The sequence below is a fragment of the Corvus hawaiiensis genome, chromosome 10 (assembly GCF_020740725.1).
Source record: "Corvus hawaiiensis isolate bCorHaw1 chromosome 10, bCorHaw1.pri.cur, whole genome shotgun sequence".
NCBI classification, from domain to species: Eukaryota; Metazoa; Chordata; class Aves; order Passeriformes; family Corvidae; genus Corvus; species Corvus hawaiiensis.
The window spans coordinates 8,545,328-8,617,416 of record NC_063222.1 but is presented as its reverse complement, the minus strand read 5'-3'; the positions used below and the strand labels follow the sequence as shown (position 1 = coordinate 8,617,416).

The following is a 72,089-nucleotide window of genomic DNA, read 5'->3' as shown; positions in this document are numbered from 1 at the left end:
TATGCCAAAAACTTTACTTAAATTTAGACAGATTAGGTTCATTGTATTCCCCTTGTTTAAGACGTCAGCTATCTTATCAAGATATTAAATTAGTCTAATAAAACCTGTACTTGACAAAACTATATTCCATGTTATTCCATTTACCTCTGAAGCCTTGATTGTTCTTTCATTCAAAACCTAGAGATTTTGCCTATCAATGGAGTCAAACTCATGAATTCATGCATTGCTTATAACTTCCACTTTTGTGAACAAATCTTTTTGGCTATTCTCCACATTATGATATCAGTAGACGTAGTGGGACATGGCAGCAGACACGGTAACGAGACAGATTTCAGGCAGGATCGAGGCAGAGATTTAACCACAGTCCTTGGCCTCAGAGACCTGGATATTAACATGAGTGACCTCTACACAACCCCAGCATATACTGTGACAGAAGTGTGTGCTGCCTTCAACATCACCATCCATGAGTCCCGGTTGTGAGAATTTGTTTCTATGGAGATGTGTAAGAGCATAATGCTCTCACTGAACCTTGGTGTACCAGAAAGCGCAGCATTGTAGAGGTAAAAGATTCTCAGCTTCATTCATTTGGAAGAATTGCCTAAAGATGTGAAGAACAGTGAGTCTGGTGAACCTCACCACAGGCAGGATTTGTGCAGCACATCACAATCAGTGTGGAGGATCTCACAGAATGCTGCACACACCAAGGTTTCCAGCGTCAGAATTGCACATAAATGCAATCTGTATTGCAGAAACAAACATTTTCTACTATTTACAGAGTGATCCAGTAAAGCATCCACAAATGACCACACTTTTCTTATCCAGATGTCAAAGGAATTGCCCCTACCCCTAGTACAAAACAGTAGCACACATCTGGAGTAACTGCACGGGGAACAGACCTTTCTACAAAAATAATCCTATAGCTTCTATTCATCTTCACAATGATTTGCCTGCAGACTTTCTGGAAGCTGAAGAAACACCATAGAGATATTTTTAAGATCACTCAAACAGGCATTATGATTTATTTTGATACAATTGTACATATTGCAGTTAAGTTTTATTACGTGAATTCTTTTTTAAATGAACAGGGCCCCACTTATATTGAGTTTTTGAATACCATTAATTTTTTTCTTCAGTAGTTTTCTTCTCCAGCATATTCAGTTGACACTACACACAGCCAGACATAACAGTTTCATCACCAGTGGACCCATGACTTTGCTGTAGGAAGTGCTCTGTGATAAAGCAACTTGAAAGGAACAACCACTGCTAAACTTAAAATGCAATCACTTCCTGTAGATACTCTAACATCCAGAGCTATATGAGAACATCTAACCACTCTAAAACATATAATGAGTAGTTTCTACCCATGAAAAATTCTATGTGCTCAGGATGGAGATTCTTTATGAACTATGGATTGTTAAGAACAAGTCACCAAGAATAAAACAGATTTTGTCACAGCCTGCATGAGCTCAAGAGCTCTACAGGTTATTGGTATTGATTTGACATTCAAAAGAACACTACCCTAATTCTTTCAAGAGAGCTTAACTCAGCAAGAAACACAGTAAAACCACTTAAGTCAGGCTTGGAATGGTACAATAACAGCAAGGTTCGAGTTATTTCAATTCCTGTCATTGTCAGTCTGAAGCACTAAGCACAGAGAGGCAAGTGTGGAAGGAGAGAGATTTTTGAAAGACAGGAAGATTTGAGATACTTCTTGACTTCAGCCTATTCATTATTAATCGATCTTTGATACATTTAAAAGGTAAAATTGAACCAATGGCCAATTTAAAGCTGATGTGCGTTGATATCCTGGCTGAGAATCATTTGAGAAAAGATTAGAGGACACAAAGCAAGCTCAAGAGGATGAAGTAACCCTACTGATGACATGCTTAATTCATCCGAATTCCCACATGTGGAAAGGGTAATCAGAGATACCTTAGTAAGGCCAAGCTCCCTTTCTATCTATATTTTCTTTTAGTTTTTCATCACTTATATTTTTTAAAGCAGGTATCATTTCTTCTCTGAAAGTTTACTTGCAATTTGAGAGCATATATTATGAGCATAATACCTTTCATGCTGACGTTTCACATAAAACCCCCAACTTCTATCAATTAAATATGTAGAAATATTAGAAAGCTTTTAACTGCTTTCCCAGTGTACCTTTCATTTTCCATATTGGTTTGCATAAGTTGTTTTATACTGACTTGAAAACATACACAGCCAGAGAGCACTTCTAAATTAAAAGTTAATTGATTGCAGTTCAGACAGGGGAAGGTAGTAGGGGAGGGGGAGAAGACAGTATTCCTACCAAGAAGCATCCTTATAGTCATTAGTTGCAGAAAGGACTGCTCCAGAGGCATGCAACACAAGCAAACCCTTCCAGTAAAATAATGAGGAGTTTTGAACAGCTATCTACCCTCTAATGAGAACATTTCAACCTTTATGAACACACCAGCCACAGATCCTTTAGTCTTGCCTGACATATTGCCAGGTAGAAAAATCATACTTGGAAGTGGTGAATTGATCAAAACAAAGGCAACTGTGCCGGGGGAAGCCCAAGACTAACCCACAGAGAGAGCACCCTTTTCTTGTAAGGCCTCAGCACCTAAACAGCTCATCCTCTGATAACCACTGTCTCAGCTCTCCGAGGGAAGGAGCACCTGTACCCTTTCCAATCAGCTCACTAACATAAACAATAAACATTTTGTTACCCATTTCATGCCATAAATGTACCAAAGCAAGCAGAATACAGAATTTTGAGCACTGCAAGATGTTGAGAGCCAGGTTCACTCCGGCTCTTCTTGCTCGGCTCCCTCTCCTGGTGTACACTGGGTAGTTCAGCCCTTCAGCAATACCGAGGAGTTTGCTGGGCCTGAACTTCAAGCTTCATTTCTCATATTCTTTCATTCACTCCCCCCATGAAATACCATTTCCCTCATTCTGAAACTCCCTTCTTTAAAAAAATAGATAAATTTTGGCAACAAGTCATAATAAAACACAAAAGGCAGTGAGTGCATAAAAATTTCTTCTGGACATTATTGTTGTCCTGGATGAATACTGTGTCCAGCTCTGGAGCCCCCAGCACAGGAACCACATGGACCTCTTGGAGCAGGCCACAAAAATACTGGAGGGCTGGAGCACCTCTCCTATGGGGAAAGGCTGAGGGTTGGGGTAGTTCAGCCTGGAGAGGAGAAGGCTCTGAGGAGACCTTATGGCAGGGTCTTGTTACAGGGCATGTAAGAAACGTTTTAGCAGGGCCTGTTGCAATAGGACCAAGGATAGTTTTTAAAAGAAGAGAGGGTAGATCTAGACTAGATGCAAGGAAGACTTTTTTACAATAAGGCTGGTGAAACAGGGGAACAAGTTACTCAGAAAAGTAATGGATGCCCCATTCCTGACAGAATTCAAGCCAGGGCTCTGAACAATCTGGTCTAATTTAAGATGTCCCTGTTCACGGCAGGGGGGGTGAACCAGATACCTTTAAAGGTCCCTTTCAACCCAAACTATGCTATGATTCTGTGTCTTTATTTGTGCTTTTTTTTTCAGATTTCTTCAAGCATAAAAAAGTGGGGATTTTCTTGAGGTGAGGGGAGAAGATGGCATGGTGAAAAGATTAAATCCTTCACATTTTGAGGAGAATGCTAAGCCAGCCTAGCATGAGAAGTTGAAATATACAGTTGGACAGCAGAAGTTCCCTGAGGGTCCTTAGAGCTACCAAGATTTGAGACTGGACTGACCCTGCTGCATCCCACACTGAGGGAATAGAGAAGACAATGGTAATTAGAACAGGGATTCATAGTCTCTCTTACTCAAAATTATTAAGGACAGCTATAGGAAATTCTGTCATCTGTCCTGTTAGCCTTTCATATTGCCTTCCTCCACTTTCAGATTTAAAAAAATCCAGAATACAAAAGGATCCATTTCAGTGTTATCCAGCAAAGACAGATATGATAAAATGATTGTTTTCCTTTTGACACAAACCACCTATTTATGGATTATCAACATTTAGCTCCAATTGCTGAATTATACTGTGTGATTTGGAGGATGGCTTTCATCAGTCCCATCTGGTCTTCAGTTTTTTCTGTCAGAGGAATCAGGAGTTACAGAAATCTTCAACAATTATCAAAAGGAACATGAGGCATGAGTTACTTAGTGGTATAAAAATAAAGGCATCTATTTCTGGGTTTGTGGTAACTCCAGAGACTATTTCCCATGGCTAAGGATCTTCATTTCCATTTCTAACTCAAGTGTGTTTTCTGTGTCAAACTTCACTTCCATCACCTCAGAGTATCAGAATTTTCTGTCCCAGTTCTCAAAGAAAGGAAATTTCCATTGTGTTCTTTCAGGGTTTGGGCTCTGGCAGGACCAGCGATAGGGGTCCATTTCCCTGCCCTTAAGGAATGAGAGTTTCACTGTCAATCCCAATGCAGTCCCACAGTTCTGGTGAGGACTCAGACCCTTTCAGAGGACTTCAGCCTCCTGAGACTGTGCAATCTGGGGTCTCTACTCCACCCTCCTACCCAGCCCAAGGTTTACTACATGAGTAGCTGCGAGAGTTCAGCATTACCATCTCTCTGTCATTCAAAGTATTCACTTAACAACCAAGTGAAAAGCAGCAAACAGATGCCTGATGTTGCATTATGTGGAACTCTGTTCTCTGCCACCAGCTGTTCAGAGGGAAAAACTCTTCCTGGCACAGCACAGGTGGCACACACAAAGTGCAAATTAAAGCCACAGCTTCTCCCCAGAAGAGGTGGAAGTCCCAGCAGCACTGGCCTAGTGACCTGTGCCCCTGACCTGAGCACAGGAGAGAGAGAAGAGATGGGAGGAAAGGACAGGAACAGGGCACAGAGCAGGGATGAGCAGCTGGGTGTGCTGAAGTGGCTCTGGAGCACCCAGGCTCTAACCTGGAGATGAGTTTCCTTTCTGAGCATAGAACCTGCCTGAGTGAAATTTATTTAACCATTTAAAATCTAAGTGCTGTAGTTTTTGATTTAGCAGTATTTTAGAACCTGTAAGAGATGAGATATGTAAATTAAACTATACAGCTTCCTGTTAATATTTATTGTTCCCCTAAAGCAGCACAAGCTGTACAGAGAGCTCTGTACTCAATACCAATGAAAACCAATCAATATGCAAGCAAGGAACAGCTTCTGATTTCAGCTGTAGCAGGACAACCTCACATAACTAAGATTATGCCAGATTCATTCCAACATCAGAGATATGAGAAATCAGATTTGCTGACACAGCCCAATGGCCTGAGCCACTGTGGCAATGCAAATCATCCCAAATCCAGAGAGCCCAGGAATTACCAAGGACTGGCCCCTCTGAATCAGAGGGGCAAAGCTGCAACAATTTACTGGTGCCACTGAGGTACCATGAACTTCCTCAATTCAACTAAGAAACTGAAAATTACACACACTGAATGCAAGATTTGCCACAGTTTTTGTGTTTCTTTTTTTTTTTTGGTGTAAGTCTGGAACATTTTCTGTGTTTTCCAACATGAGCTGTTCCCTTCCGTAAGCCACCTCATTATGTAGTTATGAGACTGCCTTGTTTGCTTCTTCTCCATCTCTTTTGTATTGGAAGGGACTTAGTCTCAACACAGCTCTCAGGGAGAGAGGGAAAGGCATACTGATGCATGAAGGAAATCAAGAACAATATGTATTTTCAAAACAGAGAATGGAAAATATCTTAACAAAGGTCCCAAAAGGCAAGCTGAAACAAGCTCTTATTTGCAGAACACAAAATACTTTACAGATGCAAAGTCCTTCCTCCTTTTATGCCATGATCAAGAATATTAATTCCTGTGGATCAGAATAGTATTTCTTCTTTAGAGAAAATAACCTGGTTCTAACAGTTTCTCCAAAATTTAGAATGGACAAATACAACTAAACACATGAGCATCCTTAGAATTAAAAAAGATAACTTTTGCCTCCATCTTTGTAGAAATCTAATATATTTAAATATTCCTAGTATTTTAATTTCACATACACTATCAAAAGTACAGGTCAGCATAGGACACCCTTCCTTATATTATTGAGTAATTTCTCAGGATATTCTGAATGCTTTCAGCAAAAAATAACTTGAACACATTATATCGTGAAGAAATTCTGACTTTAAAATCCTGCCATAGCCTTTAAGCACAATCAGACTTTGCCTCTTCATCTCTCCCAGTAGTTCTACAAAGGTCCTTCCCTGCATTTATCACAGCTGCTCCAGCAAATTACTGAGGGATGCCCTTTGAAATACCTTGCAAAAGCTTCAAGACTGAAGCACAAGATCTGCAGTTGAATCTAAGATCAGACAAATACCAGTGCAGTGCTGGGAGCTCGGGTCGGTGCATCTCCCCTAATTCAGCCACTGATCCTGGCTTGCTGAGCCAGTTGTTTTCATGCCTGTGTGGAACAGCCCCACTTTCAGGGAGGTGCAGCAGGAAAACACACATGGCAAAAGAGGGGTATTTCCAACCAGAAATGGCTGGATGCACACGAAAGGGGTAAACAATTTCCCCAAGTGATGCAGCTTGTTAGGCCAGTTGCACACCTGTATTTGTGAATATCAGTGAGAATCTGGATGGATAAAGCAGGAAAATTAGCATATTCCAGCTTTTCAGATTCAGAGAGGAAAACTGTATTAAATAGCTCAAAAAGGAAGAGACAAATATATCTCCATCTCTTATGGCAGGACTGTGCCACTTATGCCAACTCTTTTGTTATAGGAACAGGGACTTTTCAGTGTCAACTGAATATGAAGTTGTTAACAGAATAGTCACACACTTATTAGGAGAGCAACATATTATTTGCCTGGTGGAACTTATGATAGAGGGAGAAGTACACTTGTGACTCATGTAAAAAAATGGCTGGTGACATCAGATTTGGAGAAAAACAGAGAAAGACCACACACTGAACACAAACCAAAGTATCTAAGTTTGCTGGTATCTTAGGAGCTCTCTTTATTTTCAAGGCAGATTAACCATGTCCTCTCACTTTGCCTTCCTTTTCATACATTACCACTGCATATCAACAAGGCCAGCTCTGGCACTCACACTGAGCTGCACGAGTATCTATGTGAAATGTAAACCCGTAACAAAAAAGTGATCATTATTTTTTGTCCTGCTCACTTGGGCAACAGCAATTTTTGCTCACTTTTAATATCACGTACAGCCAATGCAAACACCAGAACCACTCTAAGTGGGCCACAGGGGACTTCATTTTGGAGCACCAAAGCACAGCCATGAAGGGCCAAGCCCCACAGACACTGACAGAGGAACCCACAGCAGGAATGTCAGCTGTGCTCTTTCCTATTTGGTGTGGAAATGCAGGCTAAACACCACAAACACTCACCTCCTTACAAAGTAAATGCATTTTTGCAAGCCTATATTTCTCATTTATTCAGTCTTTTCTCTGAAGCAGCTTATTAGTGCTCTGTTCTCCAGTGCATGAAATCTGGCTTTTCCCTGCTTCGTATTTCCTTTAGTTATGGGCTTTTTGGAACAATTGTATGGATTTCTTATTAGTAGTGCCAGTGTTTCATTTAAAACATCACTAAAGACAATTCTATTCTAAATGTGTCAAAAATCAAGCTGTACTTTTCCTGCTAATCCAGTAAGTGTATCTGAGGAGTAAATGATCACTCACTCAACTTTCTGTATAGGGTACACTTCTGGCACCAGTTCAGTGCTAACAAGGATTTTACTGATTTGTACTGACATATATTCCATTATAGACTCTACAGAGGCATTCAGAATATTTGAAATTTTTTTGGTGGGATTTTTTCCATCCTCACTTACAAATACATGAACAGAATTACATTTTTAGACAGTTCAGGTTGGTAGGCAGTAGATAAAGCTGCAGAATGATACATTTGTAGAAACTACCTACCAATAAATTTCATCCTACAAACATCTGGTACAATTTCCTACTAATTTTTATATCAGTTGCTTTACCTGTGCACAGTTTCTCTCCTTTTTCACTATTGATTTTAAGTACGGTGTACTGCACAACTTAGGGAGAGCATTGAATTGCACAGATCAAGAATTCATTGACTTATTACTGCTAAAAGGAATGACATGACTTGGTCATTCTTTATTGTGTTCTGTACTTTTGTATCTGATGGTGAAACCTATTTTAACCCTTTCTTTGACAAGACTGGGGCAGTCACATTTCACAATAGCTACATTATATTTTCTGAGGTTCCTTGCTGCTTCTAAGCCCATCCTGACACAGCTTCTTTTACAGGAGGAATTTTAAAAATCCTTTTTCAAAATTACTATAAGAAACTCTAGTTATGCTATTCAAAAATATTTATATAGTTTACTAAAGAAATGTGTCAGAGGAAAATGTGAAAAATAGGATTTTTTTACTGGTACTGATGGCACCAGAATGTCACCTTCCTACAGAGAAGCCTGATACCAGACAGCTACAGAACTTCTGCAGGGCATGGAGAGCCCTAGAGGGTTGGCCTGAGACATAAATTTGGGGTTCTATTCTTTCAAAAGTTTTCTCTTTTACGTTTGCCAAATCACACAAACTCAAGCCTTATAAATTTATCTAGATGCTATAGACTAATCTACCTTAATAGAATCCATATCCTTTTCTTCCTCCTTTACTTTCTTAAGAAACAAATCCTTATCCCAAACGAATGAAAAGCTAAAACACATTGTAAGACCATCAGTTTCTCCGTAACAAGTGCCAGTGATTGATAGGAGAAAAAGTTACCCAAGATTTTTTCAAGCACCTCTTTTGAAGAATTCTTATTCTAACTTAAGGGCAAATTCATTTCTTGAATAAAGCAGTGCCAATGTCATTAACCTCATTGAATTGCAAGTCTTGGCAAAAAGAAAACCACCTTTCCTACTACTTCTTTGAATGTAATTATTCATGATTAAAGAAAGCCAAATTAGTAGGAAATGTGAACTCAGTTCCATAAAGCAATTTCAGAGATACGAGCACCTGCACCTTCACTGCAGAGAACTGTAAAAGAGAACCCTTTACTGCCTGCTCACAATTCAGAGTTGCTGTGCACAGGTTCAGGAAGAAGAAATGAAATGTTAATTATGTTTCTTTTGACCAAACCCTCCTCTAATATACCTGTTTCTGGGAATACCATATCCATAGGTGGTTGGAGTGTTCTTGGGTTAAGAAGCTTTATTTCAGATGTGAAAAGATTTAAGTCAGGCATTACTTAATTAATTCTTTCTTTTTTAATTTTTTTCTGAGTATTTTTTGGAATTTAAAACTTCTCTTAAGGAAAGTTCATTAGCTATGTAAGAACATCAGGCATACTTTTCCTTCTACAATCCTGTTCACCTCATTGTGCTATTTCCTGCAAATTGCAAAGAAATTGAGTCATTCTAAAAATGGCACTACCAAACTCACTCCCTGCATTTCAATGTCAACATACATTAAAGTTTTCAGGGTTATTTTTCCTCCTCCTTTCTATTGGTTTACTGCCTGATTTCCCTTCCTTTCTGATAGAGGCCAGCCCTTTCTGCAGTTGTTTAGTTGTCTATCTTGTATACATAAACAACAATTAGAGGTAAAGACACAAATGTTTTAACCTTTCTGCATATGCAAGTAATCCTTTCTCCAAAGAGACCCTGCTCTTTTCATATATCTTAAACTAGTTCTTTATTCAGTGCCATGCTTTACCTTGAAGGTTCATAACTTTTATATTGCAAAGAAATCTCGCATTGTTTCCACTGGGGTTTACAGTATTAAATTCCAAACAACTATTAGTCCTGCAGCTGGCACTGAAGTTGGTCACTTATGCAACTCCAAGGGCTCAGTGCTGGGGTCACACTGCTACCAACAAACACCACTACTGGGAGGAATGCAGAGAAACTGAAAACAGGAAGGAATCAAATACCAGCTTCCAGCAGTACAGAGGGGTGCGGACTTACTGGAGCCTTAAAAAGAAAAAAATCTATTTGTGATGAGTCTTAACACATCTGCCCAGAAAAGTCTGGGTAGGACAGGAGAAAGAAGAAGGGCTAGTTTTGTACATTCTGTTCTTCACTTTTTCTATAAAATAAGCAGAACAAAGAAATGACACCACAGCGAAGTTGCATCACTCGACATAATGCAGTCCTTGACTCTGCAGGCACCAGGATCCAGAGAGGCAGACCTCGTGTACCAGGGTTAGTCATGGACAACCAGCAACGTGGCTGAAGCTCTGCTGAGGTAAAGATACCAAAGCCTGGAAAAGCTCAGGGGATGATGCGACAAATGGAATCACTGCTTTGGATTTTTGTTTATTTGAATTACAGATGCCTAAGGGGGAGAAAGAAGCAAGCCAAAAAGTCTGCTCTGTACTTCATGAATGTTTTCAGCAGAATTACTGTTTCACTTTCCCTTCTCTTCTTGTGTAATCCAAGAGGTATTTAGGAAAAACCTTTTTAAATGGGCTGAATTTCTTTCTCCTGCTGCTGAAACAGCTACTAGCCTAACACAAGCTTAGCTTTTAATTTCGACAAACAAGGTACGCAAATCATGATTTTCGTGTCTGTCTTGCTGTATTAAAAGCCTCACATATCATTATGATTGCACATTTTGAGAAGTTTTCTTACTATAAACATCTCCTAGATTAGCATAAGCAGTCATTAGAGGAAACAGTAAAAGTGCTCAGTAGAGCAGGAGGAAAGTGAATGTGAAAAGATCAACAGAGGTAATGCGGATTGGCAAAACCATAAATCTCAGTGAAAAGAAGGGGGTAAACTGCAAGCACAACGAGAGCTGAGCTAAAGAGGGGTACTGAGATATCTTTTCAGACTCTCTTGGGTCCCCTGGAGACAAAGGTTTGTTTGGGGTCAGAACTCAACCACTTTCCCCAAGAACCAAACAGGCAACAGAAGAGCATACAGATTTCACATTAGGGGGCAGAGAAGTAACTGGTCACATCTTCCCTTCTCAGCTGAGGTACTGAGGCCACCATGAGGACACATTGTTCCCAAACATCTGAACTACCTCAGGACTTCCCCAAGGACTCAGTGAACTTGTGAGTGGAATTGTGTCTTTTCTTTGAGAGGATATGACAAAATATCCACAAGAAAGTTTTAGGGATAGTATCTCCCTCTTGAATGGCTTTTGATGCAAGATACAACCATAGCCTGAAGTACAACTAGGCAGATGTGGCCTTATTCTGAGGTTTATACCTGCAGCTACAAAAATATGAGCAAAAAAATAAAATCTCAGGGACTGAGCCCCTCCTTCATACCCAGATTGTTTCACATTCCAGACAGTTCCCCCTGTACTCTGATCACATCATTAATCGTAAGGACCCCATAGCTAACAAAATATCCTTTTCTTCCAGAGGAACAAAACAATCCTGAAAGGTCAATAGAAGTAACAGCATGAATCTTAATAGCAGGCAATTACATCTGCTGCAGTATCAACAAGGTACTCAGAAAACAGCATCAGAAGTTGCTTGATCAATGACTGGAGCAGAAGGATAAAGGAGCTCATCAGTGACAGCTGAGGTAATTGACAGCTCTGGCAAATGCCTTGGCTGCAAGTGCCTGAAGTTCATCACTATTGATAGCAGGTTCCCACCCGCAGGCCTCCCTCGCAGAATCCCAGCAGAGTGACTGGGTAGCCACAGAGATTTCTGCTCAGAGCTCTGTTGGGACATCGATGCCTGGGGGTTAGGATTTAATGGTGTGGTGCATGTTGAGGATTTGGACCGGTAATTTTAACTGCACCCCTTTTTTTAAGTTTTTGTTAAAATCTTTTCTTAAAGTCTACTCTCTTTGAGTTAACTTCAAGAAGTTATCACAAGATATCAGACTACTGCAGATAACCATTTTAAATGGCTGAGTGTGACTGGAGCCACCAAGAGAAACATGAGACACCAGCTTTTACAGTCACAGCTGCTTCTCCCTGTGTTGCACTGCAGCAAAACTCCCATTTGCATCATCCACATAGAGATGCATTTAAATGCCTTATGCAGAAATCGAGAAACGTTATCCCACCTCCTTTGCAAACTTTTCTTCTGCATACAGTAATTCAGCTAAAAATTTTTTTGCACATAAAATCATTCTGGTCTTAAGCATCTCTCACAAAAGAGCCATCCGGCAGTAAGGGCCAACATGTTGACAGGAATTCCCTAAAGAATAATGGATTGCAGAATCAAGGTCTAACTTTTGCATTCCAATTCCAACAGAAATTCCAATTTCTAGAGGAAAAGGTATCTCTGAAAGCAACATACAGACATTTTTCACTTCTGAATTTCTGCCTCTCCGTTCCTCTCCTTTCATGCAGATAAATGAAGTTGTCCTTGTTATCTAATTAGCCAAGAAATTTTTGCAATATCTTACAGTTACCTAATTTCCTTTAATACATAATTTTTCCTTTATGTTGGATATATCAATTTAGACATATAAAGTCTCCATCACTCATATTTCCTGTTTAATATACATGAAATATCAGTAATAACTGGGTATCATCTCACATACTGTCCAGGTCTTTTTTGAAAGTAAATTAATGGCAAACTGTTGAATCTCACTAAAGCGAGATTTTGCAATTTTTATTAGCACATGCAAATAACTATAATCACTTATGCCACAAAAAATATTAGTAAAAATTATTTTTGGAAGTCACATAAAATACTTTTTTTAATAAACCATGAAATTATATACAGGAATATCGCAATCAACTATATTCATAATTACATTTAATACAACTGAGAATGAAGTTTTCCTGAAACCCACCTGTCTGTTGATTCAAATGGTGCCTTTAACACACTGCAATAAATCTGCAGCTTGCCTAATGCTAAGCAAAAATATGCAATAGATCAATGGTCCAATGCAGCAATCATGAGACATAATTGCAGTAAAATAATAAACAGCCACAGATTGAATGATGTTTATAGTTTGATGACAATGTCAACTGTCAACAGTCAAACAGTCAAATACTTTTTCTCCTGAATAAAATTTAGGGAAATGAATAATACTTAAAACCTCATCCAGGTGACATTCATGAAATATTTTCCTCATTGTTCAGCAATAATTTACTTTTTTTATTGTATTCAAGCAAGTCGCAGTGTTGCCAGGACATTTATGTGGTAACATTTACCTTCGTGTACACTTGTCAAAAACATGATTTCTCCACAAAATAGAACATTGTAAATTGGATAGATTATTTCTTGAGGGCAAGGAAAATAATGTTGTTTACTGCTATTTTTTCTAGTTTTGTACATATAATAAGACTCTGAAATTAGCTCCTCGGGATGGTTAATGAAGTCAAGTAAGCCCATTCATTGTACTGTACAGCAGAAGCAATAACTTGTTTTAATTCCATGTTAATATAATTTTTTCAAAATAGACCAATTCCTCTCCATTCTGGGGCAAATTATGTACTCTATGCACATACTGAGCATGCCTTGATAACCATAGATTCCATTACAAGTTTAATAATTGACTGTTCAATAGAGCATTGATGCATTTTTGTCTGGAACCAATTCACCTTTGTCTGTGTATCAAGAAGAAAGTACAGTGAATTACAGATACGGTCTTGAAATGCAAAGGCCATATGCTTTATTCATCTCAGGTTTTTTAAACTACATGTTCATGACAGGCATTGCTTGGAAATTAATATCCTAACTTGGATAGGCTAGTATATATACAATATGATTTATTAGAGCAATGATTCATTGAAAAGCACCTTGAACCTATCAAGGAAACAGCCCCTTCTGTAACAGGTTTGACCTCGAAAACAAATCACTCACTGCTGTATCTGCAAAGATGTGTGTGACGTGTCACACTAACAAACAAAAACTGTGGTTACAGTATTTAAAATATCAAGTTTAAAAAATCCACCAAAACTGTTGCTGTTACTCAGACACACCAATATCTATGTGGCACAACAGTAAGCACAAGAAGGTCCCCATTGTTCATGCAGAGCTATAATCCCATCACTGCCAACTTAGGAAGAAAAGGTCTTCTGAACAGGGGGCTTAGTCTTAAATGTAGGATGTTCCATCTCACAAAAAAATAAGCATCTCCATCACCTCTGTCCTCGCCTAACAATTCTAACCAAGGTCAACCAACATGGGTGGTTTCATGCACAAACTCACTGATCTAGGTCTCACAACTCCATGGAATTCAGCCCAGAATGAAAAATAAGACTGAAGAAAACAATCTCTAAAATTTTCAATAAATGGCACTTAAGGAGAAAGAGCAGTAATTTTTTCTCCATTGGGAAAAATTCTCTGTTAGCTGTACAGTAACCAAACTACTTTTCCATCTTTGGAAGCTGCATGTCTAAATTTGTTGCATCATTCAAGCCAGCACCTTCAAGAGCAATAAATTCACATACAAGTTATCTTTGTCACTTTGCCACAAGTGCACTATTGGCCCAATAGTGCTGCTGAATTTCCTCCAACTATAACCAATGCCTAATCCCTCACAAGTAAAGCAGCAATGCCCTGAAGTAAAGCATCTGTTACTTAGACTGATTTGTAAAATCACAAATGTAGATTTGTCACCAACCAAATCTGGTGAACGGTTGCTTCTATCTAATAATCTTAACCTGTTACACTACCTTGTAACATATACAGGCTGACATAAATCTTGTCATGGTAAATAACTGATAATGTTCAATTTAACATTTTAAGAGATTTCAGATACAGACTCAGGTATTACTTCACCATTCTTGTTATTAGGAAGTGTTTCTCTTCAAAGCACTACAAAGCAGAAAACCATTTCAAACATCTCTTTGCAATCTTACCTTAATTTTTGCCATCTTCACAGCCATTCCTCCAAAATACTTGGGTTTCACCTCTAAATGTGTTCACTTCAAACCATAACAGACTTTTCCCCATACTTTGCAGTTATTTGTTTTCTCTCGGAGGGTTTAAGAAATCCTTTAGAACACAAAGTACCCCAAACATTTTTATCCACCAATACATAGCTATGTTTTGAGAGGCATTTATCAAATTAGGTTGCAGTTTTGCTGCAGCTAAGATAGACCCCACTACAGCGATCACTCTCCAGAGATCCCAGATGAGTGCACTGTTCCCAAAGCCCCATCCTGAGGGATGCACTATCACAGCAGTCACTCACTCACACAAACTCAGGGTATCCCCAACATTTGTTCTACTTAAGGAGTAGCTGTAGACACCCCCTGTACTGACCCTTCATTGCTGCTATCAGACCCAAAAGAGAGAGTGTTCAGCTAAACAAGTGCTTTTTTCACCCACCTGTGGTTGTTGATGAACAACAGAATTTCTTCACATCTAGAGAATTTCAAGTCATGTCAGCTGCAAGCCATTAGCTCAGCTCTAGAGGTGGGGCCACTGCAAGTACCCCATTATCCATTAGGTCTGAAGGAAAAACAAAATAAAACACTGAAAAGACCTAAACTAGGATTTTTAGGAATCTACATTCATTGTTTTCTAACACATTTGAGATGTCTAAGTTTAATTTCCCTGCAGACTGTGGGTTTGACTACAGAGCTATCCAAGTGTTAAACAGCTTCATTGTTGATTGGATGCTTGTCTGTGATTTTATTTTATCTTTTGGGGGTGGGACCCCCAACAGGAAAGGTCAATTTAGTGATTTTCTGAAGAAAACAATAACTTACAAGATGTGAACTCAATTCACAGTCCAGTTGAAGTGTTGGGAATCTCCCCAGTGGTCTCTCCCCATCTTTAATGCAGTTCTGCTGTATTTAGGAATATATCCACTCTTTCACACCCTTCTTTGCTGAGAATACCTTTGATAAGTACCAATGATTCCCAGAGATTTATTTAATTCATGTTTATTTAACAAGATGTGCTCTTTACATACTTGTATGGTGTTACAGCCCTGATATGCTGCACACTCACACCTCCACTTCTGGTTTTGTTGGGATTGTGATTACAGACACATGGGCAACAAAGACAGTGGACACTGAAGATCTTAATTGCATAGCCTCTTTTTCCTTGTATTTTCTCTTCAGGACAACTAATAATCATTTGTAACACAGACAGCTGGGTTTTTTTCTGTTCCCATATAACTGTTATGTTGTCACTGCATTCAGTAAAACACACCCAGAGAAAATGTTTTCAACTGACGAGTTCAGGAGATAATTCTAGTTCTGCATTAGCTGGAAAATTACTGACATTTCACAGCATGAGGGATGCTGTTTCCTAAGTGGATACTTCACCTTTTAAAGGGCTTATTACAAGCTTGGCTGTATGCTGTACCATCACATACAGATTTTGTCTTTCATCAACAACAATGGCAAGCACCAACACCGCTCTACAGCTCTAGAGACACTTCAGCTGCTGATGGCCTCGAAGTAGTGAAAATAACCAGCAGTTTCTCATTCCTGAGTTACTTTGTGTTTTTCATAGCTGGCTCTCTTGGTTGTCTGGATGCTGTCTAAATAAGTCAAACGCCCCATCCAGGACTAAAATGAAAATGCACTCAAAAATACATGGGAAAGGAAGATTTTAATGAAAACATTCATATCTTTAATGAAAAATAGACCACGCTCTACTTACCATTTCTGTCTCTGTTTTAAATATGCATATATTGTCAGCTGTTAGCACATCACAGCCAGCTATGCTATTTTGCAGTAATAACTAACAAGGACAGTTACACAAGATTTCAAGGAAAAAATCTTGACACAGTAGTTATAAAAAGGAAAAAACCAAGCAAAAACAAACAAAAAAAAAACCCCACCCACACATAACAAAAAACCCAACAACCAAAAAAACCCCTTAGGTCTGCTTTTCCCAGAGCTTCATATAAAATATTTTTCTCTGCAAGGGTTTATTTTACCAGTGATCTCTGCAGGAAGAACAGAGCTCCCGATAAAGTCAGGCACTGCTGCTGGATTCTGAATTGCCTGTGTATAGACAAACCAATTAGTGACTAGCAATAAGTCATCAGGTGCAATTGAAAGGAATATGCAATCTGGCTTTCCTTTCTCAAGAGGCACTTATCCTCTCATCTATTGCTGCTATAACTTGAAACTCCTCTACAGTTGCCATCTGGCATGCAAGTGTGGAGCTGGGCCTCAATGAGGAACAATAAAGATGGATGAAAGCCTTGATGCTTTGCACTGCACAATACGGCCTTGTAAAAGATCCTTTCTATTAAATGATACTGAAATCAAGATTTTAAGCATTATATTTATGCCTCATTGTATCATGTCAAAGTTTATATAAAACAGATTAAATAATCTTCTAGCCAAGTCACTAAAAACTAGACTAGTGAGGGATGAGAGAAAGAAATCTTCTAGTTGACAAACATAACAGAAACCATCGTCAAAAAATGGGTAAAATGTGACATTTACAGCACATTTAATTTTTATTCTCTAAAATACAATATTGCATGTCCTAAAAAAAGTGTACAAGTATGAACAAAAAAATATTTTGGTTTTGTTTTAAATTAAAACCATGTTGTGCCTCAACAGTCCTTGAGGAGGATGGCAGTGTCAGGTACTCAGGGAAGGCAGGCATCTGCCTGGCACTGAGGGACTGGCCTGGTGAAATTGCCCCGCTCGCAAAGAGTCAGAGTACCGGCACTGTGTGGGCACAGAGGGAATTCCCTTGAGGGAAGAGTGACCCTGCAATGCCTCCCCAAAGCACAAACCCCACACTCCACTGACCACTTTGTTTGTCCACAAAAATCCCACTGTACTAACTGTAAGATCAGTTATAGGAAGGGAAAAATTCTCTCAATTTCCTCCTGACAATTCTAGGAGAGGAAAAGGAGGTTACATGGAGAAAAAAAACCTTTAAGTATGGTTTGCTATCAGAAAATAGCAACAAACTTGATTATTTCAGCACACCTGTGTGGCTGTGGAAGCAGAATCAAAGGCTGGAGTACCTCCATTTCTTAGAGTGGGGAAATGTTGTGCCTTTACAGTAATTCCTCTCAGAAAAGCAATCATGAAATCCACATATTATACCCAGCTTTTCTATGTTACACAATTCAGCGTTATGGACAAGCTATTCTAAAAATTACAGAGCTCCCAAAAAATGACAGCTCTGTTTCCCAACAAACCTTCAAGGTTTGAAATTAGTCTTTGTTCTGCATTGAAAGAACACAAACTCTTCTCCATATCTTTTCAGAAGGGAAATGTGTCAGATATTCAATTTTATCAAAACCCATTTGCTTTCCAGTCCTAGACTCATCTCCTTTCTCTCTGCCCTATCTGTGCAAGAGATCAGCAGCACTAAGCAGTCAGAATGTTATCAGAACAAGTATGCCACCATGATACACTTCAATATTGACTAGTGCCACACTTGAACTAAAAGCAATTTACTTACAATCATCAGCACAGGACACATGGAGATCCAGCAAGTACCAGTGTTGGACAACATCACAGAGAGAAGTTCTAACTCTGCTGGGCTACCCATGTTCCACAGCAGGGAAGTTACAGCACCTTTGCTGTACAGAAGTATATTACAGTAGCAGTACTTTTTTGTCTTGGTCCTTTCTGAATTAGAACAGAGCCATACCAAAAAAACAGGAATGGTTTCCTTTTGATAATGGTATTACTCCCACTTTCAGCTCAGCAGAACTATTAAATCTCAAACTTCCAATGATGTAGAGGCTTTAGGTATAGGGAAGCTGACATTTGACAAAAATGGTGCTGTGGTTCCCAGTACAATTATTAAAAATACCTGCAGGTAAAATTCTGTGGGTTACAGAAGAACACAGCACCACGCTAACATTCACCAACAAAGATCCCAAATAATGCACAAACCAAAAGCAAGGTGCCAAATACTTTCATTAAATCCACTTGAAAAAACAATGTCAAATTTCTTATATTAAAAAATTGATTTTTAAATGATCTTACAAAATTTCCCTTGAACTGGTTATATGCTGTTGTTGTTGCCTCCAGGTACAGACCTGCAATTTTTTTTTTTTTTTAATTGCGATTAAAAAACCAAACAAATGTAAGATTTTATCAACCAGTAATACAACTTACTGTGCTGGAAACATAATATGGAATGTCATTGGAAACATTATAGAAACAAAACAAGCTATTTTAGCTTCACTAAAATTCAAAATACAAGCAAGTAAAGGCAAGGGCAAAAACAATTGATACATATTGGCACAACTTTACAAACAGTGGAGCATTAAGGAAAGGGAGGAAAAAAAAGAACCCAAAGCAATTTAAATGCACGTCTGAGTGACTCTCTACAAACAGAAAGAAATGAACCAAACATTTCATTCTGTTTACCTGTGACAAAAAAAAAAAAAGACTGTTTTGATGCTCATAGAACCTAAAACAAGTGAAAAATTTTGTTTATCTCCCTTTCTCTACTTGTATTTTATCTTCTAGATAAGTCTTCCTTGCAGCCAAGTTAAAAAGTTTTATGATTGTTTTTGAGCCTTTTAAAGTTGGTTTTGGTTTTTTTCTTAGCTTTCAGACAAAGCTTTGTATTCTGCCCTGTCTCTACCTCAGCTCATTTATCTTCTGTGGCTTCAGAGGAATCAGCACACCGGAGCCTGCTTTGCTTTGTTTCTGCACTGCAGTTGAGCCTTTTGATTCCTACTGCTTGCCTCAGTAATAATGCATTTGCTAATGTTTGCCTTTAATTCTAACAGCAATCAACCAACTGAATGATTTTCATTTGTAGAAAGTCAACACTTTCTTGCCCACCCGTATTTGTGATATTCAATGCAATGTTCTAACTAACTGTAACTGCAGCACTTAAGTAATTTAAAGATAAAAGCTTGTGTATTTACTTCACAGATGAAGCTGTGTGAATGATCACCAACACTTCAAGCTAAAGCTCTCCAACTCTTGTTATGGAGGGGAAAGGTTAATGAACACTTCTCTCATGTTTCTCTTCTCCATCTCATCCCAATAGAATTTTCTTCAGATCTGAACTACACATCAGAACAGAGTAGATGCCAAGAGCTAAAAGATTATGCTGACATGCCAAGCCGCTGTTTTGGCAGATTTTACAATTACGAGGCCTAATTCTACAGCCTCAGTGTGCATAACTTACATAAGACCCTGGGAGTTTTGCATCTCAAGAACTGCATCAAATGCCAAATTTTCTTACAAAAACCGATTCACAACATCTGGAACAACTTTGGCTTGGAATTCTATACTCATAGTTTCACACCTTGGCATGCATATTCTGATTTATGTTTTACTTAATACTAACATATAAGGAACAGAGTTACATGTTGCTCCAAATTCCCACTGACACTAGGCCACAAACCCATGAAAATAATACTGTGATAAAGAGAAGAACCTAGTCCAGTGATTACCATTATCTTTAGGTAACTGTCAGAACAATACATGATTCTGTAGTGGTAACTTTGTCTTCATTTGGTTGCTGGAAGACAGGTTTTAATTAGATCATCTTTCATAATCATTGTGGAACTTTCTGTGGTCGTTTGTTCTTCCCTTGCAGAGGGGCATCTCAGTGCTTCAGCTCTTGTGCACTTTCTTGTCTGATACTCATCTCTTTCCATATCATCCTTTTTACATCACTGCACTTCAGACATGCTTTGCAATTTCACCCACTTCAAGAGGGCTCAGTGGAGAACACAGCTTAGGATCACACCCACTGTTCTTATTTGTTACCATCAGCAAATTATTCTCAGTTCTAAAGCATTTTATTTATTAAACAGTTTCTTAAAAAGTGATGTGAAGTGGAAACCTTATGTTTAAAGACAGGAAGCCAGAAATGCTTATTACTACAACTGTGATTCAGTTTACAACAAAACTGGTGAAGGACAGAACTTCAGCCAGCACAGAACAGTTCCCACTGAGATCAGTGAAGCCACATCAATTTGTGCCTACTCAGCAGTTCATCCCTAGCTTTCAAACCTGATGCATGAGATTTAACCTTTGGATTGGTTGTCTTTCTGTAAATGAAGGACAATGTTTCCTTTTATAGGGAATCTTAAATATTGACAAAACACATAACAGTAATTCAAACTCTAGAAAGAGCACGTTTTGATTCTAGCTACTACTTTTCAGAAAAAAACTTTATATGTTTAGTAAGCCTGGTCAGCCAAAATAAGCGGTCCATTATGCACAAAATGTCAGTGTCATACAGTTTTTTAAAAGGGAGTTGGGGAATTATTGTTTCTACAAAGTTCTAGATCCTTTTGTAAGAATGATTATTTATACAGACACATTAGTTCATTTCAAAAATTGCCAGTCTGGCTTTTCATCATTATATAATCCCATAGCTTTTAAAAGTTGAGCACCTACAATCTGGACCACTTTATGTATAAGAAATTGCTTGTGTAGTCTTCATCCAACATTTTCCCTGTTTTAAACAATGACAAAAGTCACTCTGCCACTAACAATAATAGTTCCCTAATATCTCAAATTGCAAGTTGTAGTCTATGAAAAATAAAACTTCATGTGAACAGAGCAGGACCAAAGACAAGCATGGAAATGTCATGGAGAAATACACAGCCACACGCAGGCAAACTATTTCAGCACTGTCCACACTGCCACTTTAATCCTTCTGAAGTTAAACCTCAAAAATGCATACTCTGCTCCCAGTCTGAAGCCAAAGCCCCACTGCCAAAACCATCTCTTGGCCAGCTTTCACCAAGGGCAATGAAAGGTCTGAAGTACATCTCATGGCCTCTGTGCAGGAGCGAAGCTTCATCGTTTACATGTGCATTTCACACAGTAAAGCTTAAAAATGCATTCCACAATCCTATTTATTTTTTACCATCATGTCAGACAAGAGGAACATTTGTGTTTCCCTTCAACAGTATGAAAACCAGGATGTTTGTGGTAGACTCTAAACCTAACTGGTTACATTCTGACATCTCAAGAAACTGGATTTCATATGCCTAAGAATTAATGAAGCATATTATTTAAAACTCTCTGGACTCCACTTTTTGCAAAATCTATTTAACACACGTTTCATGACATTTGTTATTTCACAAAACATTCCATAGCTGATAAAGGAGATGACTTTGTGAGGCCATTCAACACAGAGAAAGCTGAGCTTCATGAAAGGAGTAAGATGAATGTGTCTTTACAAACACACCACATAAATCCGCTTGTAGATAGGGCCAGGGACTTATACATAAGGGAAATAACAGAAGAAACTATCCGTTCTAAAAAACGTTACTAATTGGCACCGACTGTTGCTCAGCCAAGGCTGTGTTAAAATCCTGAACTCAGAGAAAAAGAACAAAGACTTAACAGAACTATGAACAGTGTTTTGTTACATAAAAGAAAAAAAAAGGGGGGGGGTGCATAGTAGAGGGGGACATAGAGTAGACGATTCGGGAAGTCTGTACCTTCCGAGTTCCTCGGCCAATGGGGAAAGGAAGAGGGTGATGTGGATGGGAAATTAGGATAAAGAGGGGCTGCGTCCCCTAACAGTTTCAGAGACCCCATGAGAAATGCCCCATGGCCTCTCCCTTTATTTCAGTGAAACGACAGGACTCCTCTGTCTCCTTTTTGGACAGAGACCTTTGCCACTGTGAATTCTTCCAGACATTCATAATTCCAAGCCTCGCAAGTCGACCTTCACCACGCTGTTAGCACATCCCCGACGCCGCAGGGCCCGTCTTTAATAACAGCAGGAAGCCGAAAGTTTGGGACGTCACCTTCAGGTAAGTAAAGAAGGCAACTCTGCCGCTGTGTAGCAGCGCTGGGGGAGGCCCAGCCGCGCGGTGCGGGCGGCGGAGCGGTGACAGCCCCGAGCCAGCCCCGCCGAGCGGGGGAGCAGCGGCTGCCAACCGCCGGCAGCTCCCGCTTGTCCTGCGGTAAGGACGGAAGGACTGACTGACGGCCGGACGGGAGGAGGGGAGGAGCCGGCCGGATCCCGCCGGGAGTCGGGGAGCGGCTGCGGGCGCGGAGGGGAGCGGGCTCGGGCGGGCGGCGCGGAGCGGAGCGGGCGCTGCGGGCAGCGGGTAGGCCTCGAACCTCCGGCCGGGGCTGTCGGGCTCGCCACGCCACGTACTCGATAAACGCATATCCACGACCATATATATACATCCATATATATATATACACACACACACGTATATATGCGTGTGTGTGTATGTGTATTTAAAACAGAGAGCTTTTTTCCCTTCTTCCCCCGCCGTTCCCGAACACCTCCCCAAGTGCAGTGAGAGTTAAAGAGGACAACAGCATATACGGTTACTTTTCTTTTTTTTTTTCAATCCATCTGGCTTTCACCGCGTAACTTACTCGTCTTTCTCCCCGGCTTTAAGAGGGTGCAACAGCTGCTGTTTGATTTTATAAACAATCCGTGATGTTTGTTTTCTTTAAGCTTTGCAGCAATATAATCAACGTGAGCATGAATTTTCCGGGCATGATTTGCTACTGAAATCTAGTTCCACTGTGTGGTTGTACTAGTGAACTGCCTTCGTGCCTTTAGCTTCAGAAATACGAATTTTAGCATTTAGCCTATCTATGATAACCTAATTAGCGTTTGGATGATCTAAAAGACCTTTAAGAAGTCTAGAGATGCCTGCGGGGAACACTGAGGACACAATAGATGACAGTCCTGTCAAAGGGGAATTTGAGCTTGTGCCTTTTAAAATAATTTAATGAGACAAATCGGATTTCATAGCAGTGATGGACTTAATTAATACAATGTTTCAGTTGGTACTGCTGCACCTGGAGCAGATGAGGGTGGCCAGGTGAAGCTGTTAAACCCCCACCTGCCTGCCCTGGCCACAGCAGGTGCCCTGAAGGAGAACTGCCTCAATCTCATGAGCCAACTTCACATCTGTATCCTTTCCCATCACATTGTTGATTTAGTGCAATTACCACTCAAATAGTTGTGTAGATGTCACTCTGCTCACCAAGCACTGTGCATTTTTCTGAACAATAACTAGCAGAAACTAAGAAATTAGCCATACAGCTTCACAAAGTATAGTGGAGAATTTCAAAAACATAAGAAATGTCATCCAGCCCAGTGATCGGGCACAGGCAGTGGGAGGGGAGATGTGATTTAGGGACACTCACCTGTCTCTTAGCTTCCCCTGGTGTTCCTGCCACCAGCCACAACTGCTTCCTTAGGGACACCATATGTATTTGAATCCTCTCAGGTGCACTTTCACTTCTTGTAAAATTTCTTGTTGCTTCCACTGGCTGCCCTATAAATCTGATATTGCAGGGAGAAGTTTTGCATTCAATTTAATCAGTGCCTTCATCATTCTCCAAAACTCACCTGTAGCTTCCCCCAGGCTCCTCCTCTCTGAACCAAACAGTCCAAGCCAATTGTTTTTGCCTCTCCTGGATAGTGGTAGCTCCATTCACTTGGCCTTTTGAACTGTCCTTCCTGAGCTGAGACCAGAACTGCTCATGGCAGTCAAGATCTGGTCCCATCCAGGATTTCTGTAGTGCTAAAGCAATACCCTGCGTGATGGGCTTGGTTCTTTCCCTCATAATGCCCAGCATTTTGTTGCCTTTTTGGTCTGCCATTGGAAAAAAGAGGAAGTGCAAAGTTTTGTAGCTGGTAAGACTATATGGTTATTAATGTATATTTTAGTTGTCATAAGAATTTATAAACATTTAGGTGATAGTTGCAATGTGACTGCAGTTATCATTTCACTGTAGTTGTTTCAGAATCTCACTTTTTTTCTTTGATAACTAGAAAATCCTGCATAGGTAAAATGCTCTTACAGAGAAAGAAAAACATTTTGGACAATAGGGAGGCACATACCTGCTTGTATAAATTCTGAATTCTTTGATTATACAAGATGAAGCAAGTGGAGTTCTAAAGTGATCATTCAATTAAAACATAAAGATAAGCAGTGTGAACTCTTGAGCCTAGGAACCATTTACTTAAACTGCTCCATTGCTATGCAAAATCATCAGTCTTATTAGGAAAATCCATAGATTAGTACAAGAAATGCACATGACACTTTGCATTTTGATGGCTTAAAAATTTAACTGCAAATACCTTCTGACTCCTAAATACACTACACTTTAGGGCACCTGGACACTACTGAATGGGTGCAGGAATGTTGTTTTAAAGAGCAGCTTTATGTATTCATTACTGACCTCAGCTGTCGAGTTGGAATTGTTGCCTCTGGCAGTAACTTATAGATGAAGTTTCAGAGGAAACTGAGACCTGTCCTGCACTTTACAAAGTGAGCAGTTCCATATATTGCAGAATTCCTTCTTGCTTCCTGGAGGTGGTCAGGTAAACCTTGAAGCATAGAAAGACAGCCTTCTTAGGCATGATTTAAATTTTTTTTTCTTTACTTTGCTAGAAGACCTGTTTTGTGTAGCTGTAGAGCCAGTGAGATGTTCACAATGGCAAATAGTTATCCCTTTTTTGAAACCCAAAAGTAAGCAGTGGGATTTTGGAAGCTGATGCTTTAACTTCGGTCTTGCTGTGTGTTCTGGAAATCCTTACGTCCTGCTTGCTATATAAGATTATTTTGCATCTGAATGTGCTGCAGTAGTACTTCTAGGGGTTTCATTAGTTTGCTGCTTTATAAGAGCAGATTTTTGTGATTGAATGTGTTTTCTTTACCACTTAAATTTATCTTCCATTTGTGTGCGAGTTCTGAGATTTGCCTTAGGATATGCTAAGTATGTTTTGCTAGTTGAAAGAAAATTACAGAGATGTTGATAGACGAAAAATCACTCTGAATGGCTTCACAACAGGAGCTCTTGAAGTTTTAGCAAGAGCTTGTTTTGACAGACAGGTTGGTGCTTTCACTAAATCAGCAGTTTGTTTGCTTAAAAAATAGGCTCCCAGAGCTGCAGTTCTGTGTGAATCCTCTTTTTCTGTAAATCAATATATTGTTCATTGTGGATGACTGACTCACATGCAAACAGAAGGATGACTACTGGCTTTACTTAGAATAGTTTGGACAACTGTAGAAGAAGAAAAAGCTTATTTATTAGTGCGATATGGGCACAAAGAATAGGAAGGGAGTTGAGTGTCAGATGTTGAGTGATCACTAGCAATTATTGGAGAGGTAATCATAAGGGTCATACTGCAGGAAATACAGATACCAGGAGATGCCTGCATTCTGTTGAGCTTGTGGAAATGCTGCAAAACTGTGCAGGGAGTGCTGCTGTGTAAGGCCAGTGAGATCCTGCATCGTGAGGTGTTGGCCAGTCTGGCCCTTTTTGACTTGTTTTCTGCATGGTTCTGGGTTAGTGTAGTATCATTGGCCTTATAACCAGCTGAAACTGCTACAGAGCTCCGTGTCTAATTATTGTCAAGTGTTTTATGAGCAGTTAGAATGTAATTTATGCCTTTTTTACAAAATGGGATTATTTCATTATTTTCCCTAAGAATCCAGAAAAAAAAACATTAAGGACATTATGCTGTGATTGTCTTTACATGTTTATTGTTTAAGGACAGCAGAACATCTGAAATAGCCTCAGAACATTTAGTAAATGCACAAATAGTGATGTTAAAAATATGGGATTTTTCTGTTGGTGTGCATGAATGATGGTTTGTGAATTTCATGTTGCCAAATTGTTGTATTCCTTGTTGCTGTTCAGGCAATGGGCAGCCTGTAAGCATGATTATTTTGCAGGATGATTAAGGATATTAATAAAATATAATATTCTTAAGAATACTAAGAAAAATATAGAGGATATTATTGTGGGAGTATCTCGGTGGGTAATTTATTGTCTGGACTGTGGGACCAGACACTCTTGTGCCCCACTGTGTAATTCTAGCTATAAACTTGCAGCAATTGACAGGCTTAAAATGTGTTGTTGAGTTGAATTCACAGGCACTGTTTTGTGTGTGTTGAGAATACAAACTTTTTAAGCTTGTGCTAAGGAATAATTCTGCTCAAATTTTTCAGAGTTCAAAATTGTCGAAGGCAATGCCATGTTCATTATTAACTGGAGATTCAATATTTGCATGTATTTCAGACTGCATGAGTCCTATGCTCAATTTATTATTTATATTTTTTGTGCTTTGTCAGCGTGTAGTTTTTGTGGTGAATCATCTTCTTTAGTGCCTTTCAACTGCCTATTCTCTGTAGCAGAAAGAGCAGAAAGAGTTGGGATTGGAAGCTGAAAACAGAGAACTAGATTTTATTCAGAAGAAAAAACTCATTACAAGTAAATGGAACTGTAGATCATATTTAAGTTGATTTTAGATATTTAACTGATAGAGAGGCTTTGTTGGTTCTCCTGTGAAAGGAAATTTCCCCACTGATACAGCCTGAAATAAAGGAATGGCAAGAGTAAAGTATTGTGCTGTGATTTGAAGGATTATAATCGGAGAGGAAGAGACACTTCTGCTGAGGCTGCTTTCTCTGTTAGCCACCAGGGCACTTGGAATTCAGGCCACAGGCAGTTTTCTTCGAGGTTACTTGTTCACAGATAACTTTTTGTTTAGCTGGAAAATTGCTGCCTTGGACAGAGAGGAAGAAGAAAAAGTGAGCACCCCAAAATTAAGCAGGTCTCTCTTAGGCAAAAGAACCCTGTGCATTGTTAAAGGCAGTATTTGGGGTGCTTTGAGCCATCTTCAGTGTTACCTGTGAAAAAGCCCAGATGATTTTTATAGGGTTGTATAAGTTGCTGTTCTAGTGAATACTGCAGTGAGCTTGCAGGGGATCAGATCTTGGGGTTTCTTTGAAGCTGCAATGGGACTTGTGTTCTCTGACTAAAAGTCTGGTGTGGGGATTGGCAGAAGCAACTTCATAGTTCTGATATGCTGAATCTGATAGAAAATCATGTATCCTGTCACGGCTCCCTATGAAAGTCAAATAAATGGGGTGCATCTGAATCACTGGAATTTAATAATAATATGACTCACCATGTGGCCCTGAAAAAACTGTTTTAGAGGGGTAGAGCATCATATTGGGCTGTGTGTAATATATATGTGCTCCTTGCAAAGTCTTTTTTGGCTGGAGTGAGTAACTTTTTGATGAGTAAATAAAATACTGCTCCAGATAATACATTTTTCATTTTTCCTCACCCAGGTATAGTATGTTCATTATTAAAGTGAAGGTGGGGATATACAGGTAAATATTTGTCACTGTTGTGGAGGATTGGTTTTTGGTGACAGCAAATGCTGGGAAATTACTGACTGGAGTAACTTCTCTTACACAGCAATGAGAAACTCTCATATCCAATCGTATTTTTAAGGGATATTTCTGTACTGTGGTTTGCTATGATTTGGGTCAGCTACTAAATGTAGTTCTATTTCCTGACTTTGAAGATCTGTCTCGCAACTATAATATTCTTAGTGTCACTTGGCATAACTCAGCTGGACTTGGTGCATCTACATGAATTTATATGAGGTAATGATGTGGCCCAGTAAAAGAAAGGAATTGGGCAGCTTTGAACTTGCTCAAATCTAAATTTCATCTAAATTAATCTAGATTCACCCTCACAGGAGGAGATAACACTTTAATCCTGTGCTAGGATTTGGTTTATTTTTGCTTTTTGCAGAAATTTTCCCTTAAGGGTGAGTGCCTCATAGCATGCACGTATCAGTGTCTTGTTCTCCAGTTTACTAATTTAACAGCTCATGAATCAGACTGTGCTGCTCAGCACTCCATGCTGCTGCTGATAATTAATCAGATACAGCTCTAATTACTGACTTTCAGCAGAACTGTGGTCATCTGTAACGTCATCTGTTACTGACATATTGTAGGAATATAAGCACCAGAAAAAGAACTTGCAGGAATTTTCTAGCGAAAATCATAATGATTTCTCCATCATTAAACCTTTTTTTATATAGCTTAAGTGTGGCCTACTCATTTGGAGGTGACTGCCCTTTTCTGTATTGCCACACGATGTCCCCTGTTGTTGGAAGCTTCCCAAACTGCAGACTGGCATTTCTAGGAAGACACTGCTTGGCCAGGGCTGCTGGTACACAGGCCCAGAGCAGGGCACAGAGACTCTGTGTCCAGTGTTTGATTTCTCAAGAGACCTTAGCTGAAAAATCAGTTAACTCTCTTTTTTTTTCTGTTGAGTGGTCTAATGATTTAAAACCCCTTAGGTAATTAATACCAGCTGAGATAGCAACTGAATCAGAAAGTTTTGTTTCAAATACTAAAAGTTGTCCTAGACCTGTTGAATAGGTGTAGGGTGCACTATAGCTGGGGATAGTAAAAATGAAAGCACTGATTCTTGTTTTTTAAATATATATATATATATATATAGGGTGTTTGTGAGTTTATAGATGTATAATATTTTGTGAAATGTTTTTTCATTACATGTTTATTTACTATTAGTACAATATTGGTTTGTTGTGGGGTTTTTTCTGTTTTCTTTTTTCTTTTTTTTTCTTTTTTGCTGTTGTTGGTTTGATTTTTGAGTTTCCATTATCAGTACTGTCAAGTTACCGCTAAAAATTACAGGTTGAAATCTTTCCCTGGAGTTTCAAGGGTATAAATGAGTAAGAGCTGTGATCAAACTGTCCAACACCTTTGTTTCAGGCAAGAAATAGAGTAATCTATAGAAGTAAAAGCAAAGCAAAAGAAAGCATTCAGTTGAGAAGGCAAATAAAAGAACAGCTATGGAAATACAAACTGCACTTCATCAAAACAGGAGAGCTGTGCAGATGAGAGAGCTCCCATTCAGATGCTGATGTTTTGCTCAGTTTCAAGGCAGAAACACCTTTCCCCATACAATGGAGATACATTTACAGAATTGCTGATACGGAACAAAAGAATATTTTTTGTTCGTTCTGAATAAAGAACCTGTAGATTTTGGATACAGTTTTCACGAATGAGTTTTTGTTTCTACACAGGGACAGTAAACGAGAGGAGAGAGCAGGGTGCTGTGAAAGGAGCTTCCTACAGCTGCTCCCATCATAGACCATAAAACTGTTGCTAACTTTCAATGGCTCTACGGCTTTTCTCCCCAGTGTATCTCCCCTGGTATGATGGATGATATGAAAAATGAGGAAAGTAAAAGAAAAACATTCTAAAACAATCGTTATATTCTGTACTAGATAGCAATTAGTGCTTCAAAGAATTTTCTCAGTAAAAAGTTTCCAAGTCACAAATGATAATATTAACACTTGTTGCTTGGTGCACTGAGTGCTGTTCCATGGTACAGTCCCAGTCTTCCGGTTGTAAATCCTCCATAGATGAACTGACAGTGTTGGCAGGTATAAAACATCAACTTGACATTGATTTAACCATTATTATTAATTTTTCTAAGTCAGAGAAGGGGGGGGTGGGAAGGGACTGTAAGAACTGGGAACAGTAAGAGGTAGGCTCTGAGCTGCAGGGCTTTGGTGCAGTGCAGATGGAGAATGAGATTTGACTAATCAGAGCACACAATCTGTACTGGGTTTGTCTGTTGTCCCAAGACTGAGTTCTGAAGTTTGGGATGCAAGTATCTTGTGCAGGAAGACTGTTCCATTTGATGGAGAGGGCTGAAGTCCAGGGGAAGGGAGGAGAGTGGTTGTATGATACATAGGTGGGAGCAATGTAGAGATTTCAAATTCTAGGAAAATACTTTGGATTTGCAGACGTGTATGTGGGACACAGTTGTTTTTATCATGCCAGTTATATTCTGGATTAGTTTTAAAAAGAGTTATGCAAGTAAATAGCTCCAAGCACAGTGGATTTAAACTGATTTCTGCTACATTTTTAGTAGATGACTGGTAGTTTAAATTATATAAGGGTTATTTGTAAACACGCCTGCAAGGCTCCTAACAGCATTGCTCCCTACCCATTCATCCTATCCACAGCTTTTTAATGGCCCTGGGGTTTTCCTGAAGCAGCTGTACTTCCTCCTCCCTGTTGTTCCCTGTTGTTGGTCCACTGTCTATTGCTCTGCAGTCCAGCTAAGGAACCACACAGGCAAATGCTGATAATCTGGCTGGAAGTATTTGCCAGCTGGCTGCCTGCCCAGCTCTAAGGAAGTTGGACCTGTAGAATTGGGTGTTGCATGTGAGGTTTTGTCACGTGTTACAAAGGTTCATTGTAAGAAGTTACTTTAAAAAAAAAAATAGAATCTGCTTTTGTAGCAGGCCTACAGGTCCCAACGTTATTAATGGACAGGAAGACAGAACAAAACCTTGTTCTCCAATAAAAGCAGGTTAAAAATAAAAAAAAAAGTTAAAATCTGTCTGGTTTTAATACTAGTGAGAATAGGAATTTTTAGAAGTATGGTCTAGCCATGTATGTGTGTGGGGAAACAGAATGTATTGGTGTTCTCCTAATGAATACCCAAGAACAGCTGTGTTCCTGAGCAGGCAGTTGCTGAATGCTGTGACACGACTGATCTCTGCATACTCCACTGGTGCTCCAGGAACACCCAGTTCTGGAAACGGTGGTCCCTTTAGTTCAGGAACAAAGGGCAGACTGCTCTTTCTCAACTTTCTTTTATTTTAATTTCTTTTCTTCAGGGAGGAGTTGTAATGTTTTGCTGTCAGAATGAAGAGCAGGATCCCTGTCATCCTTCTGGCCTGTGGCTCCTTTAACCCCACCACCAACATGCACATGCGTTTATTTGAGCTGGCCAGAGACCACCTGCACCAAACAGGTCAGTGAGGGGCTGTGAGCATCACACACACAAAGGGGTGTGCTGGGAAAAGCAAGAAAGAGTTCTAATATTCACTTAGATAAGCTCTTACTTTACAGCTGGGTTAATTTTAGTATTCTTTACTGATGTTAATGTAAAGCTTTTGTGGTATATTCAATACAGGAAGTCTGGCATTACTGCAGTGTATGAGCAAGTATAATGAGTGTTCATGCAAAGAGAATAAAAGTTGTATCAGCAGTTTTAGGATCCTATTCATGGCACTGGCTGAACCTTGTGAAATAATATGGTTAATAATTTTGAAACTTAGGAAAATCATTTATGTTCCAATTTCATGCTTTTATAATGCAATGTGTTTTAATATGAAGAAGAGTTCCAGGTAGCAGTTTTGACAGCTGGGGGAAACTGGAGAAAAGATGAAACGTTAATTATTCATTATCTGTCTTCACTAAGAGGCACTTTATCTATCCTAGAAAAAGATCAGAAAAGTGAGATGTCATGAGGCTAAAATGTTTTGGCAACAAAAGAGCAAGGTGGGTAACATCAGGAATTTAAGAAAGAATTAGAAATGCTACTGGAAAGCCTGGAACTCTAAGCTTGATCAGTTCCTTAGTTGTTCAGGGATTTATTTTTTATTTTCTTCATCTGGCAGCTAAAACATGCGCTTATGTTTCTGGAAGTGGTTGGGAGGGAATCACTGTTTATTGGAATCTGACAGAGAAGTTCCTAGGGAGGTAGTTCAGTAGGAACCTGAATAGCAAATAATAGTAAAAGGAATTTGACTGTCAAATTGAGCAGGGGCAAAGAACCTGGTAACCCACTGATACCATTGTGCTACATACTCAGAATATACAGTGAGAATAGTTTGACTGTCATGAGGAAGAATTACAGAGCTGGCTCTGAGGGCAGCCTCTACAAGTTTCCGTTGTCCTATAACTAAAATTATTTTGTTGCTCCTGCAGGACTGGAAATAAAGGGTTGAAAAGAGATTTTAATTTACTTTTTTCATTGTAGTTTTATAACTGATTCTGCTCCCTGGGTAAGCAAAGAGTAGAAAGGTAATATGAGACCAACTGGTAATTCTGTTTAAGTCATAAATTACAGTCCAGTAACATTTCTTTGCCTTGAAAGAAGGACTGAACTGGGAAATGAATTACTATTCTGTCTGAATCAATTTGATGTCTGGCCTGCTCCGGGGTCAGTATAGAAAGACTCCACCCCTTACTCAGGGCAGTTTGCTTAAAGTCTAGTAAAAATGATATTAATAATGAAATTTTGGGAAGTTGAAATGCAAATTGTGCATTACATTACACCTAATGTCAATGCCTAGTTCTGGGTAGGGTGTGATTTGCCTTTCAGCTTCTTATTTTAGTTTGTGAAGCCTTACAAGTGCAAGCGCTTTATGCATTAAAGAATCCTTCTTTGGTGTCTGGGTTGTCTATAGCGTTGTCTTTGCACTTTCTGAATGCTTAACCCAGGATGGCTGCAAAGCAAGAACCCTCAGTGTGTTTGCAGAAGCTTTACCCATGCCAAGCAGAGGCGGCTTTATCTGAAGTAACTCTAAGTGCAGGTATATGTGTTTGTATGGGTGGATACACAAATCCCATATATGGCCCTTCCTGCGACAGGGAAGATAGTTTCTCAAGCAGAAGGGGTTGGCAACATGCTATAAAAATGACTGATTCTGGATGCCTGTTTTATAGCAGAACCATTCCTACCCAGGATTAATTGGTCATTCTCTCATGATTTTAGCCCTGTTTCTACTTCTGAGGTTACGCAGGGAAAGAGGGGAGAAATTGGAGCTTATTTGCTGAGAAGAAGCAGTAGCTGCAGTCTGGGAGCTGATGGAGGGGCTGGATAACAGTGGTTATACAAGACTTGTCTGACTTGAGGTAGCAGTCAGTGATTCCCTTCTCAGAACAGTGCATTTTGGAGCTGACATCCACCCTGGATGCCTGAAATGAGCGAGGAATTAATTAGTGTGAGGGGCATGTTTCCTAGGCTTGAGAATGGCTTCATTCTGCTGCTACTTCACTAGTGATGCTCCATCACAAATCAGGCTGAAATGATGAGTTGAGCAATAGCTTGGCTGGAGTTCACTCCAGTCACCAACCCTGGAAGTGTTCCAAAGATGTGTGGATATGGCACCTGGGGACATGTTTTAGTGCTGGGTTACTGGTTGGACTCAGTGATCTTACAGAGCTTTACCAACCTTAACAATTCTAGGATTCTGTGACTTCAGAGTCAGGTTTCACTGTCGTGAATGTCATGACTATCCCTGATGTGCATCCTGACTGACATCTCCAGTAATTCTGTCTGCCAGCTTTTTGTACATCACTTCAGTTTCAAATGCTGCCTAATCTTATTTTTCATACATCCCTATTTTAAGTAAGACATTTTATTGGGTTTCTACTACTTTAAGTGCAGTTTCATGGTCACATATCAAGTAATTAATCCTTTTTCTGTTAATATCAGCCAATAAATCTTGTCATGCTGCCTTTTAAATACAACACACATAGCTGTGTGTGCCTGAATGACTCAAATCATTCTCTTTATCTGGATTTTCTGTCTACTCATATGAATTTGGCACTTTACACATCCTCACACATAGCTAAAATTTTCTGAGATTCAATCCTTGTTTTAAAAATTTTTTGAAGTTTTTTGAACCTTGTGGTGACTGTGGCAGATGCCTTTACAGTTTGTTAATACCTCTCAGGTGCTTTTACTTCCCTCTGACTGTATTCCTCATTTGACCATAAAGACCAAAGAAACAGTACTAGAATCAATCTATCTTAGATATTTTTAATCTTGTTTCCCAAGTGCTTCCAGAGGATATTTACATCACCAAGTTTCCAGGTAAGACCAAAAAGGATAGAGGGCAAAGGAGGAGGGTGTGAAAGACATGTTTCTATCTGTGGCAAGACAAATGCAAGGGGAAGGTGAAGGATAATGAGTTATTATCTTATGAAAACTGGGGAAAATGTGACACTGTTAATGGGTTGTGTCAAATGCAGTTCTGGTCAGCAGAGCTGAGAAGGAATAATTATGCATAATACTTATTTAGCCGCATGTTGGGAAAGGAATGAAATCAAGCAGCACTCAGGCACTAGGTCTAGGTTGCACTAGGTTGCTGCTGCTCTGGACATGGTGGAAGGAGGAGCACTGAGGTTATTCCTGTTCGCTGGGTAGGGTAACACCAGAAAGCTGCAGAGCTTCTGTTGGGTATTTTCCTGTGACACTGAGAGGAAAATGAGTAATGGGGGAGAGTTAAATGTATGGAGGTGTTTAATTTATTTGGTTTTCTGTAGTGGTTACTTATTTCTATTATTTACCTCTGGTATAATTTCTCCCAGTGAATTCCAGACTTACTACCAGAAGAAATTAATCTTTAGAAGCCCCACCAAAATACACAAACAACTGTGTATGAAATTGGCATTTGATAAATTTGCTTTAGTATTAGTAAGCTAATTAAGCATTACAATTTGTGTTAGTGTTTGTGACAATTTTCAGTGACACCTTTGTAACAGAAAACTAAATACCTATTTTCCATAATAATCTACTTTAACATGTTTGAGGGACAGTCTTTGTTTCACTACTTTCATTATATTTAGTTTCCTAAACATAACCAGTTCTCCTAAACAGTCCTTAGAGAATATAAGTTCATAGCAAGAGGAACTTCTTTCCTGCTTTTGGTAGGTATATTTTGAAAAGCAAAGCCACTTAAGGGCCTGGAGGATTTTTCAACATATTTAGAACAAACAATAATAACATACTTCATGATGAAAACAAATAGAATTCCAGAGAAATAGAATTTGAAGATAATTCTGGACCAAGGGAGGTTTGAAGTAATCTGTAATAATTTATGGGGGAGAGAAGAGAGTTGCAGTGGACATTCAGAAAAGCCCAAGGAGACAGAATTTAATGATTTCCTCTTCGCATGCCTGCCAAAATTGGGGGATATATTTAAATAGATGAACTTTTAAATTACTGAATAGGAAACAAGTTATTTAGAGCCAGTAATAAAATTATTTCCTATATTTTGACAGCTAAAGCTTGTATTTTTATGTGGAAGGCTCTCATGTGCATCCTGTGTGCATAGTGCTGGGTTACTCAGTTGTGAATCTTCTCAAACCATTTCTGTGTTTGACTGTCTGAAGGTGTTACCAACCTTGATTTTTCTCTTCCAGTTGGTTTCTTTTCTGCTTTGGAGCAAGCTGATACAGCATCAGAAGCTCTTATGTCATCCCATTTATGCAGCTCTAGGCCGGACTAGAGACTGAAATCTTTTCATCTCACAAGGATATGGCAGACCCATATCATTCTTGGCTAGCATGATCTCATAGAAATATGATTTTTCATTTAATATATTCAGTTGAGATATAAGGGAACAACTTATATCTGTAGAAACTTAAAGAAACTGAAATGTGGAAACTAAAGTCATAGCATAGGAGAAACCTTTCAATAAGGTTAACGTAGTAGTGAATTCAAGCTGCAGTTTCCTTCCCTTTAAACAAGAAATTAATTCAAACTGTAATTTCTTTCCCTTTAAATGACAATTTGTTATAGCACTGTATAATACCAGAGTATGAGAGAATAATTGTTGTTCATAAATCAAGTGAAATTATTTCCAGTTTCAGATCAAGAGATGGACTTAATTATATACACATCTTTGCATGTTTCTGGAAAATTTTATCTTGCTCATTTTGCCTGTAATGGGAATATTTTAAAATAGAGGATGGTTTGAACTGCCATCTTAAGAGGATGTAAATCTCATTGACTCTTAATGCTGGTTTTTTTAAGTCTGATTCTATGAAGTTCTTTTGAAAGTTTTATTACTTTAAAATAAATGTGACATTACTAGACTGTCATGTTAGAATATTAAATTGTCATGTGCCAGTATCAGAAATATCAGGAATATTATTTTCCTTACAAAGCAATAAAGGTAGCATGCTGAATTGAAGTTTCTTTGTTAAAATAATTGAATTAGAAAAAAGGAAGAGGATGTTTTTACTTTTCAGTATCATATTTATCATAGTTATTTAATTGCATGTGTTACATTAAAAATAATTTTGTTCATTTCTGTTCAGTTGAAACACTCTTTCTCTCCTCTCAATTTCTTGAGCGTTGCAGCTTATTGTGGTGCTTAATTTTTGTTTCCTGATTTGAGGCCAGAACTGCAAAATCTAACAAGAGTCTGTTGTGTTAATGATTACATTATGTTACAGGGGTAGAAAACTAGGGGCATATTTTCAAATGTATTTAACATGATCAGCCAGATAGAAAGGCATTTAGTGGCTGCTAGGCTGACGTTTGGAGCACAGTGCTCTAAGTCTCATTTTAGACTCCATTAGCCCCATCACTGTGCTTGAATCTTCTGATTTGTCTGAATCACATTAATCATAGCTGCATTACACGCAGTAATATGTTGTAATTCTTGCTTTAACACAAAGAAGAGGCACAGTGATTCTGATAAATAACAATGATCAGATCTTTAAGAACAAAGTAGTGGTCAATTAAGTCATTCTTTGCTCTGGCTGTATCAAAGCTTGTACTAACTGGACTATGAAACTTATATCTAACAATTTTGATAGTTTGCAACATAAATTATGACTATGGCTACCTGGTTTAAAATTGTCTGTTTACCCAGCTTTCCTTTTTGGGTCATGTGTTAGCATAAACATGATAGTAATTGTGAGCAGTTCACAGGGGAAGAAAACGTTTGCATTTTAATTTTGTAATTGCTGGGAATGGATTAAAAACAATACCAAATCAAGTTGTTTGTAGCATCAACTTTGAAGTTCACCATGGAAGTTATCCTTTGAAGAGATTGGGCTAGGTGAGCTCCCAAGGCCCTGTCCACGCTAAATTTTCAAGATTCTGTGAAGAGGACGTAATTTTCTTTTTTTTCTTTTCTTTTTTTCTCAAAGGAAGATACCGGGTGATTGAAGGCATAATGTCTCCTGTCAATGATAACTATGGGAAGAAAGGCTTGGTTTCAGCAAGGCACCGGGTAGCGATGGCTAAACTGGCACTAGAGACATCTGACTGGATTCGGGTGGATCCCTGGGAGAGTGAGCAGGAGACATGGACAGAGACAGTAAAAGTATTAAGGTGATTACGTTATCTTTTTCCTGTCCTTATGAAATTACTGACTGCCAGAAATCTGCCAGGCTGCCATGTCAATACACAGAACTTGCTCCTCTAAAACATGCAAACAAGTCAGGATTCCCCACCAGGAATCTTTCATTTGCTTTCCTCAGACCTATGTAATAACCACAGTACTGCACAAGTGTCCTTCAAGTAGTTGGATGCATGTGGAAAGCCTCTGAAAAATTATGGCCACTGCTGGGTTCTGCAGGAAAAGTTCTTGGCTCTCATGTTACCTTTCTTGGGTTTAAGTCTCTAAGAAGGTAATAGAGAGATTGTAATCAGAAAGTAAGAGAGTTTATAAATTACTTTGTTCTTCAAGAGTATCTCTGTTCCAGATTAGCTATGTTAGCACTATTATGCCTCCAGGTTTATCTGTTCACACATCCTTGTATAGTTTTTTTATTAACTCTAATGGTAAGGTAAACCCAGGCCCATAACTGCTGATGTTTTCTTCTAAGTCTCAGTTTGCTGTGGTTCTGTGCTGGGAGGAGAAATTAAACAAGTTGTCCAAAACCTGATGCAAGGACCTTGAAACCTGTCTTTTCCATATGGTAATAAATGCATTATGGAGCATAATAATTTATTATGGAGGGTATGAAAACACAAACTTCTTGTGCTAACTGCTCTTCGGAAAAGGTGCTACAGAAGGTAACAGATACCATTAAACTGAAAGACTTAATGGAAGTCTACAGACAATGTGCTGTAAGAGCTATCACTGATTCTTCATTTTTCTAGCTTACTTTCTAAGTGGAAACAGGTAGGTGTTCAGGGCTCTAAATTGTGCCTTCCAACAGCTGCCCCAAAAGCTCTTGTGGCTCTGTGTGAAAGCAGTTAAAAGCCTGACCTGTTACTTTACAAAAGCATCCATAAGAATTCACTACAGACTTACAAGACAACTGGTGGAGCCTTTTAGATCTGCTTTTATTTGCTTCACTGAGGGAACACAGACATCCACTTGCTCCTTTTGCCCCTTCCCTCTAGGCAGCAGAACAGGATCAGGCTGGGAGGTTTTCTGTCTTTGCAGAAAACTGTTCTTTCTCTAGTCATAACTGTATGTCCCAGTGTGAGAAGTCACCAAGTACTGTCCTACAGTATTGCCTGGGTATGGGGCTTTTGTCCTAAACTTCAATTCAGTCAAACTGCTTTCCTCCAGAGAAGCAGTCCCAAATGTTAGAGATCAGGTGATCCTACTTGGATCTTGCACAGCTCCAACTGAAGTGAGTACTGCTTGCAAGATGGGGTTTGTAAGATATAAATCCACTTCAGAGTTCTTTAGGACAAGAGGTCCAGTAAATCAAACCTATATGTGTAATTTTCTGCTCATGCAAAGTAGTATGAATGTGGTATGAGCAGCTAAACTTCCCATTTGCCTAGAAAGTGAACCTCTAGTTTTATTAGTAAATTCACAAAATGTTAAAATGGCTGCTTGTTAAGGAGAGAAATGAGCTTAAATCTTTTTTTTTCCACAAATGTTGGCCTGTATTAATGAGCTGAACCAGTGCCACAATCTAATGCTGAGCCTTATCCCTTGAATGGGGAAGCAGGATTCTGATGAAATGTAGGTGTTTGTGCTCTGTGTTGTATTTTAAGTGTCACAGGTGAAAAAATAAGAGCAAAAAGAGCTGGCTTTAGGGGATCCTTACTAAGTATAAACAGGCAATGATTTATCGTAGAGTTGTTCTTCACATGCTTTCAAAGTTAATCTATAGGTTCTTCCCTCCTCAAAAAACTGAGGACTAACTGCTGCCTTCATTATAAGCTCCCTCAGGTAGGAAACTTCAGTACCTATAGAAAGAGATTTTCCTATTGCATGGCAGAGGTAGAAATCATTATTGTACCTAAATGTCTCTTCTTATCAGTATTTTGAGTTGTACACTTAACTGCACTAGAACGTTTTGTCCTGAAACACATGAATGGCCTTTTCCTACAGTACTTGTTTTAACTGAGTGCGATAAAAATGTCACATTTCATCAAAATCTCTGGATTTTGCAGAGGATCCCAAGCAGCTGTGACATAAAAGAATCTTAAGAAGCAAAGCTCATATCCCGCTTATGGCAGTGCTATTAAATGAGTATGGAAATCTTGGAGACTATCCCCAGGCTTTTTTTAGAGAGGAGGCAACGTAATAGAGCTGTTATTCACTTACATGCTTTTGTGAGTATTCTTCCTAGACAAGGAAACAGTATTGTCAGTAAGCAAGACTGCATTCATTGCTCTTGTGGATTTGATTGGCATGCAGCTATACTACAGAGCAGTTAAAAATTGGCAAAGATCTGCGTTACCCAGCTTTTGTTGAGTTGTGCTTGTGCTTGAGTTCTATAGTTACTCAAAGCTTCATACACCATGCAGAAAACACTTAAGCTGGCAGATGGGTTTGTCCTTTTTGGTGTCTCTAAAGTCATGTAACCCCCTCCCCCCCTCCCCCCCCTCCAGCCCTTGAACTGCTGAGCAGACCTGGGGCAGCTCAGTTTTTGCAGTGTTTGTAATGTTAGTCCTGCAGTGAGCTCTTTGCCAAGCGTTCTTATTTTTGACTCATGGCCCAAGAATGTCAGACCACGACACACAGTCAGTGTACTTGACTATACATAGCAGCAGCCTGTTTACAGCAAGACAGGATTAAAATTAGAAGTGTGGGAAGGCGCAGACCAAACTATTGGTACCTGCTCTCTACTGCCACATGTCCCTCACCTCTTGGCTGTGCAGTTTCTTTGGCCAATGGCTGAGCAGCAGAAATCACTGGAGGTTGCTTTGCAGCCTGTCAGGGTGTAGTTTCTTTACACATGTGCAACTTAATCCTGTAGCTAAAGTATTTGCATGATTTGAAGAGTGTACTTTTAAATCCCTAACCTGTAAATTCCTTCTGTACAGCAGACATTCAAAAGGTCAGCTAGGGCTTTGTACGTGCACTGAATTAAGACTGTTCCTTGGAACTCAGAATTTTTGCATTGCTGCAGTTGTATAAGAGCTGATGGTCACTGTAGCTCCATATGTGTTACACAGAAATTGGACACAGACTTGATTCTGTGTCTGCTTGTCCTGTCAAACCAGGAGCTTGTTTCCTGAAACAATTTTGGCTTGTGCAGATATGAACAATGCTTAAGCCTGGCTCGGGATGGTGCAAAGCAGGGACTATTCTAAACAAGCAAGGCTGTGCTGATTTGGAAGGAAAAGGTGACTGCCATGAGGTAGCAATACCAGTATTGCAGGGGGGCACCAGGGATCAGGAGCGGTGAAAAAATAAAGTAGCAGAAACCTGGAAAAACTGAAAAAGGGATCCTTGCCTGCCTTCCTGGATCTGAATTCAGTAAAAATACAAACACAGAAGATGTGAAAAATCTTAGGAGAATTTTTAGTTTCTCGGAATTGTGATTCTTTTAATTAAAATGAATGGGAAAACAGCAGGGTAAAAACTCGGGGAACATATTTTTATGGAGAAGAGCAGAAGAGAGGACAAGAATGGCTTCTACTCAAAACAGAGCACACGTTATAAAAACACTATCATGAGGGGTTGTATTTAGTCAAGAAATCACAGCTAGTGATTGAAGTGAGATTTTAGTCCTGTTTTAGGCAAAAAACCTCCACTATGCTTTAAATGTAGTAGCTGCCAAAATTGCTGTAGAATTTCAAAAAGGATTTTCAAACCAGGATGCCATTAAGGAGATTGCTTGTGAATTCCACAAAATGTAACTACATTGATACTAATCTCATGACAGAACAAATGTGCCAAATTCTTAACAAATGGTATTCAAATCCAACGTGCATAAAAGTAGACCCTGTTCTTGAATGGGAAAGTGCCAGGTAATCGCTTTGTTGCATCTCTGAGAGGATTACCTCACACAGAAGCCTTTATTTTAAATGCAGGCACCATTATAATGAATCGCTCAGAGTGTTCCAGTCCAAGGAGTTCATGAGAAACAAACATCCCACAGAAAGGTCTACGGGAGAGTCCCTTTCTTGCCAGCAACCAGGTTGGTTCATGACTGTAAACATGATGCTGTGTTTAGCATTAAAAACAGTACAGCTTTACCAGATCAGCAGTGAAAAAATTGAACATAGTAGCTGGTGAGTTTTGAGGGTTGAAGCTGCCTGCCAAAACCAAGCCATGCCAAATGCCAACGTAACTGCTGGGGCAGTTGTTTTGTAATAACTCCCACACAGATAGGAGACCTTGGAGTTGTATGAATTCTTGGTTTTATAAACATCTCTTTAGCTATGTCGGAGATTTATGTTGTGGTCCTGCTTGTTCTGCAAAGCATGAAATATATGAATAAAAAATATGAAAAATACAGGGATTACTTAGAATTCTACTTCTAGTATTAGACAGTGGACAAAGTGTATGGATACTGCAGCTGTGATGCTGACATGTTGATGTTTGCTGCCTTTCTGGCCAGAAAAGCTCCTGTTGGCAGTAGAAGCATGGCAGGCTCTGGAAACGATGTCAGTTTTCAGTTTCCTATCTAATCATATTCCCTAGTCCTATGACTGGCTACGATGCTGCTGGATTTTTGATACGCTGCCTTTTTCCTCTAGTATTATAGCATCTCTTGGACATGAATAATACATTTCAGTTGTTCCTGGTTGTTGATGAGTTGTACCTTTACAGTTGGTAGAGGAAGGGAGTTATGCTTTTCATGCATCATCACTGGAACATTTCTTACTTTCTGAATGTCTCCTTTAAGATGTTTGTGGAAGACTTTCAGATGTGCTAACCATCAAATAAGTGTAAAGGGAAGGCAATACCTCCATCCTTCCCCTTCATTTCACAGGAATACAAGGCTGTGAAAATACCTGGTCAATGTTTGTGCAATGCTCAGATGGAAAAATGATGAGTGCTACAGAAGAAGTTTGAGGAAAGAGTTCTGCGCTGGGGCTTAGGCAGTGAACAGCAAATAAGAAATAGAGAAAATAAAGAACAGCAGGGCAGGATGGGGTGGAGTAGCCAGGTTCAACCAAGTCTAATCTTTGTGCTAAAGTATTTCTCTTTATTTGCTTCTTCCCCCTTTTGGATTGCTTGAGTGGAGTAAAAATTCTCCTTTAACTGTGTAGAGATAATATTCAATATGCCTTGAGTGATGAAGTAGGTGATAAAGTAAGTAATTGTGACCAGACACATAAAAACCTAAACTGAATTTTTCTTGCAACCTTCTGCAAAAAAGCCTAGAGTAAAGGTAGATGATTTTAAAAATACATTTAAAAAAAAAATTTAAAACTGACAAGTTTAAACCAATTTTAAGTATAAACTTCCTAGGAGACTGGAAAAAGATAAGACATCTCTTATTTCCTTTTGTCTTTCCAGTTCTACCAGAATTAAAGCTGCTCTGTGGGGCTGATTTTCTGCAGACATTTAAGACACCCAATCTTTGGAAGGAAGAAGACATCAAAGAAATAGTGGAAAAGTTCGGTTTGGTGTGTATTAGCCGGGCTGGCTCTGATCCATCTCAGTATATCCAGGAATCGGACCTTTTAACGAAATTTCAGCACAATATTTTTCTAGTGAAAGAGTGGATTCAGAATGAAATCAGTGCAACACAGATACGCTCTGCCTTGTGCAGAGGACAGAGCGTGAAATATCTCATACCAGACTCTGTTATTGCCTACATTGCACACCACAATATCTACACAGAAGAGAGCGAGCGCAAGAATGAAAGGGACTTCCTTCAGCCTCTCAAGCTGCATAACACAACAATAAATCCTCTGAGTGACTGATTTCTGCAGTGTGTGCCAAGTCAGACCAGGAGTTTTTTCATGTAAATTTCTTGAGAAAGTTGTTTCTTCTTAATAATGAAGGGAAAGTCCAAAATTTCTTGAAATCATGTGGTGTTTTAAATCCATGAATGTGTGTGGTAGTGCTCAAGAAAATTGGGATGCTCAGCTGCATAGCTTAAAATAGACAAAGAAAAGCTTCCTTGTGAAAATAAAAGAAAGGAGATCTTTACAATAAATATTCTTAAGACTTCAATATTTTCAATAAGTCAATAAATATGACTTAAGGGTCAAACACAGCACTTTCCTAACTTGTAATTCTGTAATCCTTACTGTTCTAAAACAGCAAAATACAATGAATCATAACTTGAGAGAGAGAGAGCAATATGTTTAAATATACATTGCTTCTAAAATTTGACATTATAAGATCCTGAATAACTTTTTTGATTTTTGGCAATTTGGACAAGAGCTGGAAATAAATCTTCTTTCATGCAAGTACTTAAAAATGCACGTGCTACTTATACTGCTTCTAAGCCTCCGGGTTTTCAAAGGACAGACAGTCCTCATCCCCACATTTAAAGTAGGTTTCTTTTCTTCTCTGATCCAGAGTCTTCTATAAGACCAAGCAACTGCCAAAGCCCCAGAGTAGATAATATATCCAATAGGGACTTCAGCTTTACCATATGAAAACATCTGAGACGCTCAGTATTTGAGCTCTAATGTTAGCAGGAAAAATCCGTGCTCTTCTATGCTGGTTGCCTGTTGTGCTGGTTCAGTGTATTTCATTTCTGACAGAAGTCACTTTCAAAGAATATGAAGTTCTACCTCTGTGTTTCAAAGTTTCTTAACTGAAAGCATTCATTCAGTAGTGATGTAGCATTTATCACTGTACAGAGCTAACCAGTGCTTCTTAATACAAGTGTCCATCTAACTGGTCCTTTTGAGCCCCCAGTTGGTCAAGCAGCTTCCATGGTGGTTCTCTAGAATTAAGGAGCTTGTGGAACAAGTGAAAGGAGTACCATACACAGGTGGCTTTCACTGAATGAGTCTCTATGATTGTTTTCTTGAAAGAAAGCATAAAGTTGCTGAAACATATTCAAGAAAGAATTTGCCTCAAAAAACGCATAAGCACTTGTATAGCTTTGGCTAATATCCTAAACTAAAGCTATCTGAAAGGGGGTTTTTTTGAGTGGCATGAAAAATGAAGAGTAGTATGATTAAAATGGATTTCCCTTACACAAGCGATATGAAAGGTGAATATTTCATTCATTTTAAACGAAGTCATCCTGTTGTCATTAGAAATCTCAGAGGTTCAGCCTAGTGGAAGGATTTAAAGGCAGCACTTCAACAATAATCAGATTAGAAGGACTTGCATAGCTCCATGGTCTAAAAAATGAGATAAAAGAAACCAGAGTTCAAACTTGCCGCAAAGAAAGGCAGTGAGTTGTGTGGTGCAGAATCAACCCACAGCTCTGAGCCTTTGGTTTTGACAATCACCTGAATTAGGGATGCCTGCAGACTTCAATGGCTACTGGAAAATGATCAGCAATGACAATTTTGAGGAGTATCTGAAAGCACTGGGTAAGGTTCCCTTCATACTTCTTGAATAAATAATCAATAAATGCCACCTCTGTTATTCTTTACATGAATCTATTTTTTCTTGTACAGTTACAAGTCATTTTTGTGAGAAATATTTTTTTCAGAAATGCACTTTAAGAATTGCCTTAAGCAAAATTGTTTTGCCTTAAGCAGCCTCTACTTTTTACCATCTTGAAGCTTACATTAATAGGTATTAAACTACATAGCTTGAAGAGGTAAGTGGCAGATTCCAAACATAAAAAAACTCCTATAATTTGAAAAGCAGTAAAATAAAGTTTTTATATTTATTAAAGATTCAATACAGTACTTTATGCAATTCTGTGTGTTTGTATTTGATGTTGTGTTAGTATTTCTATTGGAATAGTGAAGTCTTTATTAACTGTCAAATACAAATGGCATTTTTTAAAGATTCCACATAATCAGAAAATTGAAGCATTAAGTTATTAAAGTTATAAGAATTCAGTTACAGACTTTTTCCGGATGAGAAGGCTGGTTTGAAAAATTTGGACATCTATTTATCTTTGTTCATTTTAGTTCTCCCTAGAAGCAACAAGCTTCTTTTTGTGGAAGACTTTTTTGGATAAAAATAATTTTTTTTCTTTTTCAGATGTAAATGTTGCTGTAAGAAAAATAGCGAACTTGCTAAAGCCTGACAAAGAAATCCTTCAGAACGGGGATCATGTGATCATTAAAACGCTAAGCACTTTTAGAAACTACATCATGGAATTTGATGTAGGGAAGGAGTTTGAGGAGGATTTATCTGGGGTGGATGATCGCAAGTGCATGGTAAGAAGTAGAACTGTAACAGTGGACAGAAAGGAATATTGATAATATGAGGCCTTCCACAGAACACATCTTTTAACCATCCTTGGTGGCTATTCCTGAAATTATTTCTATACTTCTCAGTTTGCCAAGATGTACCTACAGTGTTGAGCATGCCTTTGTATTAGAGGAATGCTGATTTTAATCAGGAGCACAAAGCGATTTTATCAATCAGTGAATAATAACCTCAGGGAAGCTATGCTCGTTTATACTAGGGTATTTGTTAGTCAAAAGGACATCTAGGGTCACTTCCAGAACCTCTTTAATGAGTAAGGTTTTACAGTAGAGGAAATCCACTGACTGCAAGGTCAGGCACTGCTCCCTTAATAAGAATAGCCAAGTGCTTAAAAATTTCCTGAGTGTATTTATTAGAGCACACACTTAACTACCCCACTGGAACAAATCTTACTGAAATGAATAAGCAAACACTGAGGACTTTGTTTTACAATACCTCTGTCTTATGAGCTCTTTTTGCTTTTTAACTTAGGAATGATAAATATCAATTTACAGGGGAAAAACTTGAGAATAGCAAGTTCTCAGCTATTACTTTGACAGCATGACACTGCCAGTATTCTACAGTGAGGAAGCTGACAAAGAAAATTATCTCAGGAGGGACTCTAGAGGAGGAATCTCATAAAAGAGAATGAATAGGTTTCCATTCTTAAAAAGATAGTGCTATTTAAAACCAATACTTTTCTCTCACACTAAGATTTGCAAATTTGCTTTTGTTCTGATCATGGCAGGAAAGGGAAAAATTGTGAAGACCAGAGAAAAAGAATGGTTGGCTACTGAGTGCCTCAGAGTCCCTCTGTAGTCCATATTACGGGGGGTGCAAGTTTGATGAGAGTGCAGAATACAAAATTCTCAGAAGGGAGGGGCCTTTGTATTTAGGAAAGTGCCCCAATGGCATAATGTGGTTTTGGCTCCTGGAATGCTGTTAATCAGGATACTGAGGTGCAGATTCACTGAACAGTTACGAGCCCAAGGAAAGATTTAAGACTGAGATGATTGAATTACCATCAAAGACACCAATGCTCAAAACATCTGTTAAAAAGGTTTGGGTGTGCACAGAACTGTCCCTGTCTAAGCATTATCTGTACTTAAATACCACTAAATTCCCATCTAAAGGAGAACTAAACCATCCTCTATGTGGTGGAAAAAAATTTTAACAAGCCAAAATTCTCTAACCTATTTTGCTACATTGAGTGATAAGGGAAAGATTCAAAATGTTAAACCAGAAAGAAGAATCTAGAGAGAGATCATTTTACTCACTACAACAGCTGTTTGATTTGGAGTAGAACCTAGTTCAGCCTACTTTCAAAGGTTACTCAAACATTTATCTATTTACTGTTCAGTGGAAAATGCTTATTCAGCCTTGGAAGCAGAAGGTATCAGCACCTTCTTGCCTGTTACAAACAAACAAACAAACAAAAAACCCAAACAACTAGGGGTAGTCACTGACTCTGACTGAGTTTTTTTTAGGAAGGACTTAGGGATGTAATTCCACCAAAACACCCCAGAGATCTCCGTGTCTCTTTATGGTCTCCAGCTGTAGCTGGACAGTTCAGGTCTCTGACCACTGGTGCTTTATTTGCCCTGTTGCAGCATATCACACTTTATAGTTCAATTTTCTTATTAAACATTTCTTTTCTACATGAGACCTCTGTTTTGTCAACGGCAAAATAGTACATCTGAAGTGACTTCAGTCCAAATCTGGTAACCATAATGTCAGGCAAAATAAGCGGCAAAATAACTCCAAAGGTGCAGAAGGAGTCTTGTGAAAGAAGAGTCATGGAGGTTGTAAGAGATACCGGACCACTCCCTGAGTGGTGTTACGAAGAAAACCACCATAAAAGCAAAGGTTGAATATCATTCTTGGTGTTCCATTTGTTCATGTAGAGCTTGTGGAACTGCATGCCATAAATGGCTTAATCATTAATAGTCAACCTGTGTAATGGGAGAGATTGTGAATCAATTATTGTTATTTATATTGTGGACTGAGCAGACCACTGGGCAAGTTTTATCCAAGTAGCTCAATGTATGAGCAGTACAAAGTAACATGGATAAGACAAATTACACATTAAACATTAATCTGTACAGCAGAGCAATCATCAGGAGACCAGCAAAAATAACCGTAGAAGTAATTCATCCTATAAGGATAGATTGTTTTTTCTTTTAATGAAGAATATATCATCTAGCTAGAGTTAACATATCTGTAAAAATAATATCAGCACAGTGAACAGGTTAGATCCCGTGTGTAATTCACTGAAATTGTGTTCACCTTTCAGCTGTAAAACATATCCTTGAGTCAGTCAGGGTAGAGTGTAACTACAGTAATTCCAAATCAATACTGTCCGTGAGGAGTAAAGGCTAAAAAGTTTTGCTGATACTTATTTTAGAAGTAAGTTGAAGTTTTGACATTAGGAAAAAATTTACTGTGCATGCAAGAGGAAGACCTTATTGAAACAATTAATACAAAGCCATCTCTGAAAGTATCTCTCATTCATCAGGAGATAGTTGTGCTTCCCTTTTTCACTGTCAGTAATAACCAGTGAAGCTTATGAAACATCTACAATGTGAAATATGTACCAGCACATAAGAACAAGGCACACAAGCCTTCTGTACCTTCACAGTGCAATTTACTTAGTATTTAGTAAAGAAATTATGAAAAAGTTAAGTGAAAAACCTTAAAATGCTGAAACAAAGGCTGAAGATTCACATTGCAAGTCTTTGCATCCAATGAGTCAAAGCAGATTGAGAATTGGATAGCTCAGATGCAAAAATTACTTTCCTAAAATTTTTGTTTTTCTAATCACTTTTCTGCTAAAGTCAGAGAAAACTTTTGCATTATAATTATTCTCTGCTGTTCAGGCATTTGAAAGACTGAATTGCTTTGTCTTACACGATGCAGAATTAATCTCTTTTGGCAGAGACTAAGGGCAAGCAATCTGTTAAAAAATCAAGAAAGATTTTATGTTCTAAATATAGAACAGCAGAATTTCTTGTATAACTGAGAACAGTTGTGTTATAACTGAGTATTTGTCCAAGCATATGAGAGGTGCTTTGGTAACTTAGAACCTTGTGCTCTCTGATACAGTAATTTTCTTCTTCCATTGAAGCAGGGAGTGAAATGACAAAGGACAAAGGCAGGGGATTGGAAAACAGAGAAAACTGCAAGAATTTTAAACTGAAAGTGGGAAATAATGCATCTTAACCATTTCATTATCTAAAACTGAATACAAGTGGAATATAACCATGAATAAGTTAACAAGTAGGTGTTTAGGGTTCCTTTTTGGAACTAATAGAACTTCTAGTCATAGTTAAGATTGGCTGGGGTGGGGTAGGATGAGGAGGATTTGGGAGTTGTAGAATTCACATGTCAGATCTATAATACATCTTACCATGTGAAGTGTCAGTTAATGTTTAAAACAGCCACATAAGGACTGTTCACAGACACCTGACTGGCCCTTCTGTGACATGTGACATATCTGACTGAAGGTAGGAAGTTGTTTGAAACTGATCATGGCTCTGTTTTAATTAACAAACGTGCTGAATGTGACACTGATTCCTCTCGAGTTTGTATTCAGGAAAAATGCAGTGGAGTTAGTTGTTCTGGATATAATTTGATTTATACCACTTCAAGGTCAGAATAAAGCCCTGTTACAAAATCACATTCATTAAGCTTATTTAACTATTTAGGCAGGTTCCTCTGTTACACAAATGGAATTCACAGCTGTTAATCTAGTTCAGAGCAGGTTTTGGAATTAAGGCTTTGCTGCCAGAAAAACAACAACCAACAAACAACATTCCAGTACATGGAATTGCAGGAGGGATCTCCCACAGGGTGAGAAGATTCAAAATAAATTGTGGCTGTCTAGCAAGATGCAAGATCAGCAATATGTCTTCACCCGATCCCTCTGATTTAGCTGTTTTATTTCTTTACCCTTCCAGTGCTGCCCTTTTGGGCTTGTAAGTGTTTTCTCATGTACTTTGGTGGAACAAGCATTATTCTAGAATCACTGTCGCTGGGGCTTGTCTTCTCTCAGATTTAGTGCCTCCTGTCTCTGTAGTACTGTAATTTCCCCAGCTCCTCATTGGCATAATTACTGATTTTTTATTTTGGGGAAGAGGGAGGTATAATTTAAAAGAGGTAGACTTCATGATAGTTTTTCTGCTGGTATTTCTCACCTTTTACAAACTGCTCTCAACAGGTGAGGAAGAAAAGTCCTCCAGTCAACCTCTTTGAGGCTCCAGAGAGCAGAAGTCCACTCCTGGGTCTATCTCAGGCTCTCTCAGAATGGACTCTGGTCCATTCTGTGCCTCAGTGAGGAGGAGCAGTTTCCTTTTTCCTGCCTTGTTCCACCCTGCTTGCTCCTTTGGCATTACTGTTACTACCTGTAAGTGATGTGCTCAGCACATTTGCACGGTGATAGCAAATGAGATGATCTGAATCTTTTGCTGTATAATTTAAGATGTCATAAACTTCACATTTTGCAGTGCTGGATTAATGTCTAAACCACAAGACTGATTAGAAGCTTTTGAGCTAGTTATTCACAAAATTTCTGCTAGCATACTAAAGTTCTGCAGAGAAGGTGGGTTTGGATAGGTTTAGTATTTCTGCTTTTTGTGAACTCTAAACAGCTCTGAGAGTTATGAATGCAGAAAGTGCAATCAGAAAGAATTAGCTGAAAAGCTGAGAACCAGACTTAACAAATCCAATTTTGAATGACAAACCATTAGTGTTACATACAATTGCATCTTGCTAAAATTACACAGGGGATAAATCAGTTATACCCATTAATTTAAACAGTAAGTGTCTTAGAATCAATTCTGATCTTTGCACAGAGTGAATAGGATGCGACGGGTTTTACTTTTTTTCCTGGCATGGGATATGCACAAGTTTTCCTATTTTTGTATTATTTGTATACAATTTTATTTCAGTGAGAAAAAAATCCACCATTCCTAAGAAATAAAACAATATGCACTGTCTAAAATATTGTCCTCCTCCTCCCACATATTGTCAGCTGCATAGCCTGGAGCTTTTGCACATTTACTTTCCTGCTCCCTGGAACATACCTCTAGTCTTCACTTTCCTCTGTTGCCCTTATGAGCAAGGATTCAAAATAAGAAATTCGAACATTAAGACCTGATCCTATCTGACAACAGCTTACCTTTCATCTAAAATTTTTCAGTACAATCCTAAGCCTCTTTTCTAGCAATGCTGCCACTGGAGATGCTGACAATGACAGAAGCAAAGAAGACTTTGCCATGACTGAGCTACAGCATGGCTAAATAGGTTCAGCCTTTGTCCAGCACCAGTATCTGGAGATAAAGCCCAGGAATCCTTCCAGGAAATGCTCTGTTGGGTTTGTTGTTTTCTCGGTAGTTTCTCTCTCTGTGGCTGAACTTCCAGATGCAGATGTGATGAGATAAAAGGGGTTTCAGGGTGGAGAGGTGACAAAGCTCGCCAAGGCTGTATTCCCCTGGGAGCAGCCTTCTGCACAGAGGCCATAGGGAGTGATCACGTGGCAGAATTCCCCCCTTGCAGCTATTTGTCTGTGGCATCAAGGTTAGTTTATTCTATCAATACTTCATGTTTTCCCAAAAAAACTGCTTACAGGAGGTTTTTATATCACTTTGATACTAAGTACAGATGAAATGGTTTATCTTGAGAAGCTATTAAATACTTTGTTGGATATATTACCGTGTTTTACCAAAAGTTCTAGGATATTTTCTTTGGTGTTATTTACAAGACACAGCTCGAATTGGATTTTTCTGTTTCATCTGACCTAAAAAAATGACTTTCCATTTTTTAATCCTTCTTAGATCAGAATTACAGTTGTAAAATGGCCTGTCATTCTCCCAAGCAGAGAATTACTGGATTGAGATGGGAGTGTGTCGTGCACTCATAGCTTTGCAGTCATTTGGTGCTCCATATATAGAGGCAACACTCTGAGGGAAGCAGGAGAAAAATAGAACTGGTACTGCTGTGTTTCTCCTACAGATAGGAAATCAATAATGTATTTTTGATGAAAGGTGGTAGGTACAATTCATACTTATAAAGGCAATGTGTCAAAAATCTATGTAGCATTAACAAAAAATGTTCATTAACTACTTTGAAAAAAGTTATTTTCTTCCATTGATCTGTAAAATACATTCTGTACCTTCAATTGCTGAGTGCCTGACCCAAGCAGGCACACAGGAATTGCCAGCAGGGGAATGAGAAACATTGTGCAGAGCCAGCACCAAATATCTTTGCACTTAGATCTTACTGGGAAATGCAAAGTACTCTGACAACATGTTTGATGACTATTTCAGTAAATTACAAAGATCATTATCTCTGGCTGTGGGTCAGTATGATTTGCCACTGGAAGCTGAAATAGTGCCAGATTTCACTACGGTTACTGCTACTAAAGAAAAAGCAGATACGTAGTCAATAATTTGTTTGGGATTTACTTAATATTTCATTTAATAAATCTACCTCATCTCATAGATGGAAACAGTAATGAGAGTACTTTAATTATAATTTCCTCCAGCTTTAATATTCAGGAAGATCCAGGTAGTGCTATGCATATAAATTTAAATCTTCATAACACATAAAGATTAAATCACTAAAAAAAGTATGTGGGCGCCCAAGTAATAAGAGAATATCAAAGCACACAAAAAGTGAAAGACTACAGAAACCATACCATAAAACTAAAGAGAATTTGAACTTTTTTTCTGTTCTCAGGCTTCAAATGCTTTTTCACTTCCCAGAGGAGCTCCATTCTCTAGTATTACACCTCAAGAATAAAGTGTACATAATCTGAAAAATGTGCAATATTGGTGGTTGGAATTTTTGAGAAGAGTTAAATTGAGGCAAGACTCCCTGTTTTTTACCTCACTCCGTTACCTTTCCATGCATTCCTTTAGTACTGTTAATAGCACTGTTGACTAATTGCACTCATCACCATTTTCTATTGAAGTTTCCTACAGAATTACATGCACTTGACTTAGGAAGTGTTCACCTTAGGTTTAAGTATGATCCGGTGGTAAGTAAGCAAGATACAAACTTGCTTATGGTGAACTAGATTATGTACTATGTAGTGGAAAGGCATAAATAATGTCTTCCATTTATTATGCAAGCAGTACAAGATGCTTGAAAAGACAGTCTTCAGTTTTAGAGAAATACTCCATTTTCAACTAGTTGGTTCTGTTACTGGAAACTGCCGCTTTCCAGAGTCTTCTGAGTTTGTCTACCTCTCCTCCTCTTATGGAAGAGGATAAAGAATAGGAGCTGTCTGCCAGGGCCTGCCATGTCCACCAAAGCCTGGCAAAGATTTTCAGTCATTCCGGGTCAGTGGCAGTAGCTCGGCCTCTGTAATAAGGCAGACCTTAGGTAATGCTATTACCAAAATGGGGGCAAACAAGGTCAATTACAAAGGCATACTTTTCTAAGAAAAGTAGCTTTACATAAAAGGTAAAGTGTTTCTTTATCTTGAGAGTGTGTACCAGGAGAGCAAAATAGGAGGAACCAAAAGGTCATACAGAACTGCCTTAGCAGTCTACAAGTGCTTGGCTCCTGATTATACCGTGGCGATATCCTGATCCAGTCTTCAAAAATAAATACTTGCTCTTAGATACAGCAAGAGAGATTATATGTACAGCATTTGCCCTGCAGTATTTCTGGAGTATTATTTTTATGTTCTAATTCAAATATTTTGGAATGTTGTAAAGCAAGCATTGCTCTGGTTTAGGTGTTGTAGAGGGTGGAATGTTTGCAGCAGCCAGTGCACATTAACAGCCAGAGCAACTTCAACCTCGACTAACACTGTGTGTGGAAGGACGTGTTTCAATCTGACTTGAAAGAGAATTTTGTATCTTGTGTATTAGTTTAATAAAAGAGACATTGAGACATTACAGTTTGACCTAAAGAAAGGATACAGATGCCACTGATTAATCTTACTGTCATAAAGTGGTTGTTCCTGCTAACAAAGAAAATGACATTATGTTCTCTTGCAATACATTCTGCCCTTTATAACCTTCAGAGCAAAATAGCTACATACAGAAATCCGAAATTGTATGGTTTACTCATATCCCCTCAGTATTTATATTTCTCAAAGGGAATGCAGAGGATACCTGAGAATATTGTGTGATAAGACGGCTTGGTTAATGTCTGTGAGTTTAGACTCTTCGTGGTTATCATCAAATTGCAAAAAGCAATATCTAATCTTGACTGGAAAAACAACAAATCCTGAGAAAAAAAGTGTGTTGTTTTCTGAGATGAAACAATTTCAATCACCCTTGGAGGCTAAAAAGTTAACATTTCCTTGTGCTGCTACAAATATTTCTCTATTTCCCCCAAGTGTACTAAGTCAGTGAATATTATCGCGTGTGATAACATTCACAACTGACTTTGAACATTAGTAGGATTAATAAAGTTGGATCCTACTTTATCATGGTATATTGCCTCTGAATTCACATATAAGCCCACAAAATTTAACTATTAAGCTAGACTAAAGATTAAACTATGCTGAGCTAATACTCAGTGGATACAAATAAGTGCAGTTACTAAGCAAAGTTGCACATACAAATGCTTCATTCCACAGTATCCCTCACATCTACAAATCGTCATTCTTTTTCTGTTATATTCATTTTTTAGAATCAGAAATCCGTAGATATGGTACCATATAAATTAGACATTATTCGCTTTGACTACTATTATTTGTTATCTTGTATCTTTTCAGTGGATGTCTGCAGATTCAGATATGGGAAAGGATTTAGGTTATGGTGACCACAGCTTTAACTACAGCTTTACCCAAATGTGTTGTTCCTTCCTGCATTAGCATTTTTTGTATTTAAAGGATATGGTTTCATAAAATGTTATCTACTGCTTGGTTTAAATACATCACTTTACAAAAGAGAACAGAAGAATTTGTGAATGCATTTTCTAAATTAGAGAGATTTTTAGCAAGAACACATGAATTAGTCTTTCACAGCCCCCATGTGGTGCAGACAGACTGATGGGATCAATACTATTGCCTTGCCTATCATTATCTATCCTGGCACTCTTTGTAGTGATTCATTTTCCATGCTTGTTTAGTCTAAAGCTTCCCACAGGAGGAGGCTGCTGCCTGCACTCATTCAAAGATAGTGGCTGTCATGGTTATCATTTAAGAATTAATTGTTTGTGACATACACAGATTAAATAAATAGGACTGGATAGTTTTTGAGTGTTGAACTGGTTTTAATTACCAGAAGGAAAAATGTAGGCTGACTTCTTCCCTAGAAACTACACAGGATGGATGCAGTAAATGTCCTTTAATGGCCAATCAGAATTCATCATCTCTCCATATCTGACTACTCATGCAAGCAGTGGCTGAAGACTTTTACAAGGTAGACAGTAATTCTATATTTAGTCCTCAGAGTCCCATCAAACAAGCTCATTTAAAAGCCATGTGCTAATATTGTTACACTATCCTCATGGAGCACAAACTGTCACTGCTCTTCCCTCTTTAAATATTTTACAGAGCACTGCTTCTCTTTATCTTAGGGGGATGTGAAAGGCAAATTTTCAGTAAATGCTAACCAGAGTAACAAGCTGTAGGATGCACTGTCCTACATTTAAGGAGTTTTATGAATCAGGTTTTACTGAACCACTCAGGACAGCACCAATATTCACAAAAGTGCAGTGTTGGTTACTGCACCTGACTCTTGACTTACTCTGCCAGTCCCGGTTCAACTAGTTCCCCAGCCTCAGTTGCAAAAAGCAGGATGCTGGCAAAGTTCCCAACTTGCTGATACTTCCAAACCACTCTGCTTGATGAAGGAAGGCAGATTGAGACATGAGGAAAAACCAGCTCAGTATTCAAAAGCTTTGTTCATCCATAGTGCCAGTAAATGGGAATTTTTTCAGGTAGAGCACCTGGGGAATCACGGTGGAAAAAAACAAACTGGATCTTATGTTTTCAGCTCCTTTTGCAAATACAGTGCTAGGCTGCAGGGCCCTTCTGCTGCTGTATTTTTCAGCAGGGAGAGAGGAGTGTGTTCTTACACAATGATTTTGATGGTATTTTTTCTTGCTTTATCTCATCCCTCCAGTTTTTGGCAGGCAGTTGGGCAGCAACTTTCTGTTCAAGCTCATTTATTTTGTAATTATCCTAAGTGGTACAACACTCTACAATCATTCTTTTTATGAGATACACTAATCATTAGAGATAAGTTTTGCTTCACAGAAACTAATCCCAATATCAGAGAATATTACAGTAATACCAAACATGTCTGTTTTGTTAGACTACCGTGTCTTGGGATGGAGATAAGCTGCTTTGTGTACAGAATGGAGAGAAAGAAGGCCGTGGTTGGACCCAGTGGATTGAAGGAGATGAAATGCACCTGGTAAGATCATGTAAGAGGTTTTGAATGCCACTCTATTAAAACGGTTAGATAAAACACAGCAGGGAATGTGCTATGTTATTTTGGCTTACTTTGACATAATTATGTATTGGTGCAGCATTTGACTTGTTTCTAAAGCAACAATTTCATTTGGAGCCATTATGTTTTTATGTCCCTTACAAAGCCTGACAGTTTCAAATGTTCTTTCTGTGTTCAGTGTCTGTCCAGACACACCAGGCTGAAACGTTCACACAAGGAAGACATTTAACAGAATGTCCCTCACACAGTCTGTAAAATACTCAGTATGTGAGCTGTGAAACTGAGCACCCAACAATAAAGGAAAAATACACCATTCTTCTTTTAAAATAATTACAGGCCACACTACATTATAGTCTAGAGAACTAAAACAGCAATTAAGTTTTTGAAATTGATGTTTGTTCAGATCATCATTTTTATCTTTCTAAATTAACAGGACCTGAAAGAAGATTCCTATTCTTTTTTCCTATAACTCTTTATAGCATCCTCACTCTCTCATCAGTGTGGGTGAAAGGCAGTCTTCCTGCTGAGATAATAAACTCCAAACTCCATTTCTCTTCACTGTGCAGTACTATTAGCATTCGGCAATCTAAATGGATATCCTCTAAATGTTCAAATCAGTAGCAGAGTTATGAAGTCTTTGCAGAAGTACCTCAAGCCCCTTATTAATAAACATAATTTTGAGAAAGTATTAGAGGTCCCAGAATCCAGTTTAGGAAAGGAATGTATGTGACAGGTCTTACCATGTGGACTTGACGCAGCACAGGTAGGGAGAAAGTTGCTGTGTAAGTGATGAATTTATAGATGAGGCCATGGGCTCACCTAAAGGAGGGGAGGAAGCATTAAAAAGGAGATGCCCAAATTTCCTGTGCATACACTTTCCCTCCATGAAGCATTTTTCAGTATTTCCACACTGCCTCCCAGCTGCACACCAGGCATCAGCCCTTTCAAGTTCTCTGCTGGTAAACCGGTCTCAATTACCCATTACAACACCTGGCCTAGAAGTTCAGCTTCCACCTGGCTGCTCTCAGTCATACACAGCTGTGCATTCGTCTCTGCACATATATAAACAGCAGCACCAGTTGCTCTTGGATTTCTCTGGACTGGCATCCTGGTTTCTGGCCCTTGCTAGCTCCCAGGCATTATCTCTTCCCATCTTCTGTCCCCAACATCAATTCCTTTAGCCCTGGTTTCTGCTATCCTTACTCTGATTCCTGTTCTAGCCACACAACCTGGCCATGGAGCTCCATGCCCAGACCACTTTCTATACTTGTCCCTTTCAGGAGGTTGATTTTAAAAGTCAGAAGCTGAGATTCAGTTGCTCAAATACGTGTGTCTACTGCAAGTTAAGGTAGCTCAGGGTAATCTAACTGCTCTGATGCTTCTTTTCAGAAGGCTGGGAAGAATTCTGGATCATACCTGCCAGCTCATGCGTTCACTCATTGGCACTTGGACAATTTGCCACAACCTGTCTCTCATGTACGCAGAAGTCAGTACAAAAGTAATTCATGCAAAGGAAGTAACCAAGCACTTTAGAGCCTGCTCCTCAATATTTCAATTTTCTCACTTCTTGTATTTCATAAACTTCAGAAGATGTCCTTTTTATTTCTCTAATCCTTGTTAATGCAACTCTCTCGATTAAAAATACAGTGAAGAGTCCCCTTTAATATCTTGTTTTGACCAGCTAAGATTACTAGGTCCTGTACTTTTGAGAGTGCTTTGATACAATGAGCAGTTACCTTTAAAGCATTGATACTTCAATAGCTTTATGATCCTACTGAACTTTACTCAAAGAGCCAAGTGTTAATTTATTCTTGTCACAGTTCTGCAGGGAGTGGGACCACATCCTTTAGTAGTTTATCGCTTCCTATTTTCTTCATTTCATTCTGTGGTCTGTACTCTGTAGTTCTTTTTAGATTTTATTTTATGTGAGTGACTTATTTGACCATTCCCCATTTCCTTTTGTGTTTTATTGCCCTTTTCTATTGTATTGATTGCTTCTGCTCCATAGTTTTTGTCACTGTCAGCAGATCTCTCAGCCCTTACTGCACACTCCTCCTCCTGGGTTACCTCTCCAGTAGTGAACAAAACAGGTCCTAACTGAAGTCACTGGATCAATCTGTTGTTCCACCAATTCAGCATGAAGCACTTTCTCTTACTGGGGTCTAGCAACATATGTCAATTAAGGTTATTGACCTAGTTTAAGGTTTCTTAAAATCATTTTATCAAAGTCCCCCATAAGAAATGTGCATAACTTCCTCAAAATATTCTGGGAGCTTTATTAAAAGCCTCATCTTGAACTGGAAAGTGCATCTCTTCTAGGTCATACATAATCATTGTCTTTATGTCCCTTACAAGCTTCCACACTATTTTTTCTTGCACCTAAACCAGTTGCCACAGGCACACATCCCAGGCACACACCTGTGTGCACTTCTCAGGTTAATCTTAAGGAGTTTCAGGAACAGAGGTGGGTAAACAGGCAAACAGCAGCAGTCTCACAAATCCGAGCCCAAGATGTAAACACTGCCTCTACTTATGCCCAGCTCACAGCAATCCAAAGATTAGCAAGGGGGTTTTTGAAGAGCTCTTGTGGAACACAAAGGAACAGCATTATGCATCCAGTGTGGTCAGGCTCAGTCACACCTCACTGCTGTGCTGGTTGATAGACCTGGGTCAAATATTCTGTACAGTTACCTGCCTTTTGTAGCCATGATCTCTGTGTTGCCAAAGTGGATCCTGATTTCTGAATTTGTAGGCTTGAGCTACCAGTCATCACCACACAGATTCAGAACTGGTGAGGTAAATCCATCCCCACTTCCTTATGTATCCAAAACAGAGAATTCCCATTTCAAAGACGTAAAGCAGTTGTATACACTGCAAATAGAGAATAGTGCACCAGGAACATATTTGGCCCTTTAAGATCTGAGACCCCAAAATAACTTCCCTTACTCCACCTTTTAGCAGAAGACAAATCCAAACCAGATGGCTTCTTTTAGGATGAAAAGCAGGCTAAAATATAGACAAGCCACCCAATCTAATTTAGTAGAAAATTGTGAACTCAAATTAAGCTGGACTTACACGTGAATCTATAATGTTTGTGTCCTAAATAAAAGTTGTGGGTTTTAATTATTTTTTCTTCCTAGGAAATAAGAGTGTGTGGAGTCACATGTAAGCAGGTCTTTAAGAAGGTACAGTGAGCCTACTGCTGCTACAGGAGAGAAGAACAATAGAATTTACAGACTTGACACCAACTCTCCAAATGCTAGTACTGAACATCATCAGTGACAAGAGCAAACACAGAAATGAAGACCACATTAGAGCTGTATAGTTAGAATAAAATATTTTTAGGAAATAACTTTGAAAAAAAATGACTGCAAATAAAACTATTTTTAGAAATGCCAATTAAACATACTAAACTCTATAAATGTGTGCATACCATAATTCTTGACTATACCAAAAAAGGACTGTTAGGTATAAAACAAGATGCTGGAGTTTTAGACTTTGTAAGCTACTTTTTTACTCTCCATAGTCATCACCCTTTCAGAGCCTTAGCAAGGGGCCTCCAGATAGCCTTGTTTTCAAATGTTGAACTGCAGTTTTAGGGAAGCAAATGAGAGCTGTAGGGTGCAGCTTGCACCTAAATCCTGATTTCACTGAAGCCAGTAAGAATGTTACCATTAGGTCCAGTGGAGTAGCACTGTACTGGAAGCGTTCCATCAAAAATAAAAACCTGATCTCTCGAAATGAGTTAATTTATGGATCAATACTTTGGAAAAACAGTGCTTATAAAACCATGGCTAAGGGGCAATTCTTTTCCAAATGCTTTAGCCAGTATCTGCCCATGCATTTTTTTTTTTCTAAAAAGCTTTTCTTAGAAACTAAGAGTAAGATCATAGCTAGAAACTGTCTATAATTGTACACACACCACACAGAGGATAAGACCAGCATTGCTTTGTACAGTATCATTTGCAGATGTTTTTATGCTCCATCATAGTCCCATGTTTTCGTGCAGACTGAGCATAGGAAAGCCTTGGCCTGGCAGTTTAAATCAGAACTGTGATTTAAACGTTAGTGAGGGTAATAATTTGCTGACCATACTGCCAGATTTTCAGTCCATCAACATGCTGGATATACAGTGAGCACCACCACATCAAATTCAAAAAGGTTGAATCAGAGCTTCAGCATGTAACACAGAATTCCAAGCGTCTCCTGTACCAGCTGTTATCAGCCATTTTCAGGGACTCGGTCAGTGGGAAAATCACTGTGGCAGAGCCTGCTCTAAAGTGGGAACATCCCTTTTGTTGCTCTGCTGCAACTCCTGTACTTGGCCTTGCTTTGCCTTCCTTGGGGCTCAGTGCTGACTGAGACACTTTAGACATGTAAATGGGAACAAATGCTGCCACCCTCTACTAACCAGAGACTGTTTTAAAATATGCAGTTATTAATCCTTTTTAGAAAAGCTGGGAGCCTGATCTAACATAGAATCATAGACTCTCAGAATGGTCTGGGTTGGAAGGGACCTTAAAGATCAGGTAAGTCCAACCTCCCTACCATGGGTGGGGACACAGCATAAAGAAAAGGAGGTTCAGAAACAGTCATTGTAAAGTCTAAAGTTAGCATAGCAGGGGTGATAAACTTTCTGAACTATGGTATTTCAGTAGTACTATATCTTGTGAGTGTAGCATCAGATGTGCTGTAATGGACATCTAATTCAATTTTCTAAAGTTTTGGGGTTTGCTTTGCTTAAGAAAGTAACAGAAGATACTATCCATGAAGGCTTAAGTGTCCCCATGTGATAAACAGGTGAGTAATACTCCCTCTCCGTGTACATTCTTGTGTTGCCATTGCAACAGCTGTGGATGATGCTACTCAGAATTACAGATATGGAATGCAATTATTTACTGTCAGTTCCCCTGTATTTTTTTTTTTTTCTTGGCAATACTTATGCCTAAGGAAGTCTCTGGGAAATATACTTGAGTCTGATCAACCAGGTACATGCCAAAGCTGCTTTTCTCTCCTGGAAGAGTGTGTTAGCCAGCCAACTGTGTGTCCATAGCTAAATGGATATCCCTGCTGACTGACATACAGACCACCAGTTCATGGGGATTAAGTTTTCTTGTACTTGGAGTGGGACAAGTCAAAACTGGTTACAATTAAATATGACAGGTTGTAGGAGAGGGAAAGGATCAGAAACCTGTGGATCTTGGGCTAAATTGCTGCTCTGCTTAAGGGAAATTGCAAATACTTGCCTATTTAAAATGCTGTTTATCATCTTACACAAGATTGAGGATAGCCCAGTTGCCAAATTTCAGTGCATCAGTCATTTGTTTTTCTTGAAAGATTATTTGAAACAGAAACTTTTTTTCTTCAAGTTTCTAATTATTGATTTCATAATAATGGACACCCTCCAGGTATCTTTCTACTCTTCAGTCCCAAGGAGAGTAAGAGAACAAACAAGTAACTGTAATAAAGTGACGGCTCACACCACTATCCCCAGTTAAACTTGGCATGATTTTTTTTAATGTTCAGCACTGACTGAGACCTTTTTTGAAATGTAATTTTCCTTCAATAGAACTTGGCAGTTCATAACCCTTAATTCACCAGCTGTCTTCTAATTTTTGCCCGCAGCTCTCTCCAGTCTTGTGTAACATTCACAAACTCTTTTTGCAGAAGGTTATAAGTGGATCAATTAACATCTACCTAAGTAAATCCAATTGTTAAAAGCTATTATTATTGTAATCAAACAGACAGCTTTTCCCCTTTGGGTCATTTGGTACAAGGGCAAATTTAGCACCATACTAATAACTAATGGCTTATCAAGCAGAAGCAATGTAACCTGCTGCTAATTAGAAGAAAAGGCAAGCTCACAATGTACTTCCACAGCTTATGGACGTAAAATACAGAAACTTCAGAAATATTTAACTTTGAATATCTTTGCTTCAAATCATCTCAATTGCTTGTCATTATAATTGTAACCTCTTATCTCTACTGCAGCAACCATTTCCCTTGGAAAAGGAAATTATGTTCATTCATTGCTTCCATGACGATGCTTTCCAATTAATGTGTGTAAAATCAACCATGCTGTTTCCACGAACCTTTAACAACCTGTTATCATAAAATGTAATTCAAAACTTTCTCCATAAAATAGGTCCTTGCTGAATGTATAGCATTCAACAGTTACTTGACAAACATCTGCCTCCCTGACTATTTCATAACTACTTAGTGACCAAGACCTTCACAGTGAATTCATATCCAGATTTGCTTGCTACTCAGGAATCAAACTTTATATTGATTTTCTTGATCTTCAACAGAATTTCAGCCATGGTTTGCCAATATCCACTCTGTATTTCTTCAGAACTGCAATACCTTCAGACAACGGACATTTTATATTTTGTTTGGAAAGACCAGTACCTACAGAAGCAGTGTGAATGGAAAGTGTAAACAAAACAGGCTTTTTCCATTGTTGAGAAAACACTCTTTTTGTTTACTTGAACCTGCAACCTACAGGTACATTATAATGTAACTTGTCCCACCAAACAGCCATTCCCTGTTTTGTCCATGCCACTCAGATTTTCTTTACCCCTTCTAGTGTATAATCTTGGCTGCTTTCATATCTTAAAATCTAAGCCACGGAAACCAGAATTGACATAAGAGTTGGGGTCACAGTCTACATTTATGCAACAGTCCAACTGTGAAGGATGGGAAGGAGTTACTTAGTATGATCTGTGTCATAGTTTTATTGTAAAATAAACAGACCGAAGACAAATTCCTCATAACAAGAAGGTGCATCAGATTCCTAAAGAGTCGCCCATGGGACTGAGCAGTGGAGCGCAGCAGTCTCCCGGCATGGCATGAATGATGTGCTCCCCTGGATACATCCACTTCCATCAATGTCTATCATTTGGTTGGCTCTACTGTATGAAACTTGACAGTAAAAAGCAAGAGTTCACCATTACAACATTAATAAAACATCCTAGTATGTATCATTTTGTATTTTATTCTTTTTTGGACAGCCTCATCTGTAATCACATAACAGATTCACAGCTATTCATCCTTTCTTCCTCTATCAGTAGCACATTTGTCTTGGATTATTACCCGTGTGGTACAGCTATTTCTATTTTAAAAAGGTTTTTTAACCTCAAAGCAAATGTTTATTTAAATAATTTTCTCCTGTCTAGCAAAAGTAGAGCCCCTTCAGTACCATGTATTTTATTACTAGGGCAAGCACTTTCTCTATATTAATAGCTAATAGTAAGAACCCACACTGAACAGTTAAGCAAAATAGCATTTCAGTTCTTCACCAAACCCTTCAATAAGACTGCCTGACAATTGAGTTTCTGCACCATAGAGGCAAAATAAAATTCCCTCTTTCAATGCCAACATTCTTATTAAAGGAAGGGAGGAAAGAAGAATGGGAAACAGTCTGTGGTTATTGACTCTACACTTATTTACATAACAAGAGACCATTTGTCTTGTGGTACACCACTATTCTAATGCTGAGCAAATTAAAAGGTCAATATTGTGACAAGAGCATTCCAAATTTAAAATATTTTATGTAAATGTTCAGCTATTTGACAGTTCAAGATTGGAGCAGAAGCATGAGCAGTTATTTATGGGTCCATAAGCATTATAGAGTAGCTAACATTTAAAACTTGTTTGTGCATGTGTGGAAATACACAGAACATGATTCTCAGCAGTACACTGCAAAGACAGGCAGTCCTTAAATGCTTTTAGACTCACTTTCAGAGCTTTCTTATGTCTGTTTGACTGGCCTTTCTTTCCCCTCCCCTTCCAGCTGCAGAAGGCAACAGTACAGAAGTGCAGAGTTGAAACACAAGGAATGATGAAGACCTAACATAAAATTATACTGAAATTTGGAGTTACACTTAAACAGAAGAGTTCCTCTCCATCCTGATGTTCCCACCAATTTTTTCTCTAGTGTGAGTCAGTGGATTTACTACAAAAAGGAAGTGCTTATGATGCAATGCAGTCACCATTATAATTTGGTGAGGCTTATAACCACAGCATATGGGGAGAGCTCACTGAAATTTCACATTCCATCAAGTGCAACAAGACTCACAATAGTTCCTTGCTCCCCTTCCCTAATTTGAAATCAGCATGCTTCAAGTTATATTTTCTTACCAAGACACTGATGCTTATCATCCATAACCATTACAATTTCCAACACTTCTCTCCAGCTGGGCATGCTAAGGGCATGCAGAGGAAGTTAGCACAATTCAATAGTACTTCTGTGAAATGACTGTGTGATCTTTCACTCATCCTGTCAAGAAACATGTTGCCATTCTTGATGCTGACATTTCCAAGGTTATTTTTGTAGAGGAAAATGAGAGAAAAGTGCCATTTTATCTGTGTTACGGCAACACAGAAAGAACTTACTCAAACACAGTACCAAGCAGCTCCTACAAACACTCAGCTTTGGGTACAACAATGTAGTTCACTGTAACGCAGTCTCTCCATTGTAACACTGATGCCAATGATCATCAGAGACACTAAATTTCTCAGGACAATTCTTAAGGGCAACATGTGGTCTAAAGTAGCATCAGCTGGAAAGCCAGTCATCACTACTCCTTTATTCCAACACATGTTCCATTATTTCAGCTGTAAACACAGATAGACTCCCAGTTCCTCAGTTCTTTGGAACTGGTAATAAATTCTAACTCTGAAAGAATTACTTGAATGTTTTAGACCTATTATACATAAAAAAAACAGCCAGAAGCACAGAAAAGACTTTTCCAACACTCTGCAGCAGTAACACATCATCCCATGTTAGCCTAAGATTGGCTTCAACCAATCTGAGACACAGGGGCTGACTCAGGAGCCAGACAAACACGAACTGCACATGAGATTTCACACTCTGCAAAATGATGCAGAAACAGATGATTCATTCCCTATCAAGCCAAACAGAAAAGAAGTAGAACATCAAAGTTCCCTAGCAAAATAACCTGTGAACAGTCTGGTTCCACCTCCTTAAGGACTAAAAAGCCCCAAACTTCCATTAGAAACTTTCCTTGTCATCTTTTGTGGAAAATTACTCCCAAACACAAATGCAGAATTACTTCAGATAATATTTTTTTCAACATATGTTCAACCTTTTATAATGTATTTTTCTCTCACAGCAAGTCCACCTTGTAGACATTTGAATTATCACATTACACAAAATTCCATTTCTAGTTCCACCTCTCAGCATGGAAGCATCTATTTTTTACTGTCTTTCCAAATTTATTTTGGGAACCAAAGAAACAAGTAGGTACTTAAAGTGCTGAAGGTCACTCAAAAACTTTACCAAGTGCTTAACTTTGAGTTAAAATTAACAGTTAAAAAGTACCTAATTTGCTTGAACATCATTTGGAATTTTTTAGGAGAGCCTTTTTCCCTCTTCAGCCACAAAAATGCTTTGAAAATCTGATTAATGTCACGCAGTACTTCCCACTGCAGCTTATATAACTTCAGGGACATATAGGTACCTTCTCAGTTACATATTCCCCTGAAGTGATTGGTTTTCAGTACCCATTAGACACTAAAAATTTGAAAAGGGAATACCCAAATCTTAGTGAAGTGAAGGTAAATGTAGGACATATCTCCAGATAAAAAATACTGTTCTTCTTTTAAGTCCCCCTTGCACAACAAAAAGGAAAGAAAGGCCCCACAACAGCAAAATCCTCAATAGCCAAATAAGTACTGCTTTCAATTATAGAGCTGACCAACAGTTCATTACAGTTCGTCTTGAAGCATAAAACCTCAAGACACTGGATCATGTGCCTCAATACAGGATGGCACGGGATGGCACACTGCTTATCAGGCCTGGTAAATCCTCCTCCAAAATATGTTTGTATGAGTTGAGAGAAAAATAAATGCAATAGGCATGCACAGAAAAGAGCACTTTTTGTAAGAGATATTTCTTTGTGAAGTAAAGCTCTTCCTGAACCCACTACAACTTTTTTTGGAGTGCATTTTGTTTTGTTGTGCAACAGGCACATTCCACCAGGCAAAAAAAATTGTTGATGAAACAGCTGGGCAGAACAAGAAGATTTTTCCTTTTTTCATATTCCTTCTCTTTATAGTGCAAGTACTCCTTAATTTTAGCAAATTCAGTTTTTTAAAGCTGTCATGGGTCACTTTGGTGCTTATTTGTTCTTTTCACAATGAAAGTACTTGCTGAAATAACACTTTTTAATTTCTTTTTTACCTTTTGACAAGACAGCAAAACTACCTGTAATTTTGCCAAGGATTTCAAAAGTAGGCATTTCCATATTTAAGATTAATTAATTAACTTCCACGGTAAGATTAATGCAAGTATGTTTCCTTGTTATATTTAAATATCTAAATTCAATCTTCTGTCTGCATTGCAAATGTCCTTGAATGGGATTCTGCAAGGTGCTGAGATCTCTACCTTGATATGGGAGCTATTAAAACACAATGCTATCACTGACAGAAAGAAAAAAGTTATGTTGATGTGCTGAGTAGATAAAAGGGATATTATTCAGCAGCTGCTGGATCCGACACTAACGAAAATGTATTAATGGGGGGAAAAGGAACAGTCTTGGGCTGCTTTTGATAAATCTAAACTTTCAAAGCATCTAATTAGAGACTCGGTCTAGTGAGTGTGTGTCTGATAGCCTCTATGGAAAAGGTTATAATAATGATATGATGTCTTCCTTGAAACTTCAGGTACATCTGATTGCCACGCAGTAATAGAACCTTTAGTTGCAAGTGAAGGATATATTGTTGGACAGAGATAGCAAATCAGCCTCGGAAGGCCATAAGCATATTCCAATGAATGGCAGGCATGAGGCAATCTCACAACTGTCTGTTAATAGGGCTCCCAGCCCTTCCAACCATGTTGTACGTTGTCACTGTCACTCTTACAACGTGGTGCTGTTTGAATCCTTAGGACTGCTGCCTGAAGATGTAGCTGTAATAGTCACAAGGAGGAAAAGGAATCATTTTTTCCCCTCATGCTGAATATTGTTCTAACAGACATTTTTTCTACCTTAAAATGTCCACTGGTTTCAATCTCCTGATAGCAGAGCTAATTCGTGCAGCAGTCCTCTCCCCAAAAGGTTCATTTTTCAGTGGGAAAGCAATGGAGCACAATACCCTGGTAACCAAGACTCTTCTTTTCCCTGACAGAGTTGTCTTTTACTAGCAACAAAGGCAATGATAAACATCATTCTAACAGATATATAGCTTACTGCAACAACTTTGGTTTATGTTCGGCAAGTTAGAAAAAAATGCCCAGTTATCTATATTTTTACAAGTAACACATTTCATTTCATCACAGGACTCTGTTTTCCCACTGTCATGAAGGGAGACTCCTCATAAGGAGTCTAATGGTGCTGAAGAAATATTTCCTAGCTCAAACTCCTTTTTTATGGTTGTTATCGCAGAAGTCAAAGCTGACACTTCATTTGTGCTGTGTTCACACCCCTGGCAGCCTGTGACTATGTTCATAAAAAGGAGACACTTGTATCCATGTCGGGTTTTGCTCTGGTCAAACCTCAGATCATCTGGAAATTTCCATAAAATCACGATAAAGCCAAATAAACTACACTAACTGTAACTTCAAATACAGTCTAAATGGGGCAGGTGGGAAAAATCTCTAGAGGCCAGAGTGGATACTTTCATTTTGCACTAAGTAGCAAATAGTTTTAGCAAGACAGAGGTAAACATGGCTGTTCTGCCTTATCCATTCAGCTTCCTTAAGTTCCTTTCAGAAATATTCTAGGCAAACTCTTTTCCTTCCTTCCTTCTTTCCTTACCTTATTAAACCCAGTGAGTATATAAAAAAATTCACTTGTGTAGTTCTTCAGTTTCTAGGAAGATTTTAATGTAAATTTGGAAAAGTAATTTTCAATGCTCTGTTGAAAGTAACTCTCCTTATAAACGCATTAATTTTTTTTCACATATAAACTAGAGAAACACATCATCATGAACATTACTCTGAACTTCTGGGGAATCCTTTCTAAATATAATCTGAGATTATATTTGGGTATCAGGTTTTCAATTTTCAATTCTTTTTTCTTTTACTCTTCTATGAAACACAGCCTGCCATTCTCTTATATTATATATAGATAGATATAGGTATAGGTATATCTCTATTTAAATCTATAAATTTTCATCTAAAATACACAATTTAAGAAACTTCATTTTCTCTTTTATCTTCTTCTATATTAAATGTACTTGGTACTTTTTACTGCAAAGTGAAATTACCATATTTATCAATTCCTTATTTCAATTCAGTTTTCCAGTGGCAATGTCAATAAATCAGATATAAATGCTCCTTCCCCCTGCTTTCCATGCATGTGCATCCAGTAACCGAAACCACATGGCATCACTGCTATTAAGAACCAATCCTGTCATATGTCTGGGAGAAATCTTAACTTCAGCAATGTGTCCTGAATTATATTGCTTGGCCCATCCCCAACGATTCTTAAATTGATTGATTATACACTTGCCTTAAGAGCCAGCTTGCAGTGGCAAGTGTGTTGCATTTTAACAACACTGAGTTACCAACTCATTTAACTACAGCAGACACTATTTGGATTTTTCAACTTAGATTTTTTTAAAATATTACTATAAAATTTCATCCTAAATTCTATTTCTATCAAATAAGTGCCAACTTAGAGTGAGAAATTCACCAAAAGGACAGACAGATATCTAAATGCCACTTTACTACAACAAATTATTTTCTAATGTTCCAGGATGCCTTGGAGAGTTAAACACTGGTTCATTTCTCAAACAGGATATGGTAGAATGAAGCCAGAGCTTTTCCCACAGAAAGGATGCTGTTGTGGATCTGGAGACACAGACAGAAAAGGATTAACCATACAGCACTGTGAGAGGAGTGAATTTATGAGATTTACTACACAGAGCATCCCTTAATCAACAGGAAATAATGACTTGTGCCTACGTTCTAAGAGAGATGCAACAGCACAGGATGATGGTATTCAGTTGCCCTGAAGATTTTGCTGCTGGCTTTCTGAGCTGGTGTTTTTTTCTATCTGAAGCAGTAAAACTGATTTATGGCAAAAAGAAGGCATTTGGGAAATAGATACGCTCACCAATGTAGGAATTTTCCTAGGAGTACGTAACGGTTCTGGAACTGCTCTGCACTGATAGCAGCATAGTGAAAGAAAACTGGCTGAGTATTAGTGTGGATTTTCATCAATAGCTCTGGACCCAATTTACAGTCCTTCCGGGACACTGGCTTTAAGTCCTTAAGGTTATCACAAGAATGATTCTAACCTTTTTCTAAATGGCTGCAGTGAATCCAAAACTATGCACTAATTGCAACAGCTTATACAACTTTTCATCTGGATTCTAGAACTGGTCACAAAATCTTTCTATCATTGAATTCTATCACTTAGGAGTTATGTGAAAACTTGAGGTCTAAGATATTTGAAAGTATCTCTATAAAGTTTTCTCCAGATGAGGTAAAAACTACTATTTCTGTCTGACAAATTTGTGTCTTTAAAATATTCTTCTAATGGATAAGACCCTGCATTAAAATGGCATTTCAGCTTTTATGGTCAGGCATGAACAAGCCAAAGGAGATACATATTTTCTTAGCTAAATTGTGCTTGTCATGGAAATATCAAAGAAAAAACCCCAGACTTCTTTTAATTCAAAATTCATGCATCAGTGTTCCAGTCCAATGTCTAAGTAATGCAACCTTTATCTGATGAAGATAAGAAGCAGCAGTTGCAATTACAAAACTGCCACAGAATAGATACAATTAAGTTATAGATTACAGTCACAGATATTAATGCATAGTTCATGCAGGGAATTCAGGTCCTGAAAAAATCTTTTAAGGGAAAATTTAAGCATCCTTAATGGCAATGACAAAGCATTTAAACTGGGTTCAGATTTTCCATCCACGTTAAATATAGCCCAGAAGGAAGCACACTTTAGTGGATATGCTCACTGACTTGCTCTGCATAGTGACTTCTTTCATGACCTTGGCCAAACCATGTTGCCTCCTAAGTTTTTCTGATTTCACAAAGGCTGATGATTTTTATCTGCTTCCTCAAAGCCTGAATAAAGAGCTTTGAATAAGTGCTCAGGAGAATTAATGAATTAATAAATTCAGTATTCCCCATTTATTTTGAAAATCAAGGTCGGTCAGCTTTATCCACTGGCCAATGGTTCTCTAGAGCATAATATTTCATAATGAAAACCACCTTAATAAAAATGAGTACTGAAGACAATAGAGTCCATTGGATTATATTTTTAATGTTTTCAAACTCAGTAACACAATCACTAGTGACATCATGAAATCTCTAAGAGCTAAGCTAAAGTCCTTAGTTAAGAGAGGAGAGAGGTTTTTGATTAATACTGTGTGTAACATCTGCATCCAACTTCATCACCAAAATCAGATGGAGTAAGAGAGATGGAAATTACTGAAAAAAGATGAAAACTCAATGTCTGAAAGCCAATTATTTTATTTCTAAGAATGATTAAAAACATATTTTGTGCATCTTTGCTCAAGTTGAAGGTAAACACAAAACGTGCTGAACTGGCATAACTGTGAGCTCTGTGTGCTCTGTGTACTCCCACAGTGTCTGCATCCTGTGTCCCTACTGTTTTGTCAACAAGGTGTCAGACAAGTTCCTCTTCTGAGATGTGAATGAGGGAATTCCCCCTTGTCTTAGGTGTCAACAAAAAGTTCGTTCCTGCAGATCTCTGTTCTGGAAGATCAGCTAAGAACTGACATAAAATAATAAGTGTTTAGACAACAACTCTATGTACAACTCTTCCAAATTCCTTCCATTCCCTCTCTGGAGGGCCCAGGCCTGAACAAAGCAATAAGCCCAAGAGTCAGAAGCTAAACCTCCTACTCCAAGGCACTGAGGTAGGCTTGCTTGTACTGAGTGTGCCTGACCTAGCAAGAAAGCTTGGGATCAGCAAGGGATATCCAAGGTAGAGTACTGCCAGTCAATACTGGGGGAAGGCAACCCCCAAGTGGGCCATCAAATAGTATTTGCTGAACCCATTCTGCAAATAACACCTTTTGATTTGGCCCTCTCCTGCTGTACATGCCTCTCCTACTGCTCCTGCCACATCCTGGTGAGCTCTCTGGGCAGCAGCTGAATCCCCAAGACCTGCAGGCCATCACACACTGACAAGCAGCCGATTGCCTCCTTCCAGAGTACTTTTAGTTTTCAGAATGTGACTCCTGGTGTTTGTGCAGAACAGAGCCCCCAGCCTGGTGAGATAGCACCTCTGACAGCTTTTGCAGTAGCAGCCATCACTGAATACATTTCAAGTGATTAATTTTCTAAAAAATAAAAATAAACCTAGTGAGTGCACATGTGCTAACAAGTTAAAAATAATAATAGGTGTCTGTGACCATGCTGCTTCTGTCTGAATCCTTCAGGGGAATTCAGTTGCTAAGAACGACTTACGCAATTTGCCATATTTCTACGTGTTAAACAACAACCAAATAACTATAGGCAAAAGTCCCAGCTGTCAAGCATGAGGAGTATAGAGGCTGCTCGGGGGAGTACAAGGCATTTTTCTCCTGTGTTATATCTGCATATTGGATCATTTAAAAGGAAAATTAAATGAGGCAAGGACAGAGTGGGAAGTATGTTACCATCTCTTCAAAATACCATGCCCAAAAGTTTACAAGAAAAATTCCATTTGACTGGTCCTTCTGTGCTTCATGTAGAGCTCTAACAGTGCTTTACAGAAGAACCTTTCCAAGGGGAATGCACTTCCAGCTCTTTCCAATAGCAAGAAAGGCTGAACTTTGCTCATCTACCTAGACAGAAATTCTCTTCTGGTCAGGTCTCAGACACAATGGGAGGAACTGGAGGCAAGTGTTGGAAGTAACATCCATGACTGTTGACTCATTCCACACAAACAGCATTTGGGCCTCACTTTTCAGTCTTGTCAGTCAAAGTGTTTTCCATGAGATCTTTTCTTTTCAAACTGCCACTAATCAATACTGACTCAGAGGAAAGAGGCAAGCAATGCCATCTTTGTTTCTTCACACACAAATAA

General features: G+C 38.7%; 2 protein-coding genes across 8 annotated transcripts; both read left to right on the top strand.

The window, feature by feature from the left end:
* Nucleotides 1-22,241: 22,241 nt before the first annotated feature.
* NMNAT3 (nicotinamide nucleotide adenylyltransferase 3) lies at nt 22,242-43,745 on the top strand. 7 transcript variants are annotated; one of them, XM_048314742.1, is made up of 5 exons: nt 22,243-22,549; nt 31,249-31,385; nt 37,310-37,493; nt 41,394-41,500; nt 42,829-43,745. In XM_048314742.1, exons 2-5 carry the CDS (start codon nt 31,277-31,279, stop codon nt 43,236-43,238), a joined length of 810 nt encoding a protein of 269 aa, XP_048170699.1. In that variant the 5' UTR covers nt 22,243-22,549; nt 31,249-31,276; the 3' UTR covers nt 43,239-43,745. The 7 variants fall into 7 exon arrangements, with proteins under 7 accessions (XP_048170701.1, XP_048170699.1, XP_048170698.1 ...); XM_048314741.1 differs by lacking the exon at nt 22,243-22,549 and adding an exon at nt 22,615-22,702; XM_048314743.1 differs by lacking the exon at nt 22,243-22,549 and adding an exon at nt 22,816-22,849.
* A 548-nt stretch (nt 43,746-44,293) lies between these two features.
* Nucleotides 44,294-59,465, top strand: RBP1 (retinol binding protein 1). Its single transcript, XM_048314748.1, has 4 exons — nt 44,294-44,816; nt 45,442-45,620; nt 55,929-56,030; nt 59,207-59,465. The coding sequence occupies exons 1-4, from the start codon at nt 44,744-44,746 to the stop codon at nt 59,258-59,260; spliced, it is 408 nt and encodes a 135-aa protein (XP_048170705.1). The 5' UTR covers nt 44,294-44,743; the 3' UTR covers nt 59,261-59,465.
* Nucleotides 59,466-72,089: the final 12,624 nt, after the last annotated feature.

What these genes read in the sequence shown, in the direction of transcription:
- NMNAT3 (XM_048314742.1), top strand. Translation starts at nt 31,277, where the DNA reads ATGAAGAGCAGGATCCCTGTCATCCTTCTGGCCTGTGGCTCCTTTAAC. An exon ending in GAGACAGTAAAAGTATTAAG is followed by an intron (nt 37,494 to 41,393) that starts GTGATTACGTTA and finishes TTTTAAATGCAG; the next exon opens with GCACCATTATAATGAATCGC. An exon ending in CCTTTCTTGCCAGCAACCAG is followed by an intron (nt 41,501 to 42,828) that starts GTTGGTTCATGA and finishes TTGTCTTTCCAG; the next exon opens with TTCTACCAGAATTAAAGCTG.
- RBP1 (XM_048314748.1), top strand. Translation starts at nt 44,744, where the DNA reads ATGCCTGCAGACTTCAATGGCTACTGGAAAATGATCAGCAATGACAAT. An exon ending in TGGATGATCGCAAGTGCATG is followed by an intron (nt 45,621 to 55,928) that starts GTAAGAAGTAGA and finishes CTGTTTTGTTAG; the next exon opens with ACTACCGTGTCTTGGGATGG. An exon ending in AAGGAGATGAAATGCACCTG is followed by an intron (nt 56,031 to 59,206) that starts GTAAGATCATGT and finishes TTTTCTTCCTAG; the next exon opens with GAAATAAGAGTGTGTGGAGT.